Raw genomic sequence first — 59,293 nt, 5'->3', positions numbered from 1 at the left:
TGCCGCCGCCTCGCCTCTAGGGCTCCGTAATCCTCCTGCCTTTTCCGTGACGCAAGTGGAGGACAAAGTTTCCAAGTGCGGGGTTGCAAGGAGGGCGCCTGAGCCGGGACCCGAGGAAGGGGGTTGAGAAGGCGGACGAGGGGAGCCGCAGACACCCCCTTCCCAGTCCCCTGCCCCCCACCCCTACGCCCGCGGGATCGGGCTGTGACGCAGCCCAGGAATTGTTCTCCCAAGGAAGGACCCGGAGCCAGCAGCACCCTCGAGGAAGAAACTTGGGCGGCCTGGGATTACTGGCCGCTGCGAGTCCTAGTACCCTAAGCAGACCAAAAACACCGCTGCCTCGGGAGACTGACTTCAGGGAGAAAATCAAGCCCCTGTGTCTGTAGCGACAGGGAACAAGCCCCGGCACGACCCGGTTCCGTGCTGCTTTGTGTAGCGGCAGGAACTGGATGTTCCGTCTTTGCCAGCAGCACCAAGGAGAGAGAGGTAGTCAGCGCAGGCTTCCAGGAAGAGGCAAGGGCATTTGACTTCCGGTCAGTTCCTCCAGAACACTTTGGACACTGACTGCCAGGCACTGTGCTGGACCCTGGGGATTACAACACAACAAGGCAGCCGGGGTTCCTGCTCCGGAAGGTTTATAGGCCACCCTCTTGTCCTTAATTCATCCATTCTGTTTCTGTCTCATTCATTCAATCATGTACTCAAGGAATGCAGTGAGTCATTACTCTGTACCAGGCCTCCTAACTACAAAGACAGTAAGACATTGTTCTTACCTTCCAAAAGCTCAAACGTGTTGGGACAAGTAGACAGATGCTCCCAGTGTGACCATTGCCATGAAATGTGCATGGGAGGGCACCTATCCCAGTCTGGGTAGAGCAAGAAGCAAGGAAGGCTTCCTGGAGGAGCAGGTGCCTAAAGCAAGGAAAAGGCTCCAGCCCTTACTCCCTTTCCTGGCTATGCCCTGGAGCCTTGCCTACTTCTCTAGCTGAGACTTTCCCCCTCATTCTCACTACTCCTATGTATTGCGTATTAACTGACACAAGGTAGTCCTGCTAAACGTGGGCACTTCAGCTGTTTTGAGGGAGTGTGATTTGCCGGCCTCTTGACTCCAAAATACATTTCACTGATGCAACGAGTAGATCCAGTTCCCTATTCAGGGCTTGTTTTTGACCCGAAGGCTTACGTACAAAGCCCAGAAACCCAGGTATTATTTGGCACAGAGAACTACAACGGTCAGGCAGACCTTAATTTCTGTATCAATACATCCAGGCAGTTTGGAGTGCTCCTTGGGAGGCTCAGTTACCCGTTTAGCCCAGTGAAACTGGAACCCCCGGGATGGGAAGAGGGGATGATACAGCATGTCTCTCGGCCAAAAAATCTTGAGATCTTATTCTATGCCATTGAGACAGCCTTGATTTTAAGGACTCAGTTCAGACCCAACTGCTTTTGGGATGCCCCTTTTCTACGATCTCTCTTTGGTTCACATAGCCTCTCTCCAAGCTAGGTTTTAACAATAGCAACTACTTCCTTAGTGCTCGACAATGTTGTAAACCTTTATTCGCTCACTTAATACAATCAATGGGATTTCTGGTCACCCAACCAGGGTCCTAGTCCAGCCCCCCTTCAGGGACCCAAGTCATCACTTTGATGTTCAAACACTTCAGTCACACATTTATAGAACATCTTGGATTTACTCCCACATCTATTCTGAGTGGATTTTTCTAACTCTCGGGGGCCACCCTTATTTCCAGGGTCTTGAGGAAAACTCACTTTTCAGCCTCAGCCTCACAGAGATTTCCAGAACCTGCATCATCCATTCCCTCCCTCCCAGAACTCTCCTCAAGCCTACTGGTAACAGCCCCTGGTTACTAGTCTCAGGAAACTGAAATAACCTTTGTGCTTGCCCTATACCCTATACCCATTACTTATAAAGTCCCTTTATAAATTATCTCCATATTATTCTAATTTGAGTGTGTTCTCTCTTTCCTGCTGGGACCCTGATTTGTGCACAGGAAACATCATCCATCCCCCATCCAGGCATCCAGCCTTCCTCTTTAGGAAACTTGTCAGCAAAGAAGAACTGTCACCAGTGGTTTCCAGGCTGACCCTGCTGGTGGCAGCATGGAAGACATACTGGACTATTACTCTAGTAATGCAGTTAGGAGATGATGAGGGCCTGAAGTAGCACAAGGGTAATGTGCAAAGGTATTGTTGTCTTTGCAGCAAGATGCCTCAAAATAGCCATCTCTACTAGCTGCTTGCGATTTCTTTCCTCCGGTTTTCTTCTTAACCCTTCAAGCTAGCCTTTCACCCTCACACTCCACTGAAATTCTTCTTGCCAAGGTCATCAATGACCTAGTGGTTATTCTGAGCTTCCAAAAGCTCAGACATGTTAGGACAAGTAGACAGATGCTACCAGTGTGCCCACTGCCATGAAATGTGCATGGGAGGGCACCTATCCCAGTCTGGGTAGAGCAAGAAGCAAGGAAGGCTTCCTGGAGGAACAGGTGCCTAAAGCAAGGAAAAGGCTTCAGCCCCTTTCCTGGCTATGCCCTGGAGCCTTGCCTACGCCCTCCAGCTGGGACTTTCCCCCTCGTTCTCACTCTTCCTCTTACTCAACCTCACAGCAGCATTTAACCAGGTTGACTGCTCACTCCTTCCCCAGACACACTCTTCACTTGCACTGGGGAGACCATACTTTCTTGGCTTCCCTTCTACCTCACTGGTTCATCCTATTCTCCCAAATAATTCTTAACACTAGAGTGACTACAGTATAGAGTGGTCCTCTTGTCCTTTCTATTCATATTCATTCCTTTGATGATTCACGCAGGCTCATGGGTTGGAACATCATCTATCTGCCAGTAATGCCCCAATTTTTAAAATTTTCAGCCCAGGCCTTTCTCTAAAATTCCAGACTCACATATTTTCCCCTGACATATCCCCTTGGCTGTCAAACAGGCATCTCTAACCCAACATGTTCAAAATGTTAATCTTGCCCACCAAACCTGTTCTACTTGGCAGACTTCCCTATCTCAAATGTTGAGTACTTTCTTCTACTTGCTCAGGTCAAAGTGCAGGGTTGCAAGGAGGGCGCCTGAGCCGGGACTCTCCCACCCTGGGATTCTTCTCTTATCAGCATCCTGGGACTGCTGTCCTGGTCCCAGACACCATCTTTCTCACCTGAATCACTGCAACAGCTTCCTAATGGTCTGTTAAGTTTCCAACCCTGCCTCCCAATAATCTGTTCTCAACACAGCAGTCAGAGTGATCCTTCTAAAATGTAAGTTAGATGTCAATCCTCTCTCAGAGCCCTTCAGTATCCTCATCTCACTCAACATAAAACCCAAAGTCCTTACAGGTTTATGAGACTCTGAGCCCAGTGTCCTCCCAACCTAGCTCACTCTGCTCCAGCCAAGATGGCTTTGTTACTCCTCTTCTGACATGCCAGGCACATTTCTGTCTGTTTCCTCTTTTTGAAATGCTCTTCTGCCAGACAGCCACATGGCTAAACCCCTATGAAGTATCACCTTCTCAATAAGACCTACCTTGTCATGATCTATTTAAAATTACAGCCCATCTTTGCCCCAAGCTCTCCTATATCCGGCTCAGTTTTGTTTTATAATACTTACCACCTGATAACACATATAGTTTAACTTATTTATTATGTTTATTTTCTGGGAAAAAAGTTTACCAAGAATCCTGCTGCAAATATGTTGAGTAAGGGCTGAGGATAGAGAGAGTGAGGCTGGGCTGACCATGCAATGCAAACTTAGCGAATATATTTGCACCACATGTAACTGGTTAAGGATTAATATCCAGAATATAGAAAGAACATCTTCAAATCAATTAGAAAAAAAGCAAGCAATTAGTTTTCTCTTGCAGCTGTAACAAATTACCACAAACTTAATGGCAGAAAATAACACAAATTTGGTCTTTTACAGTACTAGAGATCAGAATCCAGAAATCCATTGGAGACCTAGATCTCACTGGGCTAAAATCAAGGTGGCAGCAGGACTGTGTTTCTTAGAGGCTGTGTGAGCCTCTAGAGGCACTAGAGGAAAAATCCGTTCCTTGCCTTTTCTAACTCCTAGAGGCTGCCCACATTCCTCTGCTCCTAGCCCCTTTCATCTTCAAAGCCAGCAATCACATCAGACTTATGCTTTCATCATCCCATCACCTCTGACTCTTCCAACTCCCTCTTTTACTTATAAAGCCCCTTGTGATTACATGGGACTGATCCAGATAATCCAGAATAATCTCACCATCTCAAGATCCCTATATTAATCACATTTGCCAAACCCCTTTTGTCATGTGAGGTAACATATTAACAGGTTCTGGGTGGAAGTCTTTGGTGGGCCATTATTCCACTTACCTCACAATCCAATAGAAAAATAAACAAAAGACATGAAGATGCATTACATAGAGGAGGAAACACGTATGAAACCTTTATTTATAAGAGAAATGCAAATTAAAATCACAATGAAATACTATCACACACTCACCAGATTGGCAAACATCTTTAAAAAAAATGAACAAACAGCATTGGTGAGAATGAGGAGCAAAGGGAGTAATTCTCATGCACTGCCAGAGGAGTATAAATTGGCACAACCCCTTTGGAAAACAATTTAGCAATATCTAGTAAGGGTGAACATGCACATACTTTACAACTCAGCAATTCTGTTCCAAGAGGTATACCAGAAGCCACTGCTTAATCCAACAGGAGACCTATAAGAATGTCAGTAGCACTGCTAAAAATAGTTCCTTCCAAAAAATTCCAACAGGAAAAATGATTAATAACTTGGATAGAGCCAAATGATGGAATATTATGCAGTAATAAAAAAAAACTACAGCTACATATAATAAACCCCATATGGTGTGATCTTTTCTAAGCAACACTTCTCAAATGCCAGTGTATATACACATTACCTGGGGATCTTGTTAAATGCAGATTCTCTATCTGTAGGTCAGGAATGGAGCCTGAAATTCTGCATTTCCAACAAGCTCTCTGCTTTGAGTAAGGCTATACTTTGAGTTAGAAGGTTCTCAATATATTTAGGGATGCATGTTTAATGATAAAACTATTTTTCTTTTGAAACAAAAGGGAAAAGTAAATATAAAATTTAGGAGAGTAGGTACTTTACCTCTGACTGGAAGGCGGCTGGAATAGGTAGTTGAAATGTCCTTATGACGTTTTCATAAACTGCCTATTCAGTTCATAAGTATTCATTATACTTTATAATTAACATATGCTACTTACATTATTTTCCATATAGCAAGTATTATATTTAAAAAGACAATGAAATGTATACAGAAATAAAACAAAATGATCAGACAAGAAGCTAGGTGGCGTCAAAGGCCTGGGCAAATAGAGAGGCGAGAGCCCTGTATCACTGCACTCAGGTATAATTTATAGATACAACTAGCCGACACCACGTGAAATTTGTGAACTCAATACTCGATGACCAGAAATCCACCCTGTCAGGCTGATTCGTTTGAGCTCAGACTAAGGATCAGGACTTGCACTTGATATCCCAGTTTCTCGCACTTGCTGGGTTTTATGAATCACCTGGCGTTCTTGTTAGCAATACAGGTTTCAGGTGGCTCCCGTGTAGACCCCGAGTCCCTTTGAGTGAAGGAAGTGGCCCGGGAATCAGTATTTCATAGGTTCGGCGGCGCCCAGCCCCACTTGGCAGGGGGGAACCGTTCGCCCGCCTGGCGGAAGCCCTGCGCTGGCGAGCGGCGGGGACCCCCAGCTCGAGGCGGCTCCCCACGAAATGGGAGGCTCCCAACGGTCAGTCAACACAGTAAACCCAATCAAACCAGCGCGGCGGTCACCCCTCCTGCCCGGAACGGGCCTCTTTAGTTCCTGTCGGGGAGACTCTTCTGAGAGTCCTTGAAAGGCAGAAAAACGATGAACTAGAGGCATGATCAGACCAGGAAGGTATTGCAAAGTAAGGTCCGCGCAGACTTGCCTCGGGCCCCGCCCCTCGGGCCCCGCCCCCCTCAGGCGCCTCAGATGCTCCTCCCCTCGCGAATGTGAAGAGAAGAAACGCGAGATACAGATGTGAAGCGAAACCCCACTCTGACCAATGGAGATCGAGGGCGTGGCACTGGGCCTCTCTTTCATTGGCCCAGGGTTCCCCGGGCCCTCGGGCGCTGGGGCGGAAGTCTCCCCGGCTGGGAAAGGCGCCCTCAGCCTCCAGCCTTGAGGCACCCGGAGTCGCCATCATGGTGCGGAAGCTTAAGTTCCACGAGCAGAAGCTGCTGAAGCAGGTGGACTTCCTGAACTGGGAGGTCACCGACCACAATCTGCACGAGCTGCGCGTGTTGCGGCGTTATCGGCTGCAGCGGCGCGAGGACTACACGCGCTACAACCAGTTGAGCCGTGCCGTGCGTGAGCTGGCGCGGCGCCTGCGCGACCTGCCCGAGAGAGACCCGTTTCGTGTGCGCGCTTCGGCCGCGCTGCTGGACAAGCTGTATGCCCTCGGCCTGGTGCCCACGCGCGGCTCGCTGGAGCTTTGCGACTTCGTCACGGCCTCATCTTTCTGCCGCCGCCGCCTGCCCACCGTGCTCCTTAAACTGCGCATGGCGCAGCACCTCCAGGCCGCCGTGGCTTTCGTGGAGCAGGGCCACGTGCGCGTGGGCCCGGACGTGGTCACCGACCCCGCCTTCCTTGTCACGCGCAGCATGGAGGACTACGTCACCTGGGTTGACTCGTCCAAGATCAAGCGGCACGTGCTGGAGTACAACGAGGAGCGCGACGACTTCGACCTGGAGGCCTAGTGGGCGTTGCCCCCCACGGCTGCATTTTATAGACGGAAAGCCGAGACCTGATGCGTGGGATTCTCAGGGCGCTCTCCCCAGGAAAGGACTTGGCCCCTCGGCTGCAAGTCCACGCACAGAGCCGAAGGGTACGCCCCTGTCCCCCCCGAAATTTTCTTACCTCTTGGACTGTTGATAACTAAATGACTGCCTGAAGAGACAGTGGGAAGCGGTTTTGTTCTACACTGAGGAATTGTTAGGTTCTTTTGTGTTTGAAACATGGCAGTGTAGGGCGCGGACGTTGCGCCCCTGCCCTCCCCGCAGCTTTGCCTTTATTATTTTGTGGTGGGACGTTTGGTTCAGGTTATTTAACATGAATACTTGGCTCCTGTTCATGATTAAGCTGTGTACAGATGATGGAGAGTTAGGTCGCAAGTTTTCATGAAAATGGGTGAGACTTGAGTCTCAAGGGTCCCCCTCCCCCTCGTTTAAAGAAGTGTTTTCCAAATGCCAATAAATGGCCCAGCTGCTTTGGAAGTGCGAATTTTTGTATGTCTGGTTCTCTCACAGAAGGTCACATCTGGGCTCCTTGGCTCAGTAACCCAGAGGACTGGTCAGAGCGACCTGCCTGTGGGTGAGCCTGCAGCCCGACTGCATGTGGAGGTTACAGGATGTAGCACAGGCCTAGGCAAATTGATCAGTTTACCATTCCCTTCCTTGGAATGAGTGTTTTGGCAGAGCTCTTTCCCACAGAATTTCCTGTTGATATTCCAGCCCCAGGAAATACCGTATTAGAGGCTCAAATGTTTGCTTGCCTAAGGAAATAATCACCCTACAGCTCGGCCATCTAGTGGTTAGAAGTGACCCAGGAGGTTCCTGGAGACTTAAGATGTTTTTAGGAGCGGTAGAGAACTGGGAGGGAGAGTGGGGAAACTACCTCATTATAGCAAATACTTATACAAGAAGAATAAATAGACTGCCAAGACCAATGGATTGGCTTTTACATGTGTCTTCATTTGCTAAGGTGAAAGGCAGCATTTGCTGAAGAAACAGTGAAGGGAAGGTAACACTGGGAATGGTGGTAAATGCCACTACTGTATGTTGGGCATAGTTTTAAGTACATTATGTTTATTAGTCTATTTAATCCTCCCTACAATCCTACGAAGTGGGGAATCCAATTATTCTCTACTTTTCAGATGAGGGAATTGAGGCAGAAATGGATCACATTGCCCAAGATTGCCTTAAGTGGTGCTTAGCTCTTTCCTCCTTTCCCTCCTTGGGCCACAAAATAAATACAGGGAGCCAGACATGTTACAAGAAAAGAGCCTAATGGATTAAAAAATGTGTATACACAGTGCGTAGGAGGGCAAATTGGTACATAACAAACCTTAAAAGTATATATACCCTCTGACCTAGAAATGCCACTTTGAAGAATTTAGCATAAGTAAGTTATGGATATTTGCAAAAAATTAATTACAGGGATCTTCACAGCAGTGTTAAAAGGGAAAAATTGAAAATGTGCCCTAAGGATACCGGTTAAATTATTGGCTGTCCTTACGATGAAGCACAACCATTAAAAATTATCAGAAATATATTTAAGGACTAAAAATGTTAACATAAAATGGTGCCAATAGTATCCCATTTTTCTGAAGAAAATCACCTCAATAGAAAAAACATGGCATAGAAATGGGTATAATATCGTCTCTCTTTGGGTGGTACTATTACTGTCAATTTTAATCTTTCTTAATGTGTTTACCAATTTTTCTCTGAAGTCCATACACTTACAATAAGAAATATAATTTTGTGTGATCTCAGTCTGAACATGTGACAAGTTTTGGGAAAAGACACATTTAGCTTTAAAACCAGTGTCCTGAAAACACAATGTTCCTCATGTAATTGTAAATTAATGATACCAAAAAAAAAAAAAAAGGCATAGAGCATGTCCATCACTTAGAATACTTTGGAAATACAGGAAAGTGAACAAAGGAAAATAAATAATTCATTGTCTCCTCAAAGGAAAAAAAAAAGTGTCCTAATCAAACAGCAGTTGAAATAGTCTCATTAAAAGAGAACACGATTGACAGTAAACAAGCCTCAGAAGGAGTCTTAGACAAATAGCCGCCTGGGCCAAGAATCAGTTATTCCCCAAATTCAAATTCAGTGAGTCAAAGAAAGGCTGCTTTCCTTAGCCCCCTGGCAGCCTGGTGTGCCATCATATTTTAGGCCAGCTTTCTAGAATGGTTAAGTGTATAGATATAACAAATAAAAGTTGTATGGACTGTGTGATGCCCTCTGGTATGTTCTGTTGCTTTTATTTTTTTAAATCATTTTTTAATTGAAATATAGTTGACATACAGTATTACTGGTTTCAGGTGTATGACATACTTTTTTATGTTGGTCCCAACCCACTAAATTAATTTCACAGTCCACTAATGAGATAAAACCTTTCGCTTAAGTTTGAAAGTTAAAAGTTTGAAAAAGTGTCCTTGATGAACTCAACATTTTCCAAATTAAATTGGCATTTTAACTTGGAATATTTAAGAAATTGCTGTTTCCAGCTGTTGAGTCAGAACATTGGCTCCATCTTTTATTAACTATTTGACCTCAAGTGAGCTCCCTCCCACCTCGGAGCCTGTTTAATCATCTGTGAATGGGGAAAATGTGAAAATAAATGAGACAACACACATATACAGACTTGGGAGTATGTTTTAACTCCGAAAGTGCTCAGTGTTTATCAAAAGCAAAACCAAACCAAACCTCGTGAGACTCGTGCTTTTCTGTGAGCCTGCTCTGGGAAGTAGAGACCAGACGGATCCCTGACTCCTGGGGGGACCCAGCAGAGCCTCCCGGATCCTGCCTGCACATCATCTCCAGCTACCTTCCCTCCTCTCCCTCCTCACACCTCTTCATCTCCCAGCCTGGATCTGCCTGTACTTTGTCATCTGGCAAACCTCACCCCTGGTATGGCCTCCTTGTTCTTGGCTCCCTGAAACATGACATTCTATACATGCCACCTTTATAAAACATATCTTGTGGATCTGTGACTATTTGCTTCCTAAAGCTGGTAGTCTAAAGATCATAGCTGACCCATCTTATGACTTGCAGGGTGCCTGATTGATTTATTCATTTATTCACCTAGTTGTTTATTCAGTACTTGCTATATGCCTAGTACCTGACACATAGCAGCAGACAAAACACTTGGTTCTGGAACACTTGTAACTTAAGAAAGTAAGACTTTTTGAGAGTCAAATAAATAGAAATATAAATTACAATAAATGCGATAGATGTGAAGTGCAGAGTGGTATGAGCATAAGGGGATCTGCTGTAGCTGAGAAAATATTTGAAGTTATATCTGACAAATTAACTAGGCAAAGAGATTGAAAGGTAAGGGCAAACCTGGAGAAAGTGAAACTTAAGACCTGAGGATAAACAGAGTCAGGCATAAAGTAGGAAGAACACAGCAGGCAGAAAAAATCTTTAAGAGCCCTGGGGTAGAAAAGATGTGAGTAGTCTGGAAACAAAACCAGTGTAGCCAAAACACAGCAAGGGGACAGATGGGCAAAGTAAAGTAACGGCCACTTCTGTAGGTCTAGTGAAGAATTTGAATTTTACTGTCATTGTACCTTTCAAGTGTGGGGATAAGACCAACAGGTTTTGAGGACCACTTTGGCTATGTATTAGATGTAGATCTGTTTGCAGGGGTATGTGTGGAGGCAGTGAGAAGGCTTTCGAGTGTTCCAGGTGACAGACAACGGTATGGATCAGGGTGGTGGCAGTAGGGTTGGAGTGGAGTTTATTGGATTTCTAGCCTGTTTTGGAGGTGATATATAAACCACCCAGATGCCCTCTACCTGGCTAGGTTGCTCATTCCCCCCAGTGCTGTGGGTGTTGTTCCCTCCTTTTTCTGGGGAATTGTCTCTGCTGACGTGCACTCGGTCACCCAAGGGGTTACACTGTCATCACTACGACTACTCACCACAGCCAATGACTGGGTAACGAGGGGAACTAAAGGTAGAGCCCCAGGCCTCAAGGAAGGACAAGCCTGTGGCACAGAGGCCTTGTGGGTCAAGCAGAGCCTAGACCTTTCCTGAGACTGCACAAGTCAGCTGCCTCCAGATGGAGCATCTCTGGGTTCCCCTTCCCGAACTTCCTGCAGGCTCACCTTAGCCAGTCTAACAAGGGCTCATAGTGTGTTTCCCAAGGTCCAGTTGATACCGGGGTTCTTGTTTGCAGTCGAGGAATAAACTTTGCAAACACTCAAGGTAGGAGAGCAAGAGAGAGGCTTTTATTTAGCGATAAAAGTGAGAGGACAGAGCTCCCGGCTCAGGTCATGAGGGGCAAGAGAGTCCATAGTTCTGTGTTGTCTAGGGGATTTATAGGTGGTTGAGGATTTTTAGAAATTTGATAAAGGGCTAGGGGTGTGGACTTGTGAAGTGGTCTTAGAATGTTCATTCTTGATAAGACATTAGTCTCTTTTCTCATCAGTCTAGGTAATTCTGCAAAATATAACAAGAAATTTACTGCAGATTTTTTTCCAGCATAGCAGCTTCCTCATCTGGGAGCATATCAGTCAAACTGCCTGCCCGGCCCTCAACGTAGGCTGATTTATTGTCTCTTTGCTAAAGAATTTAAGAACTGTACTTAACCTCTTGGGTTTTAAAAAGCAATCTTTTTATTTATTTATTTATTTTTCTGAGAAGGAGCTCAGAGGCTGTCACTGCCTCCATCCCCTAACTTTGCCTCAACCTCAGGGAACTTCCAGATTTCAGAGTCTGGGGGAACTGATGCTGACACCTTCCCTGCAGTTCCTGGATAGGACCGCCTCTGTCTTCTCCTGTCCCCCCACCCCTCCTGTTCCTGGGCACAGAGTCCCAGCTCCAGAACAGCAGCAAAGCCCACATGGTAGCTCAGCGTTCTTTCTCTTCTGCAACCAGGCTTGTCTGGCCACTGGAGGTTCAGAGCCTCAGTTTCTCCACCCTCAGAGTGGGCCACCTCTCAGGCCTGCATCGGGGTGAAGAACACTGCCCTTGGCTCTCAGCCCATCTACACTGCCTTCCCAAGCTCCTCTGTGGTTTAGGCCTTGAGCAGTGTGGTCAGGAACCATTTGTGCTGGATCTGCCATTCATTACCATGTGATTGGGGCAAGCCCTTTCCACTCTCTGGGCCTCAATTTCCTGATCTGCAAAATGGGAAGTGAGAACTGGGTGATTCTCTAAGGGCCTGTTAACACCTGCTGGGCTTTTTTTTTTTTTTGGTATCATTAATGTACAATTACATGAGCAACATTATGGTTACTAGACTTCCCCCATTATCAAGTCCCCCCCACATACCCCATTACAGTCACTGTCCATCAGCATAGTAGGATGCTATAGAGTCACTACTTGTCTTCTCTGTGCTGTACTGCCTTCCCCATGCCCTGGACCTACATTATGTCTGCTAATTGTAATGCCCCTTTTCCCCCCTTATCCCTCCCTTTCCACCCATCCTCCCCAGTCCTTTTCCCTTTGGTAACTGTTAGTCTCTGACGCTGGGGTTCTTGTTTGCGGAGTCGAAGAATGAACTTAGCAAACAGTCAAGGTAGGAGAGCCAGGGAGAGGCTTTTATTGAGAGAGACAGTGAGAGGACAGAGCTCCTGGCTCATAACAGGAGGGGACAAGACAGCCCGGGGTGGTGCGTTGTCTAGGGGATTTATAGGTAGTTGAGGATTTTTGGGAATTGAGGGCTTAGGCTGTGGACTTGTGCCACCTGCCCTGCCCTCAAGGTGGGCTGGGTTGTTGTCTGTTTGCTAGGGCTGTTGACAGTGAAGTCACGGGTTATGCTGAGATACCCTTGCGGAACACTCAAACATTCCAGGCCAAGTTGCTCCTGGCCTTTTGACCTTTAACTGATCTCACTGAAGATGTCTATATTCCTACTCTTGTATCTTTACCCTAGAGAATTAGTGTGACCTTGACTTTGCATAATGCTGAACAAAGAGTTTCGATAGGGACTTTACATTCTTACATTGCTTTGACTGTAAATATCTTGCCTTGTTTTTTCTGGAGGCCCTCGCCCTACTGTTTAAGCCCACAGTCCCTGTCTCACATCCTTGGGTTCTGTGAGTCCACTGTTGTTTTGTTCCTTCAGTTTTGTCTTTTTTCTTATAATCCACAGATGAGTGAAATCATTTGGTACTTGTCTTTCTCCACCTGGCTTATTTCACTGAGCATAATACCCTCTAGCTCCATTCATGTTGTTGCAAATGGTAGGATTTGTTTTCTTCTTATGGCTGAATAATATTCCATTCTGTATATGTACCACATCTTCTTTATCCATTCATCTACTGATGGACTCTTAGGTTGCCTCCAATTTCGTGGCTATTGTAAATAGTGCTGCGATAAGCATAGGGGTGCATATGTCTTTTTCAAACTGGAGTGCTGCATTCTTAGGGTAAATTCCTAGGAGTGGAATTCCTGGGTCAAATGGTATTTCTATTTTTAGTTTTTTGAGGAACCTCCATACTGCTTTCCACAATGGTTGAACTAAATTACATTCCCACCAGCAATTTAGGAGGGTTCCCCTTTCTCCACATCCTCGCCAACATTTGTTGTTCTTTGTCTTTTGGATGGTGGTGATCCTTACTGGTGTGAGGTGATATCTCTTTCTGGTTTTAATTTGCATTTCTCTGATGATTAACGATGTGGAGCATCTTTTCATGTGTCTGTTGGCCATATGAATTCCTTCTTTGGAGAACTATCTGTTCAGCTCCTCTGTCGATTTTTTAATTGGATTGTTTGCTTTTTGGTTGTTGAGGTGCGTGAGCTCCTTATGTATTTTGGATGTCAACCCCTTCTCGGATATGTCATTTATGAATATATTCTCCAATACTGTAGGATGTCTTTTTGTTCTATTGATGGTGTCCTTTGCTGTACAGAAGGTTTTCAGCTTGATATAGTCCCACTTGTTCATTTTTGCTTTTGTTTCCCTTGCCTGGGGAGATATGTTCATGAAGAAGTTGCTCATGTATATGTTCAAGAGATTTTTGCCTATGTTTTTTTCTAAGAGTTCTTTGGTTTCATGACTTACATTCAGGTCTTTGATCCATTTCGAATTTACTTTGTGTATGGGGTTAGACAATGATCCAGTTTCATTCTCTTACCTCTAGCTGTCGAGTTTTGCCAACACTAGGCTGTTGAAGAAGTTGTCATTTCTCCATTGTATATCCATGGCTCCTTTATCACATATTAATTGACCATATATGTTTGGGTTAATATCTGGACTCTCTATTCTGTTCCATTGGTCTATGGGTCTGTTCTTGTGCCAGTACCAAATTGTCTTGATTACTGTGGCTTTGTTGTAGAGCTTGAAGTTGGGAAGTGAGATCCCCCCTACTTTATTCTTCCTTCTCAGGATTGCTTTGGCTATTGGGAGTCTTTGGTGTTTCCATATGAATTTTAGAACAATTTGTTCCAGTTCGTTGAAGAATGCTTTTTGTACTTTGATAGAGGTTGCATTGAATCTGTAAATTGCTTTAGGCAGGATGGTTATTTTGATGATATTAATTCTTCCTACCTGAGAGCATGGGATGAATTTGCATGTATTAGTGTCCTCTTTAATTTCTCTTAAGAGTGTCTTATGCCCAAAGCAATATACAGATTTGATGCAATCCCTATGAAACTACCAGCAACATTCTTCAATGAACTGGAACAAATAATTCAAAAATTCATATGGAAACACCAAAGACCCCGAATAGCCAAAGCAATCCTGAGAAAGAAGAATAAAGTAGGGGGGATCTCACTCCCCAACGTCAAGCTCTACTATAAAGCCATAGTAATCAAGACAATTTGGTACTGGCACAAGAGCAGAGCCACAGACCAATGGAACAGACTAGAGAATCCAGACATTAACCCAGACATATATAGTCAATTAATATTTGATAAAGGAGCCATGGACATACAATGGCGAAATGACAGTCTCTTCAACACATGGTGCTGGCAAAACTGGACAGCTACATGTAGGAGAATGAAAGTGGACCATTGTCTAACCCCATATACAAAAGTAAATTCAAAATGGATCAAAGACCTGAATGTAAGTCATGAAACCATTAAACTCTTGGAAGAAAACATAGGCAAAAACCTCTTAGACATAAACATGAGTGACCTCTTCTTGAACATATCTCCCCGGACAAGGGAAACAAAAGCAAAAAAAATGGAACTATATCAAGCTTCTGTACAGCAAAGAACACCATCAATAGAACAAAAAGGATCCCTACAGTATGGGAGAATATATTTGAAAATGACACATCCGATAAAGGCTTGACGTCCAGAATATATAAAGAGCTCACACGCCTCAACAAACAAAAACAAATAACCCAATTAAAAAATGGGCAGAGAAACTGAACAGACAATTCTCCAAAAAAGAAATACAGATGGCTAACAGACACATGAAAAGATGCTCCACATTGCTAATTATCAGAGAAATGCAAATTAAAACTACAATGAGGTATCACCTCACACCAGTAAGGATGGCTGCCATCCAAAAGACAAACAACAACAAATGTTGGCGAGGCTGTGGAGAAAGGGGAACCCTCCTATACTGCTGGTGGGAATGTAAGTTAGTTCAACCATTGTGGAAAACAGTATGGAGGTACATCAAAATGCTCAAAACAGACCTACCATATGACCCAGGAATTGCACTCCTAGGAATTTACCCTAAGAATGCAGCAATCAAGTATGAGAAAGATCAGTGCACCCCTATGTTTATCGCAGCACTATTTACAATAGCCAAGAATTGGAAGCAACCTAAATGTCCATCGATAGATGAATGGATAAAGAAGATGTGGTACATATACACAATGGAATACTACTCAGCCAAGAAAAGGGCAAATCCAACCATTTGCAGCAACATGGATGGAGCTGGAGGGTATTATGCTCAGTGAAACAAGCCAAGCGGAGAAAGAGAAATACCAAATGATTTCACTTATCTGTGGAATATAAGAACAAAGGAAAAACTGAAGGAACAAAACAGCAGCAGAATCACAGAACTCAAGAATGGACTAACAGGTACCAAAGGGAAAGGGACTGGGGAGGATGGGTGGGTAGGGAGGGATAAGGGGGGGAGAAGTAGGGGGATATTAAGATTAGCATGCATGGGGGGGTAGGAGAAAAGGGAGGGCTGTACAACACAGAGAAAGCAAGTAGTGATTCTACAACATTTTGCTATGCTGATGGACAGTGACTGTAAAGGGGTTTATAGGGGGGACCTGGTATAGGGGAGAGCCTAGTAAACATAATATTCGTCATGTAAGTGTAGATTAGTGATACCAAAAAAAAAAAAAATGGGCAGTTCCTGTGTGGAGACCTCCAATGAGTTCTACACGAGAGTATAAAGGGCATATAAAAGTGTAGGCAAAGGGTCTGTTTGTGTTTATACAGAGGACCAAAGCCTAATTGGGCTACCCCGAAAATGAACTAAGATACGATATGAAAAAGAACTTCCAACATCAGCACTCTCTGGAAGACTCATGCCAGAAGATGATCATCAAAAAACCCCAACAAAGATCCACGCACTGCTACAGCTGTAGATGCACTCATCCCACCAGTTCCTGGACTTGCCATGGGAATGAGGAAGGAGATATCTAAGCTGGCCTGTGCATACAGTAAAACAACAAATTTGACTGGATCTATACTGTTGGAACTCAATCAAGAATTAGGAGAAGTGCAAATTGTAGCGCTCCAAAATCTTACAACTACAGAACATAAGGGATGTGAACATTCCCCAGGAATGGGTTGTTTTAATTTGTCTGATTTCTCTCAGACTGTTCAAGTTCAGTTGGACAATATCCACCATATCATAGATAAGTTTTCACAAATGCCTAAGGTGCCTAACTGGTTTTCTTGGTTTCACTGGAGATGGCTGGTAATTACAGGTATGCCTTGGTTATGTAACTATACTCCTATTATGTTAATGTGTGTGCGCAATTTAAGTAGTAGCTTAAAACCTATACATGCTGAAGTTACTCTACAAGAAGATATGTCAAAGAAATAATCAATCTTCCCATGTTTTCTTCCGCCTGCTACTTCTATAGCTTTTCTTCTTCCTTCCTAATTACAACCCTTAAATAGAATTCGTGCCTCATATCAAATGTACCGAGTATCATAATTCTTCCAAGTGGTAAAGATACCTCAAGACAAATGCTGGGCATAGAAGCTACAGGGCATAAATATGCAAAGAAATAAAAAGCTAACCATTTCAAACAATAAGGCTTCTCTCTCACTTACCAACTTTACATTTCCCTGTATGGCCCCGGAAGATGACTGGTTAGCCAGAGACGGGTAAGATTCCTCAAGGGAGGAACAACCTAAGACAGGCACAGTCGCAGGGGGGTCATCAGGTGAGAAATTGGGGATCAACAGAGGTGAGGCTTAGAACCTCACCCCCCCTGTTCTGAGAGAAATCTTCTGCATATGTGGATGTTTTATTGCCCTTGTCTAGCTTGGATTAACACATAGTCTACAGGCACACACCTGATCATCTACATTTGCTCTCTTACAACACTAAACTATGTTTTCTACCTTTATGTTGTATCTACCTACCACTTCAACATTTTATTAAAGATAATAATAAAGAGAGAAATGTGGTATCCACATATAAATCAAGTATAAAAATCAAATGAGTATTCATATTTGAACTGACTGTTTATAGTTCATAATGCATGAGCAAAACCGAAGGTTTCTGTGATGGCTGCCCTTGTACTGTTCACCATGTAAGAACTTATTCACTATGTAAGAATTTGTTCTCCATGTAAGAACTTGTTTGTTATGCCTCAGAAGATTGGAGACTGACGAAAATTAGGCTTGGGGTGGATTAATGATTGTGCATTGAGCATTGACTCCCCTATACAGAATTTTATTGTTGTTAACAACCATTTGATCAATAAATATGAGAGATGCCCTCACAAAAAAAAAAAAAAAGTACACACTTCCAATGGTAAAATAATAAGCAACCGGGATGTAATGAATATAGTCAAGATATTGTAACAGCTTGGTATGGTGATAGCTGGTACCTAGAATTGTCATGTATATAAATGTTGAATCACTATGTTGTACACCTGAAACTAATGTAATGTAATACTGTGTGTCAACTACCCTTCAATAAAAAATAATTATCTAAAAAAAAAAAAAAAAAGAGTGTCTTGTAGTTTCCAGTGCATAGGTCTTTCACTTCCTTGGTTAGGTTTATTCCTAGGTATTTTATTCTTTTTGATGCAATTGTGAATGGAATTGTTTTCCTGATTTCTCTTTCTGCTAGTTCATTGTTAGTGTATAGGAATGCAACAGATTTCTGTGTATTAATTTTGTATCCTGCAACTTTGCTGAATTCAGATATTAGTTCTAGTAGTTTTGGAGTGGATTCTTTAGGGTTTTTTATGTACAATATCAGTGTCATCTGCAAATAGTGACAGTTTGATTTCTTCATTACCAATCTGGGTTCCTTGTATTTCTTTGTTTTGTCTGATTGCTGTGGCTGGGACCTCCAGTACTATGTTGAATAAAAGTGGGGAGAGTGAGCATCCCTGTCTTGTACCCAATCTCAGAGGAAAAGCTTTCAGCTTCTTGCTGTTAAGTATGATGTTGGCTGTGGGTTTATCATATATGGCCTTTATTATGTTGAGGTATTTGCCCTCTGTGCCCATTTTGCTGAGAGCTTTTATCATGAATGGATGTTGAATTTTGTCAAATGCTTTTTCAGCATCTATGGAGATGATCATGTGGTTTTTCTCCTTCTTTTTGTTTATGTGGTGGATGATGTTGATGGATTTTCTAATGTTGTACCATCCTTGCATCTCTGGGATGAATCCTCCTTGGTCATAGTGTATGATCCTTTTGATGTGTTTTTGAATTCAGTTTGATAATATTTTGTTGAGTATTTTTGCATCTATGTTCATCAGAGATATTGGTATGTAATTATCTTTTTTGGTGGGGTCTTTGCCTGGTTTTGGTATTAGGGTGATGTTGGCTTCATAGAATGAGTTTGGTAGTATTCCCTCCTATTCTGTTTTTTGGAAAACTTTAACGAGAATGGGTATTATATCTTCTCTGTATGTCTGATAAAATTCTGAGGTAAATCCATCTGGCCCATTTGTTATTGGGTAGTTTTTTTATTACCGTTTCAATTTCTTTGCTGGTAATTGGTTTGTTTAGATTTTCTGTTTCTTTCTTGGTTAGTCTTGGAACGTTGTATTTTTCTAGGAAGTTGTCCACTTCTTCTAGGTTTTCCAGCTTGTTAGCATATAGGTTTTCATAGTATTCTCTAGTAATTCTTTGTATTTCTCTGGGGTTCGTCGTGATTTTTCCTTTTTCCTTTCTGATTCTGTTGATGTGTTGATTCTCTTTTTCTCTTAATAAGTCTGGCTAGACATTTATCTATTTTGTTAATTTTCTCAAAGAACCAGCTCTTCGTTTTACTGATTTTTTTCTATTGTTTTTTTCTTCTCAATTTTATTTATTTCTTCTCTGATCTTTATTATGTCCCTCCTGCTGACTTTAGGCCTAATTTGTTCTTCTTTTTCCAATTTTGATAATTGTGACGTTAGACTATTCATTTGGGATTCTTCTTCCTTCTTTAAATATGCCTGAATTGCTATATACTTTCCTCTTAAGACTGCTTTCTCTGTGTCTCACAGAACTTGGAGCTTTGTGTTGTTGTTGTCCTTTGTTTCCATATATTGCTTGATCTCTATTTTGATTTGGTCGTGTTGTTCAGTGCCTCTGTGTCCTTACTTATTTTCTGTCTGGTGGATCTGTCCTTTGGAGTGAGTGGTGTGTTGAAGTCTCCTAAAATGAGTGCATTGCATTCTACTTCCTCGTTTAATTCTGTTAGTATTTGTTTCACATATGCTGGTGCTCCTGTGTTGGGTGCATATATATTTAGAATGGTTATATCCTCTTGTTGGACTGAGCCCTTCATCATTATGTAATGTCCTTCTTTATCTCGTTACTTTCTTTATTTTGAAGTCTATTTTTCTGATACTAGTACTGCAACACCTGCTCTTTTCTCCTTGTTGTTTTCATAAAATATCTTTTTCCATCCCTTAACTTTTAGTCTGTGCATGTCTTTGGGTTTGAGGTGAGTCTCTTGTAAGCAGCATATAGATGGGTCTTGCTTGTTTATCCATTCTATTACTCTATGTCTTTTGATTGGTGCATTCAGTCCATTTACATTTAGGGTGATTATTGAAAGATATGTCCTTATTGCCATTGCAGGCTTTAGATTCGTGGTTACCAAAGGTTCAAGGTTAGGTTATTTAGTATCTTTCTAACTTAACTCGCTTGTTGAGCTATTATAAACACTGTCTGGTGATTCTTTATTTCTCTCCCTTCTTATTCCTCCTCCTCCATTCTTTACATGTTGGGTGTTTTATCCTGTGCTCGTTTGTGTTTCTTTTGCCTGCTTTTGTGTATAGTTGATTTTATTTTTTGCCTTTAGTTAGTATTTGGTTGGTCTGCTTTCTTTGCTGTGATTTTATTTTCTCTGGTGACATCTGTTTAGCCTTAGGAGTGCTCCCATCTAGAGCAGTCCCTCTAAAATACCCTGTAGAGGTGGTTTGTGTGAGGCAAATTCCCTCAACTCTTGCTTGTCTAGGAATTGTTTAATCCCTCCTTCATATTTAAATGATAATTGTGCTGGATATAGTATTCTTGGTTCAAGGCCCTTCTGTTTCATTGCATTAAGTATATCATGCCATTCTCTTCTGGCCTGTAGGGTTTCTGTTGAGAAGTCTGATGATAAGCTGATGGGTTTTCCTTTGTAGGTGACCTTCTTCTTCTCTCTAGCTGCCTTTAAAATTCTGTCCTTGTCCTTGAGCTTTGCCATTTTAATTATTGTATGTCTTTGTGTTGTCCTCTTTGGGTCCCTTCTGTTTGGAGTTCTGTGTACTTCTGTGGTCTGAGCGACTATTTCCTCCCCCAGTTTGGGGAAGTTTTCAGTAATTATTTCTTCAAATACACTTTCTATCCCCTTTTCTCTCTTCTTCTTCTGGTACCCCTATAATGTGGATGTTGTTCCTTTTGGATTGGTCACACAGTTCTCTTAATATTGTTTCATTCCTGCAGATCCTTTTATCTCTCTCTCTGTCAGCTTCTATGCGTTCCTGTTCTCTGGTTTCTAGTCCATCAATGGCCTCTTGCATCTCATCCATTCTGCTTTTAAATCCTTTCAGAGTTTGTTTTATTTCTATATTCTCCCTCCTTAGCTCTTGCATATTTCTCAGAAGATCCATCAGCATGTTTATGACCTTTGTTTTAAATTCTTTTTCAGGAAGACTGGTTAGGTCTATCTCTCCAGATTCCTTTTCAGGGGAGACTGTCTGGGTTAATCTGGTCTGTATCAAATTCTTCTGCCTTTTCATGGCGATAGAGATAATCGTGGGTAGTTGGCACTTGTCAGCTGGGAGAACGTCCCTTCTTGCTAGTTTGTGACCCTCCTCTCCTGGGAGAACAGCGACCTCTAGCGGCTTGTGCTGGGCAGTTGCGCACAGACAGGGTTTCCGATTTTTGCCCGGCTGTTGTGAAGGAAGCTCCGCACCCGGTAGCTATGGGCGTGGCAGCTCTTAGGCTGCCGCTCCACTATGGCTGGGCCGTGCCACTCTGAGAATGGGCGGGAGGCTGTTTATCTCCGTGAGGGGCTTTGGAGCAGCACTGCCACCCTAGGGGTTAGACCCCCCGGAGTTTCCCGGGTTCCCAGTTGCTGGGGTAAGTGTCCCAGGACGACTCCGTCCAGATGTGGTGTCCCTGTCCCTTTAAGACTTTCAAAATGCATTCACTTTTCTTTGTCCCAGGGGCGCCGGCTGTGGGGACCTGCTCGCAGGTTTTACTGCCGTTTCCCTAGTATCCAGCACCCCACGCACTGTGTGTCTGCACTCTGGTGCGGATGGCTGGGGCTGGGTGTTTAGCAGTCCCTCTCCCTCCCGCTCCAACTCCTCTCCTCCTGCCAGGAGCTGGGGTGGGGGGTGCTCGGGTCCCGCTGGGCCAGGGCTTGTATCTTATGCCCTTCGTGAGGCATACGGTTCTTGCAGGTGTGGATGTAGTCCGGCTGTTGTCCTGTGTCTTCTGGTCTCTCTTTTCGGAATAGTTGTATTTTCAAAAATATATATGTTTTTGGGAGATTTCCGCTGCTCTACTCACACCGCCATCTTAGCTCCTAACTCTCTGGCTGTTTTTAATAGTCTGTCTTTATCCTTGATCTCTGCCATTTTAATTACTATGTGTCTTGGCGTTGTCCTTGGGTCCCTTGTGTTGGGAGATCTGTGCATCTCCATGGCCTGAGGGAGTATCTCCTTCCCCAGATTGGGGAAGTTTTCAGCAATTACCTCCTCAAAGACACTTCCTATCCCTTTCCCTCTGTCTTCTTCTTCTGGTATCCCTATAATGCGAATATTGTTCTGTTTGGATTGGTCACACAGTTCTCTCAATATTCTTTCATTCTTAGAGATCCTGTTTTCTCTCTGTGCCTCAGCTTCTTTGAATTCCTCTTCTCTAGTTTCTATTTCATGATTGTCTCCTCCACCGTATCCAACCTGCTTTTAATACCCTCCATTGTGTTCTTCAACAGTTGGATCTCCATCCGGAATTCATTCCTGAGTTCTTGAATATCTTTCTGTACCTCCATGACCATGTTAATGATTTTTATTTTGAACTCCCTTTCAGGAAGAGTTACAAGGTCCATGTCATTTAAATCTTTCTCAGGAGTTGTATTAATAACTTTACTCTGGACCAGGGTCCTTTGTTGTTTCATGTTTGTATATGGCGCCCTCTGGTGTCCAGAAGCTCTACTCTCTGGAGCTGCTCAGCCCCTGAAGCAATGTTGGGGGTCGCAGGGGAGTGGTATTGGTGCCTGGGAGTAGGAAAGAGTCCTGCTTCCCAGCTTCTATGCCTGCCTTCACTGCCTGAGCCAGTGGACCGAGCACGCAGGTATAAGCTTTTGTCCCAGAGCAGCTGGATATGGATCCCTGCTTTCCACAAGAAGCCGGAATCCCAGTGTCCCCAGGAACTCAGCCTGTCCCAGCTTTCCAACGCCTTAATCACGAGAATATGATGAAAGCACCATGAAGTGTAGGTTTGTGCTCCCAGAGCAGATCTCTGGAGCTAGGTACTCAGCAGTCCCAGGCCTCCAGTCCCTCCCTGCTCAGTTTCTCTCCCTCCTGCCACTGAGCAGGGGTGGGGGAGGGGCAGCAGTCCTCAAGGTGGTTTAGGTGGTGCAGGGCCTAGGCCTTAATGTAATACCAAATTACATAGGGAGAAAGCTGTTTCCTTTTTGATTCTCTTTAATCTCAAGGGGAAAGTCTTTTCTGGGGCCTGGACTTGAACACATGTATAATTCTTGCTTTTAAGAACAATAAGCCCATTTTGTTTGCTTTCTGGATTATATCCCAAATCCAGCCTTTTCTATCCCATCCATTGATGCAACTTTAGTGCAAGCCCCGGTCACTGGCCTCCTAACCACCACATTAAGCTTTAGTTCGCTACTCAGTAGCTAGTGGGAGCTCTTTAAAGCTCAAATTTGTTTAGAAACCTTCACCTGCAATGAGTAAAATTCCAACTGCCCACTATGGCCTGTAGGCTTCTGTGTCCTGACTGCCGGTGACCTCACCTCCCTCTGCTTCCCCCTCCTTCTGGCCTTCTGCCTACCCCTCACACAAAGCCTCTCTGGACCCGCTGTGCCTTCCACTAGAAATTTAGAACTTCCTGTCCTCATGGCTGGCTCCTCATCATTCACATCTCAACTCAAATGTCGACTCCTCAGAAAGTTCCCTGAACACTGTGGCCGCAGAAGCCCCACCCGTCTCCGTACCTACCCAGCCACCTAAGCTCTTTGGCATCTGTCTGTACTCAGCTACGCCATCTATCTTTCATCTCTCCCTACCACAACTGGGCTGTAAGCTCCTGGAAGGTAGGGTCCAAGTCAGTCTTGGTCATTTGGTATTTCCTAGGCCTGGCACAGCGCCTGACCAAATAGTAGGCATTAAACACACATTGGTTAATTGACAGAGTGACACTAAGGGCTTCTGGTGAGAGTCTCCTCTTTCAGAAAAGGCTGAACACCTTCCTGCTCTCAATCTCTTCTTTCTAAGTAGGAGTCCCCCACCTGTGGACACTTAGCAGAACATTTTAGGGATGCATGGGTTAACACCTTAAATAACATTGAATCATAGAATGAGAAAGTGGATCTTCTCTTTGAATTTATCTGATTATATAAAAGTTCTCTTAGTGTTACTCTTCATCACTTCTTCAATACTTGCTAACTTCTGATTTTTACCAAGTCCTCAGTCTTATAATTTCCTGTAGATACCAATATCTAGCTAGATTATAACATTATACTGTTTTTACTGTGTATATTTTATAAATACCACCTATTAAAATGGAAAGCAATTAAAAATAATGTTATGGTGTTCCTCTTTTAAATTAATATATTTAGGCCTTTTTAAAAAAGGTAAATTGATTTAAAGACATTAAACACAGGTGTGAGTTGGACTGGAGCCTTTTTCCTGGACTCATTGTATGAGTTTGGGGACCTCTTTGTCAGTTTCTGTTTTCCTCCAATGTGTAAGGCATGTATTCTTTTCTGTGTACTTTGGAACACTAGATGTGACCTGTGGTCATGGGTATAGAGAATGGTTATTCTCTATTTATTACAAAATACTTAATATCCTGGTGTCAAAGTTCCCTAATGAAGCCAGGCTCTGGCTTCTCATAAATTAGGCAAACATGAGCTTTTATTCATGAATGAATTCACCACCAAAATAAATAACCTAGTGCACAGCTTTGCCCAGCCTGACCATGGAAAGACAGAGCTCACCTACATAAATCCTGAGGTCCAAAAATTGGTCTTCCAAAGTCCCAAACATCTTTTACCCCCTTCCCCACCCCACCACTGTGTTGGTCTCATCACCTGTTCTTTTTAGTTCAAATGGATGATGTTATGTACATAAAATATGCAGCAAATCCACATCTTTGATTCCTTGGATTCCAAGTGTGCCAACTTTGTATATTTTATGTAGCATAGTAACATCTAGCTTCTCTGAGTCAAAAACATTCAGCATATTCAAATATTCGGCTCAAAAGCGGTGTGACTTTGGCCAAGTTACTTAACATCTCTGAGCACCAGACGCTCTACTTCCTTGTGTTATTTGCAAATTAAGTGAGATTATGCATGTGAAGCAGTGTCTGGCTCGGTGTAAGCATTCAATAAATGACTATTCATATTTTTATTTTGCATCTCATCAGACCTCCCCTGCGAAGCTGCACTCTAGTTTGATTAGTTCTCCTAAATCCCGGCTCCTTCCACCTACCGCTTCCAATTCAGTCATTCCTTCACCAGGGTCTACTGAGTGCCGTACCTTCTGCTGCACGCTGACTTCTTAAACAGGAATCAAGCCAGGTTCCTACCGTTGACAAGTCCACAGCCGAGTAGGAAAGAAACTGCCAAACCGCGCAAATGGTCTGTAATCGAGGTGTATTTCCGATGTCGTAAGGGCGAAATGCGAGGGAACGTCTAATTGTCTGAGACCTGGGGGCGTGAGGGGTGGAGGGAATCCAGGCAATTGACACCAGTGAGGGGGCGGACTGCTGGTGCGCCCCTAAAGACTGCGGATGTGCGGTGGGCAGGATCCGGGCCGGAGGGCCTTGAATGGCGAGCCAGGAGATCGGGCTTCTTACTGAGGAAAGGGGCCGCGAGGAGCTTGTGCTCGGGATGGAGACCTCGGCCTGCCGGGCCAAGCGACGGCGCAGGAACCCGGACAGCGCAGAGCCAAGGGAAGCCCCCGGGCCGCGGCCGCCGGAAGAGCCCCCGCCGTTGAGGGCGGAAGTGACGGCCTGCCAGCGACCCAACCGCGGAAGGACTCCCGGCATTCGCAGCGGCGGGAGGAGCCAGAACGTCCCGGCGCGTGGCCAGGCGGCCCAGTTGCGCGGTGGCGGCCACGGGGGCGGGCCGCTCTCCTAGGGCAGCTGATTGGTCGGCCTCCGGAACTGTGGCGGCGGCGCGTGGAACTGTCACCTCCGCCTGGTGAGTCCTGGATTGGAACCTGGGCCCTGCCGGCTTCTGACCTGCCCCTGGGCACACGGCCGGCTTCGTACTCCCGGCCTCCCGAGCCGTCACTGGCGGTGGAGAACCAGACTTCCCTCGGGCCTGCTTCCTCTCTGCTGCCCAGGCTTTTGGGCCAGGACCCCGCCGGGACTTTTTGTGGGCCTGAGTGACCCCTCCCTAGAGACAGCCTGTGCGAGGTTGTGGCCTGTGGGGGGCGCCGAGGAGGCCTCCATGCGGGCCTGGCGGGTGCGGGGCGGGAGCGCCCGGTGGAGCGAGAGGCAGGGGACACGGATGTGGAGCCGGGAAGGGGCGTGGGCGAGCAGGGAATTTGGGCGCTGGGAGGACGGTGGAGGATGCGACCCCAGGGCCGAGGTCAGCACCCCTGGAGAGAGCACTGTCCCGAGGACTGGGGTGAGAGAGCCGAAGCCCGCGGAGAACAGCCGTAAGGGAAGGTACAGGGAGCTGCCCAGTATCCAAGTTACCAGGTTTAGGGATTTTGTGGGTTTTGGCAGAGCAGGAGCCCCAACAAAGATAAAGCATGATAAGGCCTAATAAATGTATTTTATATTTGGTCATTACTTTGGTAAAAGGAACACGTAATTTTTTACAAGCTTTATTATGAAAGTGTTCAGACTTGCATAAAAATACAGAAAATAGCCTACCATTACGGATACTAAGTACTCATCACTCAGCCTCAACCACAAGTGGCCAACCTGGTTATATTACAAATATGCTAAGACTCTCCTCAAATCCACGCTGATATTATTGAGGTAGAGCAGGACGTGGGGCAAGCATCATGATTAATATTTCCTGCCTATGATGAAAAATGCCAAGATATAAATAGTATAGTAAGAACAGGAGGGACTCCACCTTAAGACTAAGATTCCATTTTAAAAATGAGGGACTTGGGAGGTAAGATTCCTAACACGTTTTATGGTAATGAGCCAATGACTGAACCTATCTTAGGCAGGGCAGGCAGTCCTAAATGATACGTTTCCACTGCTTGAGGGTAGCCATTATCTTGGAGAAGAACAGGACCAATACATTCCCTGTGTTAAGTTTATCTTGCAGAATATCTAGAGACTGTCTATGGTGGTGACATAATGTCTCTCACCAGAGATAGACATCATGAGACCACAGTCAGTCTAAGCTCCCCTGGCCTTTTACCGATTCTTAAAAATGCAAATCCTAAACTTTTAAGCACGCCTCCTCTCTGAGGTCACCAGCACTCCTGTCTGAGTGTGTACTGTCTTATCAAATAAACTTTACTGTTGCATAAGCCTGTTGCACTTCATCTCTGCACTCTTTTTCATGATAAAAACAAGAACTTGCCCACCTCCACCTCTGGTGGTAAATGCCTTTGTCACTTTGCTATTTCATTCAGTGTTCTGGTCTTAAGCACAAGTCTCTCTCTCTGTTCTACTTCAGACAAGTAGGCAAGGGCTACTAAGATCTCTGATTTGGATTAGGAAATTCCCATTGCGTAGGTGACCCAGACAGGACTGTGGCTGTAAGGTCATGCTCTTTAGTAGCCTTCCTGAAAAATCTTTGCTTTGGGAAGTTCTCAGAACATAATCTCACTCCATCCAGTGCTCTGAGGCCTCCCCAAATTCTGGGGTAGTAGGGGCTTTGTTACCTCACTGTGCAGTTTCAAGTGGACACTGGATACCAGGTGACCCTGGCTTCAGGAGTTGGCGAGGGATCTGCCCCGGTGTTGAGCAGGAGTTCCATGGACTTTCCTTTCCTCCCTCTGCTCTTCCTTGCTCTCTACTGCCTGCATGAATTTTCTACTACTCTCTCTTTAATTAATTTCCTCCTTACCTACACTCTTATGACCTGCTGTCAAATTCTTTCTCTACCAGAGTCAAGAACCCTATGCCAGGTTGAGGTTTCACCTAGTGCTCAGGGAGATCTCCCCAGATTGGATTGCCAGACAACACTATGTTAATCTTAAATTTTAAAAGTTCCTTTCATGTTTAATGGGTATATAGAGGTTTAATTTTGCAAGATGAAGAGTTCCAGAAATTGGTTGCACAACAGTGTGAATGCACTTAACATTACTGAATTGTGCACTTAAAAATGGCTAAGATGTTAAATCTTAAAAGAGTTTTTAACCACAATTTAAATAAATTCCTTTCAAATTAGAAAGAAATCTAATGCTGCAAATTAAGAAAAAATTGACTTCAAGTGTGCAATGGAAAATAACTAATTGCCAGGTAGAGGCCCATAGAGTTGAATTTTTAACTGTAGAGGCTCTGGAATAAACCCATTGGTTTTGGTGCACAGACCATTGTAAGCTGGCCGGGGGTGGAGTTTAGCACTGGTGGTGCCCTCTAGTTTACATTAGAGCTGAAGGGTTAGGCCAGTGCTGCTGTGTGAGTCAGATTTCCCCCAAATGTTCCTGTTTTCTTAACTCTCTGAGGCACACCTTTAACCCTCGGGTAAGCTCCTGTGCCACCTTATATGTTCATTCACAGAAGGGTGAGTGAAATATGAATGCATCTCTTTCTCTCCACTCCCATTCTTTAGGGCCCACCTGGGTAGTTTGTCTCCAGTATGACATCTGCTCACTGTCTCCCAAATGTACCACATGTCAGTCGTTCACACTCCTAGAGCAGCTCGTGTTAAGTGATAGGCAGCCTTCTATCTAGCTCTTTTCCAAGTGAGTCTTACATAGGTAGCCCTGAAACCTTCCTTCTGCCCACCCCAAATAAATAAAACAAACTGTAAAGAGAAAAAGTAACAGCCAGGTTTGGATTTTTGGCACCTCTTGGTGCCAAAAAGGCCCCTTCCTTCAGGGGCCCTAGAACCAGTATTTCTCCTGGAGATAACTTTTCTATATGTGAGTTGGCATTTATTAGAAAATTAAGCAACCAAGTGGGTCAAATTTGCATCAGAAAGTTATATTGGTTTTTGAGTAATGGCTTTTTAGAGCTATTATTAATGGCTATTAATAATTACTAATAATGACTATTCAAGAAAAAATTAGGTACTTGATCTCATCACTGGATGTTGGTGAGGGAGAAAGAAGGCTAAGTGATAGGGCACCTGGTGATGGCTGACAAAGAGCAAACATTAGATACAGTCACAAGGTAAATTTGCTTAGTGATTGATGTTTAAGTTTGTATCTATATACTCACAGCTATCAAAATTATCATTATTGAAATATCTACAGGAAGGAACATTTTTGTTCATATGTAACTCATTTGCCTTTTAACTTCCTTTTTTCCCATGGAAACAGTTATGATTTTGGATTCAGCGAGGATTTTTAGGAATGTTGCCATCATGTTACATCATAACTGCCTGTACCCCGGAGGCGATATGAAATTAATGGGCCATTTTCTTATGCTTTCATTTGTAGGGAAGATGGAAGAGCTGAGTCAAGCCCTGGCTAGTAGCTTTTTTGTGTCTCAAGATCTGAACAGCACAGCCGCCCCAAATCCCCGCCTGTCTCAGTACAAGTCCAAGTACAGTTCGTTGGAGCAGAGTGAGAGGCGCCACCGGTTGTTGGAACTGCAGAAATCGTAAGGCATGCTTGAACCGCTTGGCTTCTTTCTCCTGGCTCAGAGCTGTGAACCACTTAGGAGGCTCTAGGCATGTCTCTACAGGAGCCCCCTTCAAAGTAAACCCTTTGTAGGTTGATCGTGCCCAGGAGGTTGTGAGGACTAAATCCTAGCAGAGTAGTCATCCTTTATACCCAAAGCTTAGGAAAATAATGGGGAAGTAAGAGACCGAAGTTTGATAGCAAAAGCTCAGTTACTTGGTTAAAATTCTCTTTTTCTTTTGGCAGCAGTACCGAGCTTTGTAACTGGGGAACTAATGAAAGCCACTCCCAGACTTCCACTCCCCAATTCCCTGTGTGGCTTCTCCTGCACTCTGAATCCTGGCATTGGTGCAGTCTTCCTGTCTGCCTTTGCCCAAATGTTTCTCTGTGGCCGTTGGGACTTCAAGATAAATAATTCCACAGGGAATCTGAGGAAATGTCTTCCATACCCTTAATTCTCAATGCCAAGATGAGCAAACAGGAAAAGAGAGGAGGATGGGAGCGTTTGAGGCTGGACTGCTCTGAAGGCAGGACCTGTCCTTTATTCTTAGTGCAACATGGTCCTCTTCTGGGTAATAAAGAATTAAAGACAAGGAGGAACCATTAACGGCTGCACAATTGCTATGCAGTCTGCATTTTGCCCTGTGCTGCATAACTGAATATATTTAGCCAAGATATTTAACCCTGTGGTCCCTGAGTTGCTTGTAGATTACATTCTCAGATCACCTTGCCTTTCATTAAAAAAAAAAACTACAATTAATTATTTTGAAATAGGTAATATTTCATTGTATATATTCATAGTTCAAAATTCAAAACATAAGAAATATATGTATAATTCAAAAAATACAAGCTGTTAGGTCTCCTCCCAGTTCTGTCCCTATCCATCCAATTCCTCACCATATTATTAGTTTCATGTGTGTCTTTCCAAAGAGCAGTGCACGAATGAGCAAGTGTATGGTTGTATGTACACATAACCTTTTCTTTTTTTAACGGAAGTAGCAGTGACAAATAGACTTTTCTGCACATGTGTTGAACAGTGTGTTTTTTTGGAGAGATTCTGTACTAGTTCATAAAGTGCCACCTCATTCCTTTTTTATGGTGCCAGGTATTCCATTGAGTGATAAGCTCATAATGTGATCCCTAGCTGATCTCCTGGTGGGGGGCATCTGGGTAGTTAGTTTCCTTCTCTCGTGATTACAGATAATGCCCGGGAAGTAACCATGGACATATATCCTTTTGCACATGTGCAAGTACACTGGCTCTCCCTTATTTTTGAAATAAAATACCATTTTGCTTGCGTTTGCCCTTTCTGGTGTGCATCTTCATGTGAATGTATATCAACATGTGTGTGTTTGAGAAAAACCAGTTGAGTTGGTCTCACCGCCTCAGTGGTTGGTCTCTTGCCTTAGCTTTGAGGAAACCGAGTGTAGGAGGGTATGTGATACTACAATCACTTTGGAACAATTAGGTTCTAAAAGGTTCTTTTTCTTCCTTCTCAATTTTCCAAATATTCTAGAACATGTAGTTTTTAAAAAAGAAGAAAATAATGGTAAAGGGAGACAGTAAGTAGAAGACATTAAATCATAAATTAAGATGCCTTTTTTGAAAGTTAAATAAGAACTAGAGAAATGCCTGGCTGCTTTTTAGAAAGCTGTATGAAGTGAAAAGCCCTGGAAGCTTGTTTGGGTATTTTTTGTCTCTTGTAACCCATTTTTATTAATTCAAACATTTGTATTAGTATGAATTCATGTATACTTATTTTGTATGGTTTACTTTAATGGGTACATCCCTAAGGAACATTTAACATCATTTTTTTAAATTGAAGCATTGTTGATATACAATCTTATATTGGTTTCAAACTTGTAACACAGTGGTTTGACAGTGACCGATATTATTAAATCCTCACCCCAACTAGTGCAGTTACTATCTGTCAACATAGGAAGATGTTACAGAATCATTGGCTGTATTCTCAATGCTGTACTACTATCTCCATGACTGACTAATATTATGATTGAGAATTTTTGTGTCCATTTATCCCCCACCCCCTTCCCACCCACGAGCCCCAACCCCTCTCCCTTGCAGCCACCAGTCAGTTCTCAGGGTCCATGGGTTTACTGCTGTTTTGTTTGAAACTATCTTTGTCTGGAACTTCCCGCTGCACCCCAGTGGTGCCTCTTTTCAATCCCTGGGGTCTTTGGATTAGGTGTCTGCCAGGCAGGGAGTAGCAGCTCTCACTTGTGGTAGAGGTGGGAGTCTGGGGTGGGTTAGCTGGGAGTGTGGTGAGCCTTTTCAGCTAGTGAAATGAAAATTCCTTTAAATATTTCACTTCACCATTCTTAGGAAAGTCCTCTGAGGAGGGCTGAGTGTGTTTGGAGGGGAAGTCCTGTTTAGGATCTTGAGGAGGCGGTCACTAGTTTAGCCTTACAAAGGAAATTTTATCATCTTTCTTGACTCCCACCAGAATTCCCAAGTTGCTCCTGAATTTGGAGATTTGAATTAAATCTGTCACATTGTAGGGTGTCTTCCTATAAGACATAAAGACCTGTCTTTATGCCTTTTCTCTGTCCAGCAAGCGGCTGGATTATGTGAATCATGCCAGAAGACTGGCTGAAGATGACTGGTCAGGGGTGGAGAGTGAAGAAGAAGAAGGAAAGAGAGATGGTGAAGAAATGGACATTGGCCCTGGCAAGAAGCTACCGAAACGCTATGCTAATCAAGTAAGTAGTCCAGAGAAGATTAAGCCCAGATAGTCCCACTCCCTTTGCTATGCTATCAAACCCCACTGAAATAAACGTTGCCGTAAGGAGCATGAGGCAGGAAAAAGGAATGGGAACTTCAGAGAAAATGCTGATGTGTGTCAAGTTCATGCATGAAGAAAAGAGATGGCTTACAGTGCTGGGTGCTTACCGGGGATCACTGCTGGAGACTGTGAGTGGCACGTAGGGGACCGTTACCCCATGCTCTGCAGCAAAGTCACCAGCCTGCTGCAGAAGGCCCCTGAGCTGTCGGTGTGCTAACAGACTCTGTGGACATGTTTCTTTAACGGTCAGTGCGCTGCTGTCCTGGATTGGGCTTGTCCAGCCCAGCGCTGCTCCCACCTCACCCCCAGATTGTTGTCCTTCCCAAATGGTGGACTAAGATGTCAGTCTTGGTTCTCCACATTCAGTGGTGGCAGGTGGGAAGTGCCGCTGCGCTTGAATATGGGGAGCCACCGCGGGCCAAACAGTTGGCCTATGTGGGGCTGAGGCCGTGAAACAACAGATCACTACACAGACTTGACTAAGTGCCCTCTTAGTTCTAGAGAAGAAACCAGTGTGGCTTGCATTGCCAGAGGGGAAGCAGGCATGGAGACTGGTTAGTATTCTGGGCAGTCCAGGTATTCCGGAAGACGGTATGAGACTGAGTGAGCCCAGGGATGTACCCTGCTGTTGTATACATCTCTCCTTAACCCAAGTGTCTTATTACCCCAGAACCTTCTCCCATCTTTAGAATATGGTTCCTCTCTGCACACACTCCATCTTCTTTCTCTGCCCGAAATACAGCAGAGTTAACATCTTCTTTGACAAAATGCAATTCAGTTTTGTTCGTTGAGCACTGTTGAAGGCCCTTCTCTGTGTTAAGCTAGGCTGTGCTGTGAGAAGATTGACATGGAACGAAAATAGCCCCTGTAGTCCTGGAATAAGTGTAGATTATGGTTTTTTCTTTTTTTCTTTTTCTTTTTTTTTTTTTGACTTCTTTTTTTTTTTTTTTATTTTAAATAATTATTTTTTATTGAAGGGTAGTTGACGCACAGTATTACATTACATTAGTTTCAAGTGTACAACACAGTGGTAAAACATTTATATACATAATTTTAGGTTCCAGCTATCACCCTACCAAGCTGTTACAATATCTTGACTATATTCCTTATGCTATACATTACATCCCGGTTACTTATTTATTTTACCATTGGAAGTCTGTCCTTTTTTTTTTTTTTTTTTTTTTGTGAGGGCATCTCTCATATTTATTGATCAAATGGTTGTTAACGACAATAAAATTCTGTATAGGGGAGTCAATGCTCAATGCACAATCATTAATACACCCCAAGCCTAATTTTCGTCAGTCTCCAATCTTCTGAGGCATAACAAACAAGTTCTTACATGTAGAACAAATTCTTACATAATGAATAAGCTACATAGTGAACAGTACAAGGGCAGTCATCACAGAAACTTTCGGTTTTGCTCATGCATTATGAACTATAAACAGTCAGTTCAAATATGAATACTCATTTGGTTTTTATACTTGATTTATATGTGGATACCACATTTCTCTCTTTATTATTATTATTTTTAATAAAATGCTGAAGTGGTAGGTAGATACAAGATAAAGGTAGAAAACATAGTTTAGTGTTGTAAGAGAGCAAATGTAGATGATCAGGTGTGTGCCTGTAGACTATGTGTTAATCCAAGCTAGACAAGGGCAATAAAACGTCCACGTATGCAGATTTCTCTCAGAACAGGGGGGGTGAGGTTCTAAGCCTCACCTCTGTTGATCCACAATTTCTCACCTGGTGGCCCCCCTGCGACTGTGCCTGTCTTAGGTTGTTCCTCCCTTGAGGAATCTTACCCGTCTCTGGCTAACGAGTCATCTTCCGGGGCCATACAGGGAAATGTGAAGTTGGTAAGTGAGAGGGAAGCCTTATTGTTTGAAAAGGTTAGCTTTTTACTTCTTTGCATATTTATGCCCTGTGGCTTCTATGCCCAGCATTTGTCTTGAGGTATCTTTACCACTTGGAAGAATTATGATACTTGGTACATTTGATATGAGGCACGAATTCTATTTAAGGGTTGTAATTAGGAAGGAAGAAGAAAAGCTATAGAAGTAGCAGGCGGAAGAAAACATGGGAAGATTGATTATTTCTTTGACATATCTTCTTGTAGAGTAACTTCAGCATGTATAGGTTTTAAGCTACTACTTAAATTGCACACACACATTAACATAATAGGAGTGTAGTTACATAACCAAAGCATATCTGTAATTACCAGCCATCTCCAGTGAAACCAAGAAAACCAGTTAGGCACCTTAGGCATTTGTGAAAACTTATCTATGATATGGTGGATATTGTCCAACTGAACTTGAACAGTCTGAGAGAAATCAGACAAATTAAAACAACCCATTCCTGGGGAATGTTCACATCCCTTATGTTCTTTTAACAGTAAATAGTCTGTAGTTGTAAGACTTTGGAGCGCTACAATTTGCACTTCTCCAAATTCTTGGTTGAGTTCCAACAGTATAGATCCAGTCAAATTTGTTGTTTTACTGTATGCACAGGCCAGCTTAGATATCTCCTTCCTCATTCCCATGGCAAGTCCAGGAACTGGTGGGATGAGTGCATCTACAGCTGTAGCAGTGCGTGGATCTTTGTTGGGGTTTTTTGATGATCATCTTCTGGCATGAGTCTTCCAGAGAGTGCTGATGTTGGAAGTTCTTTTTCATATCGTATCTTAGTTCATTTTCAGGGTAGCCCAATTAGGCTTTGGTCCTCTGTATAAACACAAACAGACCCTTTGCCTACACTTTTATATGCCCTTTATACCCTTGTGTAGGACTCGTTGGAGGTTACCACACAGGAACTGCCCTTTTTTTTTTTTTTTTTTGCTTTGTTTTTGGTATCACTAATCTACACTTACATGACGAATATTATGTTTACTAGGTTCTCCCCTATACCAGGTCTCTCCTATACCAGGTCTCCCCTATAAACCCCTTTACAGTCACTGTCCATCAGCATAGCAAAATGTTGTAGAATCACTACTTGCCTTCTCTGTGTTGTACAGCCCTCCCTTTTCTCCTACCCCCCCATGCATGTTAATCTTAATACCCCCCTACTTCTCCCCCCTTATCCCTCCCTACCCACCCATCCTCCCCAGTCCCTTTCCCTTTGGTACCTGTTAGTCCATTCTTGAGTTCTGTGATTCTACTGCTGTTTTGTTCCTTCAGTTTTTCCTTTGTTCTTATATTCCACAGATAAGTGAAATCATTTGGTATTTCTCTTTCTCCGCTTGGCTTGTTTCACTGAGCATAATATCCTCCAGCTCCATCCATGTTGCTGCAAATGATTGGATTTGCCCTTTTCTTATGGCTGAGTAGTATTCCATTGTGTATATGTACCACATCTTCTTTATCCATTCATCTATTGATGGACATTTAGGTTGCTTCCGATTCTTGGCTATTGTAAATAGTGCTGCAATAAACATAGGGGTGCATCTGTCTTTCTCAAACTTGATTGCTGCGTTCTTAGGGTAAATTCCTAGGAGTGGAATTCCTGGGTCAAATGGTAAGTCTGTTTTGAGCATTTTGATGTACCTCCATACTGCTTTCCACAATGGTTGAACTAAGTTACATTCCCACCAGGAGAGTAGGAGGGTTCCCCTTTCTCCACAGCCTCGCCAACATTTGTTGTTGTTTGTCTTTTGGATGGCAGCCATCCTTACTGGTGTGAGGTGATACCTCATTGTAGTTTTAATTTGCATTTCTCTGATAATTAGCGATGTGGAGCATCTTTTCATGTGTCTGTTGGCCATCTGTATTTCTTTTTTGGAGAACTGTCTGTTCAGTTCCTCTGCCCATTTTTTAATTGGGTTATTTGTTTTTTGTTTGTTGAGGCGTGTGAGCTCTTTATATATTCTGGACGTCAAGCCTTTATCGGATGTGTCATTTTCAAATATATTCTCCCATACTGTAGGGATCCTTCTTGTTCTATTGATGGTGTCTTTTGCTGTACAGAAGCTTTTCAGCTTAATATAGTCCCACTTACTCATTTTTGCTGTTGTTTTCCTTGCCCCGGGGAGATATGTTCAAGAAGAGGTCACTCATGTTTATGTCTAAGAGGTTTTTGCCTATGTTTTCTTCCAAGAGTTTAATGGTTTCATGGCTTACATTCAGGTCTTTGATCCATTTTGAGTTTACTTTTGTATATGGGGTTAGACAATGGTCCAGTTTCATTCTCCTACATGTAGCTGTCCAGTTTTTGCCAGCACCACCTGTTGAAGAGACTGTCATTTCGCCATTGTATGTCCATGGCTCCTTTATCAAATATTAAGTGACCATATATGTCTGGGTTAATGTCTGGATTCTCTAGTCTGTTCCATTGGTCTGTGGCTCTGCTCTTGTGCCAGTACCAAATTGTCTTGATTACTATGGCTTTATAGTAGAGCTTGACGTTGGGGAGTGAGATCCCCCCTACTTTATTCTTCTTTCTCAGGATTGCTTTGGCTATTCGGGGTCTTTGGTGTTTCCATATGAATTTTTGAATTATTTGTTCCAGTTCATTGAAGAATGTTGCTGGTAGTTTCATAGGGATTGCATCAAATCTGTATATTGCTTTGGGCAGGATGGCCATTTTGACGATATTAATTCTTCCTAGCCATGAGCATGGGATGAGTTTCCATCTGTTAGTGTCCCCTTTAATTTCTCTTAAGAGTGACTTGTAGTTTTCAGAGTATAAGTCTTTCACTTCTTTGGTTAGGTTCATTCCTAGGTATTTTATTTTTTTTGATGCAATTGTGAATGGAGTTGTTTTCCTGATTTCTCTTTCTGTTGGTTCATTGTTAGTATATAGGAAAGCCACAGATTTCTGTGTGTTGATTTTGTATCGTGTAACTTTGCTGTATTCCGATATCAGTTCTAGTAGTTTTGGGGTGGAGTCTTTAGGGTTTTTTATGTACAGTATCATGTCATCTGCAAATAGTGACAGTTTAACTTCTTCTTTACCAATATGGATTCCTTGTATTTCTTTATTTTGTCTGATTGCCGTGGCTAGGACCTCCAGTACTATGTTAAATAACAGTGGAGAGAGTGGGCATCCCTGTCTAGTTCCCGATCTCAGAGGAAATGCTTTCAGCTTCTTGCTGTTAAGTATGATGTTGGCTGTGGGTTTATCATAGATGGCCTTTATTATGTTGAGGTACTTGCCCTCTATTCCCATTTTGCTGAGAGTTTTTAACATGAATGGATGTTGAACTTTGTCAAATGCTTTTTCAGCATCTATGGAGATGATCATGTGGTTTTTGTCTTTCTTTTTGTTGATGTGGTGGATGATGTTGATGGACTTTCGAATGTTGTACCATCCTTGCATCCCTGGGATGAATCCCACTTGGTCATGGTGTATGATCCTTTTGATGTATTTTTGAATTCGGTTTGCTAATATTTTGTTGAGTATTTTTGCATCTACGTTCATCAGGGATATTGGTCTGTAGTTTTCTTTTTTGGTGGGGTCTTTGCCTGGTTTTGGTATTAGGGTGATGTTAGCTTCATAGAATGAGTTTGGGAGTATCCCCTCCTCCTCTATTTTTTGGAAAACTTTAAGGAGAATGGGTATTATGACTTCCCTGTATGTCTGATAAAATTCCGAGGTAAATCCATCTCTCCCGGGGGTTTTGTTCTTTGGTAGTTTTTTGATTACCACTTCAATTTCGTTGCTGGTAATTGGTCTGTTTAGATTTTCTGTTTCTTCCTGGGTCAGTCTTGGAAGGTTATATTTTTCTAGGAAGTTGTCCATTTCTCCTAGGTTTCCCAGCTTGTTAGCATATAGGTTTTCATAGTATTCTCCAATAATTCTTTGCATTTCCGTGGGGTCCGTCGTGATTTTTCCTTTCTCGTTTCTGATACTGTTGATTTGTGTTGACTCTCTTTTCTTCTTAATAAGTCTGGCTAGAGGCTTATCTATTTTATTTATTTTCTCGAAGAACCAGCTCTTGGTTTCATTGATTTTTGCTATTGTTTTATTCTTCTCAATTTTATTTATTTCTTCTCTGATCTTTATTATGTCCCTCCTTCTGCTGACCTTAGGCCTCATCTGTTCTTCTTTTTCCAATTTCGATAATTGTGACATTAGACCATTCATTTGGGATTGCTCTTCCTTTTTTAAATATGCTTGGATTGCTATATACTTTCCTCTTAAGACTGCTTTTGCTGTGTCCCACAGAAGTTGGGGCTTAGTGTTGTTGTCATTTGTTTCCATATATTGCTGGATCTCCATTTTGATTTGGTCGTTGATCCATTGATTATTTAGGAGCGTGTTGTTAAGCCTCCATGTGTTTGTGAGCCTCTTTGCTTTCTTTGTACAGTTTATTTCTAGTTTTATGCCTTTGTGGTCTGAAAAGTTGGTTGGTAGGATTTCAATCTTTTGGAATTTTCTGAGGCTCTTTTTGTGGCCTAGTATGTGGTCTATTCTGGAGAATGTTCCATGTGCACTTGAGAAGAATGTATATTCCGCTGCTTTTGGATGTAGAGTTCTATAGATGTCTATTAGGTCCATCTGCTGTACTGTGTTGTTCAGTGCTTCCGTGTCCTTACTTATTTTCTGCCCAGTGGATCTATCCTTTGGGGTGAGTGGTGTGTTGAAGTCTCCTAGAATGAATGCATTGCAGTCTATATCCCCCTTTAGTTCTGTTAGTATTTGTTTCACATATGCTGGTGCTCCTGTGTTGGGTGCATATATATTTAGAATGGTTATATCCTCTTGTTTGACTGAGCCCTTTATCATTATGTAGTGTCCTTCTTTATCTCTTGTTACTTTCTTTGTTTTGAAGTCTATTTTGTCTGATATTAGTACTGCAACCCCTGCTTTCTTCTCACTGTTGTTTGCTTGAAATATGTTTTTCCATCCCTTGACTTTTAGTCTGTACATGTCTTTGGGTTTGAGGTGAGTTTCTTGTAAGCAGCATATAGATGGGTCTTGCTTTTTTATCCATTCTGTTACTCTGTGTCTTTTGATTGGTGCATTCAACCCATTAACATTTAGGGTGACTATTGAAAGATATGTACTTATTGCCATTGCAGGCTTTAAATTCGTGGTTACCAAAGGTTCAAGGTTAGCCTCTTTAGTATCTTACTGCCTAACTTAGCTCGCTTATTGAGCTGTTATATACACTGTCTGGAGATTCTTTTCTTCTCTCCCTTCTTGTTCCTCCTCCTCGATTCTTCATATGTTGGGTGTTTTGTGCTGTGCTCTTTCTAGGAGTGCTCCCATCTAGAGCAGTCCCTGTAAGATGTTCTGTAGAAGTGGTTTGTGGAAAGCAAATTCCCTCAGCTTTTGTTTGTCTGGGAATTGTTTAATCCCACCGTCATATTTGAATGATAGTCATGCTGGATACAGTATCCTTGGTTCAAGGCCCTTCTGTTTCATTGTATTAAATATATCATGCCATTCTCTTCTGGCCTGTAGGGTTTCTGTTGAGAAATCTGACGTTAGCCTGATGGGTTTCCCTTTATAGGTGACCTTTTTCTCTCTAGCTGCCTTTAACACTCTTTCCTTGTCCTTGATCTTTGCCATTTTAATTATTATGTGTCTTGGTGTTGCCCTTCTTGGATCCTTTCTGTTGGGGGTTCTGTGTATTTCCGTGGTCTGTTCGATTACTTCCTCCCCCAGTGTGGGGAAGTTTTCAGCAATTATTTCTTCTAAGATACTTTCCATCTCTTTTCCTCTCTCTTCTTCTTCTGGGACCCCTATAATATGGATATTGTTCCTTTTGGATTGGTCACACAGTTCTCTTAACATTGTTTCATTCCTGGAGATCCTTTTGTCTCTCTCTATGTCAGCTTCTATGCGTTCCTGTTCTCTGATTTCAATTCCATCAATGGCCTCTTGCATTCTATCCATTCTGCTTATAAACCCTTCCAGAGTTTGTTTCATTTCTGCGATCTCCTTTCTGGCATCTGTGATCTCCCTCCGGACTTCATCCCATTTTTCTTGCGTGTTTCTCTGCATCTCTGTCAGCATGTTTATGATTCTTATTTTGAATTCTTTGTCAGGAAGACTGGTTAGGTCTGTCTCCTTCTCTGGTGTTGTCTCTGTGATCTTTGTCTGCCTGTAGCTTTGCCTTTTCATGGTGATAGGAATAGTCTGCAGAGCTGGGACGAGTGACGGCTGGAAGGACTTCCCTTCTTGTTGGTTTGTGGCCCTCCTCTCCTGGGAGAACAGCGGCCTCTAGTGGCTTGTGCTGCGCAGCTGCGCGCAGACAGGGTTTCTGCTTCCTGCCCGGCTGCTATGGAGTTAATCTCCGCTGTTGCTGTGGGCGTGGCCTGGCTCGGGCAGCTACTCCAAAATGGTGGAGTCGCGTTGGAGCAGGAGCTGCTGGGAGGCTATTTATCTCCGTAAGGGGCCTCCCTGCTCCCTGCAGCCCAGGGGTTAGGGTGCCCAGAGATCCCGGATTCCCTACCTCTGGGTTAAGTGACCCGCCCTGCCCCTTCAAGACTTCCAAAAAGCACCCGCCAAAACCAAACAACGACCACCAAAAAAAAAAAAGGAAAAAAAATTTTTTAATTAAAAAAAATAAAAAAAGTTTTTAATTAAAAAAAAAAAAAGGTGGTTGTTCGTTTTTCTTTATTCTCTGGCGCCAGCCTCAGGCCTCTGCTCACCGGTCTTGCTGCCCTGTTTCCCTAGTATTGGGGTCCCTATCCCTTTAAGACTTCCAAAAAGCGCTCGCCAAAACAAAACAGCAAAAAAGCAAAAAAAAAATGGTCGCGCGCTTTTCTTATGTCCTCTGTCGCCCAGCCTCCAGTGCCTGCTCACTGTTCTTGCTGCCCTGTTTTCCCAGTATCGAGGGCCCTGCACTCTGGCCTGGATGGCTGGGGCTGGGTGCTCGGCAGTCCTGGGCTCCGTCTCCCTCCCGCTCTGCCTGCTCTTCTCCCGCCGGGAGCTGGGGGGAGGGGCTCGGCTCCCGCGGGGCCGGTGCTTGTATCTTACCCCCTTCGCGAGGCGCTGGGTTCTCTCAGGTGCGGATGTGGTCTGGATATTGTCCTGTGTCCTCTGGTCTTTATTCTGGGAAGAGTTGTCTTTGTTCTATTTTCACAGATATATGTGGTTTTGGGAGGAGATTTCCGCTGCTCTACTCACGCCGCCATCTTCCGCCCCACGGTTTTTTCTATAAGAAAGTGAGATTAACTTCTAACAAGGAAGGGAGCAGGGTTGTGAAATCAGGAAAAGGTTAATGAAAGAGGAGGCAGCTTTGAAGCATGTGTAGGACATTGACAGGCAGAGGTGCAGAACCTTCCCGGGCATTCCAGGCGGGAGGAACAGGCTGAGCAAGAGCCCAGAGGTGGGAGAGGAGTGTATGGTGTGCTTACCAGGGGTCTTCATAACCAGGAGTGACGGGCAGGCCAGTGAGGATGGAGCGGCGTAGGGTTGGGGGAAGGGTCAGGCAGTCATATGTGTAGGGCTTAGACTGCGTTTTAGGTTGTTGGGAACCACTGAGAATTTTTGAGCCAGGGACAGGTTGAAATTTTGTATGATGACACCCACATCAGTGTACAGAAGGGCCTGAAAGAGAGAGACTGTGGTACAGAGCTTAGGTTTGCCAGAACAGCCGCATGGTGGGAGCTGAAGGCAGCGACAGTGGGAAGAAAATGAGGTCACGGGTGTGAGATGTATTGCCAGGTCGAATGGGCAGAATTTCACAGTGGATGGCTGGGGGAGGGCAGTGTGAGAGATGGTTCAGGGTATCTGTTCTGCGGCCACAGAGGCCTCACTTCAAAGCGTGGCTCTGTGTTGACTTTGAGCAAGTGCCTTAACTTAGTGTCTGGTTTCTTGTCTGTAAAATGGGGGCACGTAAGAGTGCCTGTCCCACAGAATTGTTAGAAGGATTAAATGAGATAATTTCCCTTAAATACCTAGCCCAGAGCCTGTAATAAATGTCCCACAAGTATTAGCTGCTACTACTATTTTTTTTAAAGAGCCATATTCAGATATAACTCAAAACCATACGGTTCGCATACTTACAGTGTACAATTCAGTGGGGTTTTTGGGTTTTTTTTTTTTATATTCAAAGGGCTGTGTGACCATCATCACTATCTAATTCCAGAATTCTTCACCCCAAAAAGAAACCTCATACCCATAAGTGTTTACTCCCCAGTCTTCCTTTCTCCCATCCCCTAGCAATCGCTCATGTACTGTCTGTCTCTATGGGTTTACTTGTTCTGGACATTTCACATAAGTGGAATCATACAAGATGTGTCCTTTTCATCTGTTTTCTTTAGCTTAGCATAAGATTTCCAAGGTTTATCCATGCTGTAGCAAGTGTTAGGACTTCGTTTTCCTTTTTCCTGACAAATCTGTTTTTTTAGGCATGCCACATTTTGTTCATCCATTCATCAGTTGGTGGTCTTTTAAGTCATTTCCATTTTTTGGCTATTATGAATAATGATGCTATGAACACTCATTTACAAGTTTTTGTGTGACATATGTTTCCACTCTCCGCATGTAGGTGGGAGTACAATTACTCAGTCATACAGTAACTCTTTGTTTAACCTTTTGAGGACTGCCAGACTGTTTTCCAAAGTGACCACACCATTTTATGTTCTCATCAGCAATGTATGAGGTTCCAATTTCTCCACATCTTTGTCAATATTTGTTATTGGCCCTTTGAGTATAGCTATACTGTAGGAGTGAAGTGGTGTCCTGGTTTTGATTTGTATTTTCCTAGTGACTAATGATTTTGGACTTCTTTTTATGTGCTTATTAGCCATTTGTAAATTTTTTCTGGACAAATGGCTATTCAAATCCATTTTTAATTGGTTAATTTGTCTTTTATTTGTGAGTTATAAGGTTCCTTATATACTATAGATAAAGTCCGTTATCAGATACGTGATTTGCAAATATTTTCTCCCATTCTGTGAGTTGTCTTTTCACTCTCTTGGTAGTATCATTGGCAGCACAAAAGTTTTAAATATTGTTATCTATTTTTTGTTTTGTCACTTGTGCTTTCAGTATTGTATTACTACCATTCTCTAAGGGAGTGTTGATCGTGCCTCAGGTTTCAGATTCAGTTGCAGAGAGTGGTGGCACCGTGAACAGGGCTACGGAGCGTGGAAGGGAGTGGTGTGGGTGTTGTAGGGATGGGAAGTACTGGGCAATTAAGGCAGGAGATTCCATTTTGGATATGATGAGTTTAAGGTATAGAGAGGACAAGCAGGGAAAGAGACAGCAAAGGGACAGACAGGAATAGAGGTCTGAAGGGAAGGAAAGAAGTCTGGAGATGAGAAAGGAGGAAAGTTGGGAGGCAGCGTGTTAGAAGTGATAAGTGGAACTACAGAACTAGGTGAGATCCTGCCCCAAGGAGCACAGCATCTAAGAGAGAAAAGGGGGACCTGCGAGTCCCCTGAAGATCATCTACACATTTCAAAAGAGTATATAGTGGAATGTCTGGAGGAGAAGGCAGAATAGCACTGTGTCACGGGGCCAAGGGGACACGCGTCGAGGAGGCGGTGGGGTGGAGGGGTGGACCAGGGGAAGGTGAGGTGAGAGAGAGACTTGACAACGAGGAGGTCACCGGCCGCCTTTAGCAGCGTCGTGTGCAGCAAATGTGGACTGAAGGTGGGCAGGAAGGCAGCATCGAGCAATGTAAAGAGGTTTTAAAAAAAAAAAGGAGAAAGTGGAGTAGCGTAACAGAAATGCAGAATGATAAAAGGTTTTCATTTTTTGTTTTTGAAGATTAGAGGTTGAGTTATTTGTGTGCTAAGGGGAAGAAGAGGTGAAAGATTCAGTGGGGGGTGGTTGATGGATAGGGCAGTCTTTGTGTAGATGGGAGGGGCTGTGAGTGAAGAGTGAAATAGTTCATATTTTCAAATTCATTTTACCACAAGGTCCCTCCACTTTTTTGAGGCAGAGTTCTTATACAGCCTTTAGTGTAGTGTTGGGGTCATCAGCTTGGGGAACAATCTAATTTAAGAGCATCTCAAGGTCAGGGACCTTATTTGTCTCTGAGCGGTAGCCCCTGGAACCTAACAGTTATGATAATGGTGGGTGAATGGACAAACTAAGGAAAAGAAGAGGGTCCCATCACTGGGATACAGGAAGTGAGGTAGTAAGAATGCGTATGGATGCAGGTAGTGAAGGTGAGGTTGAAGTTAAAGTTCACAGTGAGTGGCCTGTGTCCTATCCATTGAGCAGGAGACAAGTTGACTGCAAGAGCGAGTGGGGTGGATTTCCCTCTGTATCAGCCTTTTCTGCCCTCATTCTTCTACATGTTTTCTCATTATATGTAGAGGAATGAATTCTTCATCACTGTAAACATTGGAGCAGCACACTCCTGCTGATTTTTACCACCATTCTTTGTGTTCCCAGTTGATGCTCTCTGAGTGGTTAATTGATGTGCCTTCAGATTTGGGGCAGGAATGGATTGTGGTCGTGTGCCCTGTTGGAAAAAGAGCCCTTATCGTCGCCTCCAGGGTGAGTAGCTGCCTCCTGCTCTCTACACCTGCATGCCTGGTCCCTGGCAGGGGAGGTGGTTACCGCTCCATATTCCTTATCTGCCATGGCGATTGAAATGCTTTCCTGCACGGGGCATTTGTTGAGAGCCATCTTTGGGCTGATGACACCGCTGCAGGATGTGGAAGCAAGAGATTGAGGAGACCTTGATGCCTAATGAGAATGATCGCTTTCCGTCCACATAGGGTTCTACCAGTGCCTACACCAAGAGTGGTTACTGCGTCAACAGGTTTTCTTCCCTTCTGCCAGGAGGTAACAGGCAAAACTCAATAACAGCAAAAGGTACCTACATAAAATGGTCTTATTCATTATGTTTTATAATCAGTAAAAGACAGTGTAAGTTGCTTGGTTAGTTGTTTTCAAGACCCACTTCGAAAGCATACCTTTGAAACTGTAGACACCCTCTGCCCACTGGACTCAGGTAGTCTCCTCCAAGGTCAGGCCTCCTTAGTTACAGAGGAGATGCAGCCCCATGAGGCCTGCTGGGCAATAAACCCCCGACTTAAAGCCAATACTTCTTTCCACAGACTTCCAGTACAAGGTGCAGGTGCAGCTTTGGGAGGAAAGGTCCCTCAGGATGCTGAGTGTAACGCACAGTAGCTGTTGCTAGAGCTTCCCTGCCAAGTTCCCTTTCTCCTTTATCATTGTCCTGACCTTGGCTTCTCCTTCCTACCTGGGCCCAGCTTGAGGAGACTAAGATCATGGGGGTTAAATAACATCTCAGTTTGTCTGAAAGTTTGGGTTTTCCACCTGGCTTAAGGGTTGCCTTGATCTCTCATGCTGTCCTACCTCAGGTCACCCTCAATTGCACCACGTAGCCAGAAAGGGCTGTGAAGAACTCTGTCCCTGCAGAATCCTTCTTCCTTAGTGCCGGTGCTTACTGCATGTCCTGAGGATTGGGGAACTCGGTTCCCAAGCCCCTAGATAGGGCTCCGAGGATTGTGGCGGAGGGAACCCTGATTGAAAGGGGAGCCCTGTCCCGACTTTATGCTTTATGTCCCCAGACTACACCATTCTGGACTGCATTTACAGTGAGGTGAACCAGACCTACTATGTTCTGGATGTGATGTGCTGGCGAGGACATCCTTTTTATGACTGCCAGGTAAGCAGTGCTACTCCCTTCACGTCTTCTCCTGTTTTTTCCTCTCCTCCTGGGAAAGTGGCTCAGTAGGTGGGTTTGGTGTGTGACCAGCTTTTTGGTGTGTGCAGGATGTGGTATATCAAGAACATTATCTAATGTTCCTTGATCTCTGAATGTGCTTAAATTAGCTTTGTTTTGCCAAAGAAGTAGAAGGAACTAAGGGAAGTACAGCAGTTCTTGAGGGGAAGAAAGAGAAACAGCCGGGGGGAGGCTGGGACTTGGTAGAAGCTGTAACCGTCCCCTGCCCTCGGTCTGGAGTGTGGGAGGATTGCTGGCAGGGAAGATTGAGGGTGATCGGGGTGCCACCTTGTACAACTGGCACAAGGAAGAGAAGGTGGAATGGAAGGCACTACCCAACAGATGCCTGCTACCTCCACTCCTTCACCAACCACACCAGACCCTGCAAACAGCAGGGCCCCCTGGGTCTGACACAGCCCGAAGCTCTGAGGGACTAGCTCTAGAAGATTTTCCAAGTGAGGAGAGGCCCCGATATTCTCCCCAAGTTTCACCCGTCCCTGGTGTTTTGCTCAGGTCGGTGCTGCTTGTAAGTGACCGTAGCAGTCGTCGGGTGAAGCTAGATCAGCCCCCGGCTCCAGTTCTGTTCCCAACACTCCCTATCATTGTCCCAGTTTTATAGTGGTGACTTTTTTGTGCTCCCTGTCAACTAGTTTATCATAGTGCTTCTCAATGTTGTTAGAAACACAAAGTCTCAGACATACTGAATCAGAACCAGTGGAGGTTGCTTACAGTTTAACAAGCCTCCAGGCAATTCTCACGCAGGCCCAAGTGTGAGAATCAGGGGTCATTACCGTGCACTGCTCCTTTCTGTAGCCATGACCCAAAGCTAGGCTTCCAAAGCATGTTAGGTGGCGGTACTTGAGAATCTCACATGCACCTCATTCTAAAAATGCATTGCTCAGCACTCATTGAATCCCTTATGACAATTTTCTAAGGTAAGTACTGTTGTTATTCCTCAGCCTGTAGATATGGAAGCTGAAAGCCACAGATGTTAAGTGTCTTGCCCAAGTGCAAAGCCAAACCTAAAACTCAGAACTCATAGATTCAGTCTGCAGCACACTTTCTTTTAATTCCATTGAAGGATGTTTCATAATATGCATCACGATTTACAAATTTGATAACTGAATCTACCTATATTTTTATAATACAAAGACTACTGTTTTTTTTTAATTTCCAAAAGCAAAATAATGTACAAGAAAGAAAAGTCTCTAAATAACTACAGAAGGATACCTATCAGTAATTCAGAGAATAAAGTAGTTTATGAGAACTTAAGAAATGACTATATAGTAGATTCTAATCCTTGGGATTAAAATAAAACAAAGGTTAACATAAGTATTCTGGAGTGAGAGAGTCCTGGGTCCCATGGCATTTTCTGTGTGCACTTGGGCAAGTGATACAATCTCTCTGAGCCTCAGAGTCCTCACTCATAAAATGGAGATAGTGGTTATACAACTCTGAGAGGGTGGTTGAGGGTTTATAAGATCATGTGTGTAAAGTCCTTAGCATGGTGCCTGGCACATAGCAGTCCTTCAGTGATGAATGTTTGCTCTACTGCCATTAGTAATTCTCTTGGATTTTAAGAAAAAAATCTTCAAAGATTTTTGTAAACGTCTTCCTGACCTAATGGCAGTGTTTTAGGGGAAATGAACATAACCATAGAAGGACTTAGGTCTTCATAGATAAGGTGGCTATTTAGAATGGGGTTCTCTGTTCATATTTCAGTTTGAGATGAGCAGTATTTCATCTTTCTCTTTCTCTTCCCTGTGACAGACTGATTTCCGATTCTACTGGCTGCATTCAAAGTTACCAGAAGAAGAAGGACTGGGAGAGAAAACCAAACTCAATCCTGTAAGGCCTGGCGTCAGGATTGCAGAATTATTTATGGGGATTGGTTTGCGCTGGTCTGTTATTTAAATATAATGATTAATGAGTGAAATTGCCTTTTCTGAGGCAGCATGGCATAATGCAAAAAGTGTGGCTCAAACAATTATTAGGTAAGTTAATAACATTACTGGGCCTTAGTTTCTTCATCTGTATAACAGAGTTAATAATACTTGCTTTACAGGGTTGTTCTGAAAACCAAATGATGTAAATATGCAAGTTCCCCTAGCATAATACTTACGACAGATGCTTAAGAAATCATGGTTGATATAAAATGTTAATAACTGCTTTTACTAATAATGCTATTTAGAATTCTAGTACAATGGTTCTCACAGTGCATCAGCAGCACCTTGAGGCCTGGTAAAACAAAACTCCTGGGGGTGATTCAGTAGGTCTAGCATGGAGCCTGAGAATCTGCATTTCTGACAAGTTCCCCTGTGATGTCGATACTGATGGCTCATGGACTGCACTTGGAGAACCTCTTCTCTTGTGTCTGTGACTTCCTCTAGTCAGTTCCTCTGATTTCACAGGATAAACTCAGAGAGGGGACTGCCTTCCCCAAGGTCCCAATAAGAATTATAGCCCAAGTGTCTTTGCTGTCCATTCCCTGATTAAATATGTGACAAGGCATTAAATAGGTTTTTGGCATTTGCTTGACATTAACATCTTTAAAGGCAGTTGGATAAGCATTTACAGACAATCAATGGGGCCAGTACTTCCAGTGATGTTATTGCTAAGGTCCTGGAGGAACATGCATTGAGGAAGGGGAACACCAGGGCTACTGTTTCCAAATGCTGTTCTAAGTGCTCTACATAGGTGACCTCATTTAATCTGCACAACAACCCTATGAAGTAGATACTTCTATTGCACTATTTTACAGATGGGAAAATGGAGGCATATGGAAATTAAATGATTGGCAGAGTTGGAAGTCAAACCAAGGCAATTTGACTTTAGAGTTTGCAGTCCTAATCACTTTGTTATACTGCTTCAGTCTAAAAGTTCTTTCTGGTGTGAACAGGGGCTTCACTAGCCCTTCATTAGGGGCAGCTGTCTCAGGGCTGGGAGAATAGCATACAATCTCTAAGCCTGGCTAGGATAGTGGATCTCAGTCTTGACTGCATGTTAAAATCAACTGGACAAAGCCACAGTAATCAGAACAATTTGTTACTGGAATAAGAACAGACATATACGTCAATGGAATAGAATAGAGAGCCCAGATATAATAAACCCATCCATATATGGTCAATTAATATACGATAAAGGAGCCATGGATATACAATGGGGAAATGACAGCCTCTTCAACAATTGGTGTTGGGAAAACCGGACAGTTACATGTAAGAGAATGAAACTGGATCACTGTCTAACCCCATACACAAGAGTAAATTTGAAATGGATCAAAGACCTGAATGTAAGTCATGAAACCATAAAACTCTTTAAAGAAAGCCAGCAAAAATCTCTTGAATGTAAATGAGCAACTTTTTCCTGAACACATCTCCTCAGGCAAGAGAACCAAAATAAATGAACAAGTGGGACTACATCAAACTAAAAAGCTTCTATACAGCAAAGGATACCATGAGCAGAACAAAAAGTCCTCCTACAGCATGGGAGAATATATTCCTAAATGACATATCCAAAAAGGGGTTGACATCTAAAATATATAAAGAACTCACATGCCTCAACACCCAAAAAGCAAATAACCTGATTAAAAAGTGGGTGGAGGGGAAGGAGCTCGGCGCCGGTCTGTACTTGAGGACAGAGCCAAGATGGCGGCATGAGTAGAGCAGCAGAAATCTCCTCCCAAAACCATATATACTTTTGAAAATTCAACAAATACAACTATCTGTAAAAGAGAGACCAGAAGATACAAGACAACAGCCAGACTACACCTACACCTGTGAGAACCCAGTGCCTCGCGAAGGGGGAGAGGAAGGCCACAAACCAGCAAGAAGGGACGTTTTTCTAGCCGACACACGCACCAGCTTCCTGCAACTACCTTTATCGCCATGAAAAGGCAGAAGACTTTGATACAGACCAGATTAACCCAGACAGTCTCCCCTGAGAAAGAATCTGGGGAGATAGATCTAACCAATCTCCCTGAAAAGGAATTCAAAATAAAGGTCATAACCATGCTGATGGAGCTGCAGAGAAATATGCAAGAGCTAAGGGATGACGTCCGGAAGGAGATTACAGAAATGAAACAATCTCTGGAAGGACTTAACAGCAGACTGGAGGAAGTGGAAGAGTCTGTTAAAGGAATAGAAATCAGAGAACAGGAACGCATAGAAGCTGACACAGAGAGAGAGAAAAGGATCTCCAGGAATGAATCAATAATAAGAACTGTGTGACCAATCCAAATGGAACAATATTCACATTATAGGGGTACCAGAACAAGAAGAGAGAGAAAAAGGGATAGAAAGTGTACTTGAAGAAATAATTCCTGAAAAATTCCCCAAACTAGGGGAGGAAATAATCGTTCAGACCACGGAAGTACACAGAACTCCCAACAGAAGGGACCCAAGGAGGACAACACCAAGACACATAATAATTGAAATGGCAAAGATCAAGGACAAGGACAGAGTATTAAAGACGGCCAGAGACAGAAAAAAGGTCACCTACAAAGGAAAACCCATCAGGCTATCATCAGACTTCTCAACAGAAACCCTACAGGCCAGAAGAGAATGGCATGATATATTTAATGCAATGAAACAGAAGGGCCTTGAACCAAGGATACTTTATCCACCATGATTATCATTTAAATATTCAGGAGGGATTAAACAATTCCCAGACAAGCAAAAGTTGAGGGAATTTGCCTCCCACAAATGACCTCTACAGGGTATTTTAGAGGGACTGCTCTACATGGGAGCACTCCTAAGGTTAAACAGATGTCACCAGAGAAAATAAACTCACAGCAAAGAAAGCAGACCAACCAAATACTAACTAAAGGCAAAAAATAAAGTCAACTACCCACAAAAGCAGTTAAAGGAAACACAAAAGAGCACAGAATAAAACACCCAACATATAAAGAATGGAGGAGGAGGAATAAGAAGGGAGAGAAATAAAGAATCACCAGACAGTGACTATAATAGCTCAGTAAGCAAGTTAAGTTAGGCAGTAAGATACTAAAGAGGCTAACCTTGAACCTTTGGTAACCACGAATCTAAAGCCTGCAATGGTAATAAGTACATATCTTTCAATAATCACCCTAAATGTAAATGAACTGAATGCACCAATCAAAAGACACAGAATAATAGAATGGATAAAAAAGACCTATCTATATGCAGCTTACAAGAGACCCACCTCAAACCCAAAGACATGCACAGACTAAAAGTCAAGGGATGGAAAAAGATATTCCATGCAAACAACAGGGAGAAAAAAGCAGGTGTTGCAGTACTAGTATCAGACAAAATAGACTTCAAAACAAAGAAAGTAACAAGAGAGAAACAAGGACATTACATAATGATAAAGGGGTCAGTCCAACAAGAGGATATAACCATTATAAATATATGTGCACCCAACACAGGAGCAGCAGCATATGTGAAACAAATACTAACAACTAAAGGAGGAAACAGAATGCAATGCATTCATTTTGAGAGACTTTAACACACCACTCACTCCAAAGGATAGATCCACCAGACAGAAAATAAGTAAGGACACAGGCACTGAATAACACACTAGAACAGATGGACCTAATAGACATCTACAGAACTCTACATCCAAAAGCAACATGATACACATATTCTTCTCAAGCACACATGGAACATTCTCCAGAATAGACCACATACTAGGCCACAAAAAGAGCCTCAGTAAATTCAAAAAGATTGAAATCCTACCAACCAACTTTTCAGACAACAAAGGTATAAAACTAGAAATAAATTGTACAAAGGAAGCAAAAAGGCTCACAAACACATGGAGGCTTAACAGCGTGTTCCTAAATAATCAATGGATCAACGACCAAACTAAAATAGAGATCAAGCAATATATGGAAACAAATGACAACACAAACCCCCAACTGCTGTGGGACGCAGTGAAAGCAGTCTTAAGAGGAAAGTATATAGCAATCCAGGCATATTTAAAGAAGGAAGAACAATCCCAAATGAATAGTCTAACATCACAATTATTGAAACTGGAAAAAGAAGAACAAATGAGGCCTAAAGTCAGCAGAAGGAGGGACATAATAAAGATCAGAGAAGAAATAAACAAAATTGAGAAGAATAAAACAATAGAAAAAAATTAATGAAACCAAGAGCTGGTTCTTTGAGAAAATAAACAAAATAGATAAGCCTCTAGCCAGACTTATTAAGAGAAAAAGAGAATCAACACACATCAACAGAATCAGAAACAAGAAAGGAAAAATCACGACGGACACCACAGAAATACAAAAAAATTATTAGAGAATACTATGAAAACCTATATGCTAACAAGCTGGAAAACCTAGAAGAAAAGGACAACTTCTTAGAAAAATACAACCTTCCAAGACTGACCAAGGAAGAAACAGAAAATCTAAACAAACCAGTTACCAGCAAAGAAATTGAAGCGGTAATCAAAAAACTACCCAGGAACAAAACCCCAGGGCCAGATGGATTTACCTCAGAATTTTATCAGACACACAGAGAAGACATAATACCCATTTTCCTTAAAGTTTTCCAAAGAATAGAAGAGGAGGGAATACTCCCAAACGTATTCTGTGAAGCCAACATTACCCTAATTCCAAAACCAGGCAAAGATCCCACCAAAAAAGAAAATTACAGACCAATATCCCTGATGAATGTAGATGCAAAAATACTCAACAAAATATTAGCAAACTGAATTCAAAAATACATCAAAAGAATCATACACAATGACCAAGTGGGATTCATCCCAGGGATGCAAGGATGGTACAACATTAGAAAATCCATCAACATCATCCACCACATAAACAAAAAGAAAGATAAAAACCACATGATCATCTCCATAGATGCTGAAAAAGCATTTGACAAAATTCAACATCCATTCATGATAAAAGCTCTCAGCAAAATGGGTGTACAGAGCAAGTACCTCAACATAATAAAGGCCATATATGATAAGCCCACAGCCATCATACTGAACAGCAAGAAGCTGAAAGCTTTTCCTCTGAGATGGGGAACAAGACAGTGATGCCCACTCTCCCCACTGTTATTCAACATAGTACTGGAGGTCCTAGCCATGGCAATTAGGCAAAACAAAGAAATACAACCAGTCCAAATTGGTAAAGAAGAAGTTAAACTGTCTCTATTTGCAGATGACATGATATTGTACATAAAAAACCCTAAAGACTCCACTCCAAAACTATTAGAACTAATATCGGAATTCAGCAAAGTTGCAGGATACAAAATTAACCCACAGAAATCTGTGGCTTTCCTATATACTAACAATGAACTAATAGAAAGAGAAATCAGGAAAACAATTCCATTCACAATTACATCAAAAAGAATAAAATACCTAAGAATAAACCTAACCAAGGAAGTGAAAGACCTATACCCTGAAAACTATAAGACACTCTTAAGATAAATTAAAGAGGACACTAACAAATGGAAACTCATCCCATGCTCTTGGCTAGGAAGAATTAATATTGTCAAAATGGCCATCCTGCCCAAAGCAATATACAGATTTGATGCAATCCCTATCAAATTACCAACAACATTCTTCAACAAACTGGAACAAATAGTTCTAAAATTCATATGGAAACACCAAAGACCCTGAATAGCCAAAGCAATCCTGAGAAGGAAGAATAAATTGGGGGTATCTTGCTCCCCAACTTCAAGCTCTACTACAAAGCCACAGTAATCAAGACAATTTGGTACTGACACAAGAACAGAGCCACAGACCAGTGGAACAGAATAGAGACTCCAGACATTATCCCAAACACATATGGTCAATTAATATACAGTAAAGTAGCCATGGACATACAATGGGGAAATGACAGTCTCTTCAACAGCTGGTGTTGGCAAAACTGGGCAGCTACATGTAAGAGAATGAAACTGGATCACTGTCTAACCCCATACACAAAAGTAAATTCGAAATGGATCAAAGACCTGAATGTAAGTCATGAAACCATAAAACTCCTAGAAAAAAACATAGACAAAAATCTCTTGGACATAAACATTAGCGACTTCTTTATGAACATATCTCCCTGGGCAAGGGAAACAAAAGCAAAAATGAACAAGTGGGACTACATCAAGCTGAAAAGCTTCTGTACAGCAAAGGACACCATCAATAGAACAAAAAGGCATCCTACAGTATGGGAGAATATATTCATAAATGACATATCCAATAAGGTGTTGACATCCAAAATATATAAAGAGCTCACACACCTCAACAAAGAAACAGCAAATAATCCAATTAAAAAATGGGCAGAGGAACTGAACAGACAGTTCTCCAAAGAAGAAATTCAGATGGCCAACAGGCACATGAAAAGATGCTCCACATTGCTTATCATCAGAGAAATGCAAATTAAGACCACAATGAGATATCACTTCACACCAGTTAGGATGGCCAACAACTAGGAAAAGCAATGATGGCGAGGCTGTGGAGAAGGGAACCCTCCTACACTGCTGGTGGGAATGTAAGCTAGTTCAGCCATTGTGGAAAGCAATATGGAGGTTCCTCAAAAAACTAAAAATAGAAATACCATTTGACCCAGGAATTCCATTCCTAGGAATTTACCCAAAGAAAACAAGATCCCTAATTCAAAAAGACATATACACCCATATGTTTATCACAGCACTATTTACAATAGCCAAGATACGGAAGCAACCTAAGTGTCCATCAGTAGACGAATGGATAAAGAAGATATGGTACATATACACAATGGAATATTATTCAGCCATAAGAAGAATAGAAATCCTACCATTTACAACAACATGGATGGAGCTAGAGGGTATTATGCTCAGTGAAATAAACCACGTGGTGGTAAAGACAGGTACCAAATGATTTCCCTCATTTGTGGAGTATAACAACAAAGGAAAACTGAAGGAACAAAACAGCAGCAGACTCACAGACTCCAAGAAGAGACTAGCAGTTAACCAAAGGGAAGAGGGTGGTGGAGGGTGGGTGGGGAGGGAGGGAGAAGGGGATTAAGGGGTATTATGATTAGCACACATAATGTAGGGGGGATCACCACGAAGACAGTGTAGCACAGAGAGGTCAATTAGTGACTCTGTGCCATCTTACTACACTGATGGACAGTGACTTCAATGGGCTATGGGGGGACTTGATAATATGGGTGAATGTTGTAACCACAGTGTTGCTTATGTGAAACCTTCATAAGATTGTATATCAATGATACCTTAATTAAAAGAAAAAAAAGTGATAAGAAACAAAACAAAACAAAAGAAACAAAAAACTCACATGCCTCAACACCCAAAAAACAATTAACTTGATTAAAACATGGGTAGAGGATCTAAACAGACACCTCTCCAAAGAAGAAATTCAGATGGCCAACAGCCACATGAAAAGATGCTCCACATCACTAATCATCAGAGAAATGAAAATTAAAACCACAATGAGATATCACCTCACACCAGTTAGGATGGCCAACATACAAAAGACGAGAAACAAATGCTGGTGAGGATGTGGAGAAAGGGGAACCCTCTTACACTGTTGGTGGGAATGTAAATTGGTTCAGCCATTGTGGAAAGCAGTATGGAGGTTCCTCAAAGAACTAAAGATAGAAGTACCATTTGACCCAGGAATTCCTAGGAATTTACTCAAAGAAAACAAGATCTGTGATTCAAAAAGACATAAGAACCCTTATGTTTATCATTGCACTATTTACAATAACCAAGATATGAAAGTCACCTGAGTGTCTCATCAATAGATGAATGGATAGAGAAGATATGGTATATATACACATTGGAATATTATTCAGCCTTAAAAAGAAAAGAAATCCTGCCATTTGTAAGAGCATGGATTTATCTAGAGGGTATTATGCTCAGTGAAAAAAGCCAGGCAGAGAAAAACAAATACCATATGATTTCACTTATTTTTGGAGTATAAAAACAAAGCAAAACAGAAGGAACAAAATATCAGTAGACTCACAGACACCAAGAAGGGAATAGTGGTTACCACAGGGGACGAGTTGGGGAGGATGGGTGGGGAGGGAGAGGGGGACTAAGGGGCACTATAATTAGCACTCACAATACAGGTAGGTCACGGGGAAGGCAGTGCAGCACGGAGAAGAAGACAAGTAGTGGCTGTAACATCTTTCTACGCTGATAGGCAGTGACCGCAATGGAAGGAGTGAAGACTTGATAATATGGATGAATGTTGAAACCACTGTGTTGTTATGTGACACCATCATAAGTGTATATCAATACTTCAATAAAATAAAATAAAATAAACTGGAGAGCTTAAAAAAAGAAAGAGCCTGGGCCCCACTCCAAATCAGTTTAGTTCAGAATCTTGGTGTGGATCCTGGGCTTCGGTAATTTTTAAGTCCCCAGTTGATTGTTTTGTATAAAGCAAGGTTGAGAACCACTGACCTGGTAATTCAGAAGTGGGTGGAGGGGAGGAAGTAGGGAAGAATGAAACCTAAAAGTTTTCTTCTTTGATACAGCTTTGCAATTTTGGGATCCATTATTATTTGTAACATGTACTAATTATTTTTCTACCTTGTATTTTAGTTTAAATTTGTGGGGCTGAAGAATTTCCCTTGCACACCTGAGAGTCTATGTAAGGTGCTGTCTATGGATTTCCCTTTTGAGGTAACAAAACTATTATTTTTATTGCTCTGATGTGCTTGAAGGACACAGGGAAACTTGGTTCCACAGAAAGATAGCCTCTGACTTTGCTGTGTGAAAGCATCAAAAAAGGGCTGAGAGCTGATTCAGGGGAAAGGGTGTGCTCAGTGCCCTTCAGAGCTCCAGCTCCGCTCTGCTAGATAACTCAGGATGCTAGAGCTGGGAGGGCCCTGAAAGACCAGCTCTTCTAACTCCCTCATTTTACAGATGGAGAAACTGAGGCCTGGAGAGGGGCAGGGCTTCCATTCTGTGTGCCTCTTTCTGCTCCAAGCCTGGGAACCACGCCCTCTGACTGCCACAGCTGGTTGTAAAGGGGCTTCTGTAGCAGACAGACTGCAGGGCTGTGCACTACTAATCCATCCTTCCTCTGAGAAGCACATGGTCCCTGGGGATGGTGGTGCTGCCTTTCTCATGTGCCCAGAAGCTCCTCAGCCCTGGGCAGTCTTTTGTCATCATCAGAACCTGCAGTTATGCTCTCCAGGCTTAACAAGCAAGCTTCCCTTTGCCCATCATTCCCTTTAAAATTCTGCCTAGTCGTGTGGGGAGGGATGGAGAAGGGGACTGAGGGGTATTATGATTGGCACACATGGTGTGGGGGGATGATGGGGAAGACAGTGTAGCACAGAGAAGGCAAATAGTGGATCTGGGGCATCTAACTACACTGATGGACAGTGACTGCAGTGGGGTGTGGGGGGGACTTGATAATATGGGTGAATGTAGTAACCACATTGTTTTTCATGTGAAACCTTCGTAAGAGTGTATATCAATAATACCTTAATAAAAAAAAATTCTGCCTAGTCACCCACAATATTTGCTTGCACTGGATATAATTATGCTAAAAGGATTACAGCTTCCCGAATGAGGAAGTGGCCAACGCTGAGTTGCCTTCCTATCTGTGAGTCAATTAAGAAGGTGGGAAGAGCACTATCTTTATTTATAACCTTTATGTCCCAGTGACAATAAATGCTTTTTAGAGATGAGTCACTGAATCATGGAAAAGGAAATGTAGGACTGTGGGAGGTCCTCCTGTTGAGGAAAACCGAGTTTCCCAGAACACAGCTTACAAGCAGTGTAGAGGGAGGTGTAGGCAGCCAACAGCGGCGTGGGGAGCAGGGCTTCTCGCAGCCTTCTTCTCGTGTACTCGGCAGCCCGGCATCTCCGAGGGGCCTGGCCGGTTCTCCTGCTTGGTTGCCTGCATGGAGTGTATTTCCCAGTACAGGGACCTCTGGGGGATGGAAAGTGTGTGGGATCTGGGGAGAGAAGACCTGGGTTCAAGCTGAATTTCTGCTTCCTACTACGTATTTTTAGGGAGGTCCCCAGAACTCCATGAGCTTGAGCAACCCAACCTCTCAGTTACCCTCAGGGTGGGTAATAAGGTGAAACCATGGGTAGGAAGGCACCCTGTCAACAGGAAAGTGGTATTTGTATTTTTATTTTCTGGCAGTGACCCAGAGAAAGGAGTTGGACCACAAGAGCTGCGCCTTGTGTATAGGCTCTGCTGGAAACATGTGGCCCCACAAGTCATTTTGATCCCTCGTTTTCCCTCACAGGTAGACGGACTTCTCTTCTACCACAAGCAGACCCACTATAGCCCCGGAAGCACTCCTTTGGTGGGCTGGCTGCGCCCCTACATGGTGTCTGATGTCCTTGGCGTAGCCGTGCCAGCTGGCCCGCTGACCACAAAGCCAGAATATGCTGGGCACCAGCTCCAGCAGATTATCGAGCACAAGAAGAATCAGAAGGAGGGCACAAAGGAGAAACTCACACACAAGGCCTCCGAGAGTGGGCACTATGAGTTGGAGTACCTGTCTACACCCAAGCTGCAGGACTGTCCCTGTGGCCCAGACCACCCCGGGAGCCTCATGGAGAACTAAAGAGGGAAGTCTCTTTCAAGGGTCATGGGCCGGTGCCTTGTCCCAGAAGGAAGGCTGGGGAGGAAGACGGTGACAACAGGTGACTTCATTTCAGAGTGGGCTTCCCAGAGCCACTCCAGCTGGAAATAGCTAATCTCCGCACTGCTGGCTTGAATCGTTGGGGAGGTTCCCAGATTGAGCGGTTTTAGGATTTGAGCAGTAACTCCCATGAAAAGTGTATACCGTATCCAAATTGTGGATCAATATATGTGATTCTTAAGAAAGAAGTTGTTTGTGATTCTTAAAACTTTAGACAGTCATGAATATCCCCCACCTCTACCCGCTAGGCTACCTAAACTGTGACTCTTCAAGTGTTGGCCCATTTCACTGTTTTTAGCACTTAAGCTTCCTGCTGGATTTCCAGTTGCTGCTGTTGGTAATGTCATTTTCTAAAAGGTCTTACCAGGAACTGCAGTTCTTGGTGTTTGAAAATGTCCCCTCTTCTGAGAAGAAAAGTGTGATTTTCTTTGGTTTAGACAGTGCCAGAGATAAAATACAAATAGAATTCATTCATTACTGCAACAGATATTTGAGCACCTTCCAGAAGATAAGTGTTTGCTAGGCTCCTGTGATGTAGAGTGGGTTTTGGAGATGGACATGCCTTTGAGAAGACGGACCCTACTCGTGAGAAGATCACGCTCCAGTGAGAAAATAAACCCATCAACATATGGAGTGCATCAGGACGTGGGGTGACTGCTTTAGTGCAGAAAGATGCAGAGCATTTGGGGGCTAGGAAGAGCAGAGGAAGGTTTCAGAGAGGTCAGAGCCAGGCTGAGGCTCACAGGAGGAGCAGCGCTGTGCTCTGCAGACAGGGAAGGAAGGGGTTTTCCCCAAAGGCGGGGGCGTGGGTAGTTGCACCCCTCTGTAGCAGGACAGGCCCAGAGCGACTGGGACTTGAAGCAGGTTCAGCATGGCTCAGGCATAAAATAGGGCTGCAGAACTGCAAGAGGGGAGGCTGGAGAGAGAAGGGCC

At 43.2% G+C, this 59,293-nt stretch overlaps 2 protein-coding genes across 3 annotated transcripts; both read left to right on the top strand.

The window, feature by feature from the left end:
- Window positions 1–6,087: 6,087 nt before the first annotated feature.
- Window positions 6,088–7,306, top strand: IMP3 (IMP U3 small nucleolar ribonucleoprotein 3). The gene has a single exon (XM_036907635.2). It carries the CDS (start codon window positions 6,229–6,231, stop codon window positions 6,781–6,783), a length of 555 nt encoding a protein of 184 aa, XP_036763530.1. The 5' UTR covers window positions 6,088–6,228; the 3' UTR covers window positions 6,784–7,306.
- An 18,352-nt stretch (window positions 7,307–25,658) lies between these two features.
- Window positions 25,659–58,884, top strand: SNUPN (snurportin 1). 2 transcript variants are annotated; one of them, XM_036907633.2, is made up of 9 exons: window positions 25,660–25,803; window positions 29,186–29,348; window positions 31,938–32,085; window positions 44,469–44,573; window positions 44,798–44,894; window positions 45,617–45,714; window positions 47,542–47,619; window positions 56,292–56,372; window positions 57,959–58,884. In XM_036907633.2, exons 2-9 carry the CDS (start codon window positions 29,191–29,193, stop codon window positions 58,280–58,282), a joined length of 1,089 nt encoding a protein of 362 aa, XP_036763528.2. In that variant the 5' UTR covers window positions 25,660–25,803; window positions 29,186–29,190; the 3' UTR covers window positions 58,283–58,884. The 2 variants fall into 2 exon arrangements, with proteins under 2 accessions (XP_036763529.2, XP_036763528.2); XM_036907634.2 differs by lacking the exon at window positions 44,469–44,573 and having other exon boundaries at window positions 25,659–25,803.
- Window positions 58,885–59,293: the final 409 nt, after the last annotated feature.

The sequence above is a fragment of the Manis pentadactyla genome, chromosome 11 (genome assembly GCF_030020395.1).
Source record: "Manis pentadactyla isolate mManPen7 chromosome 11, mManPen7.hap1, whole genome shotgun sequence".
Taxonomy (NCBI): Eukaryota; Metazoa; Chordata; class Mammalia; order Pholidota; family Manidae; genus Manis; species Manis pentadactyla.
This window is presented reverse-complemented; position numbering and strand designations above follow the sequence as displayed.

Excerpts from the sequence above, each read along its gene's own strand:
- IMP3 (XM_036907635.2), top strand. The coding sequence starts at position 6,229 with ATGGTGCGGAAGCTTAAGTTCCACGAGCAGAAGCTGCTGAAGCAGGTG.
- SNUPN (XM_036907633.2), top strand. The coding sequence starts at position 29,191 with ATGGAAGAGCTGAGTCAAGCCCTGGCTAGTAGCTTTTTTGTGTCTCAA. Across the intron at positions 44,574-44,797 it reads CCCTTATCGTCGCCTCCAGG|GGTTCTACCAGTGCCTACAC; the intron begins GTGAGTAGCTGC and ends CCGTCCACATAG. Across the intron at positions 56,373-57,958 it reads CTATGGATTTCCCTTTTGAG|GTAGACGGACTTCTCTTCTA; the intron begins GTAACAAAACTA and ends TTTCCCTCACAG.